At 37.8% G+C, this 72,089-nt stretch overlaps 2 protein-coding genes across 2 annotated transcripts; one reads left to right on the forward strand and one right to left on the reverse strand.

Annotated features, from left to right (window-relative positions):
* Positions 1 to 6,480: 6,480 nt before the first annotated feature.
* On the reverse strand, positions 6,481 to 12,070 carry LOC133819116 (type IV inositol polyphosphate 5-phosphatase 6-like). The gene is made up of 13 exons (XM_062252284.1): positions 11,050 to 12,070; positions 10,846 to 10,930; positions 10,383 to 10,451; positions 10,186 to 10,270; positions 9,951 to 10,055; positions 8,969 to 9,854; positions 8,666 to 8,859; positions 8,366 to 8,474; positions 8,133 to 8,281; positions 7,759 to 8,025; positions 7,303 to 7,383; positions 6,984 to 7,188; positions 6,481 to 6,884 (listed from the first exon to the last, which is right to left on the reverse strand). The coding sequence occupies exons 1-10, from the start codon at positions 11,077 to 11,079 to the stop codon at positions 7,803 to 7,805; spliced, it is 1,935 nt and encodes a 644-aa protein (XP_062108268.1). The 5' UTR covers positions 11,080 to 12,070; the 3' UTR covers positions 6,481 to 6,884; positions 6,984 to 7,188; positions 7,303 to 7,383; positions 7,759 to 7,802.
* Positions 12,071 to 38,759: 26,689 nt separating this feature from the next.
* Positions 38,760 to 39,200, forward strand: LOC133815304 (uncharacterized). The gene has a single exon (XM_062248159.1). It carries the CDS (start codon positions 38,760 to 38,762, stop codon positions 39,198 to 39,200), a length of 441 nt encoding a protein of 146 aa, XP_062104143.1.
* The last annotated feature ends 32,889 nt before the right edge of the window (positions 39,201 to 72,089 follow it).

Here is a 72,089-nt window from a genome sequence, read left to right on the forward strand (position 1 = left end):
ATATCCCATTACTCTTTCATTCCCGGTAATGTACTAAGCATCAAATTACCTCCAGGCTCACCCTGAGCCCGGCAATCAACCCCGTTATGACCGAACCGCTAACTTGCATCCTAGGATCGTCTCTTGCCGAATAGCTCAAAAAAATTCACATAATAATGTGGTCTCACCCATAAATCACAAACATGCACATAAATATACAATTATGCCCTTAACGGGTCAAAATTATGAAAATTCCCTTCTAATAAGAAGTGGGCCCACATGCATGCAATTATCATCATATAATAATATAACTCACATAATCATGCATATAATTACATAATTATATATTAAATCAATTATGGCCCTCCTGGCCCCCTAATTCAGGCATTAAGCCACATTAGGGAATTTGAGACATTACAAATAACTTACCCACACACTGGAATTCCAGCACCAAAGTGGGGTTCTTCTCTAGGAGGAACCCGGATGTCATGAACTAGTAATGCCTGACATCCACGGGGTGCTTCCATGTGGTTAATGGACTCGGACTAACTCCGCGGGCTTTCAGTCTATAAAATTTGTCCCGCGTCTTGTGTTTGGAGTTGAGTTGCAGCTCCAACTTGTAGAAATACACCACTTCTGCGAGAGTGGGCGTCGGGATCTCCTTCAATGCACATAATATTCACCATCCCGTGAACAATTTGTACGCCTAGGGTAGAAGTTGGAAAGGCGTGATCCCCACAAACTTGAGGAACCGCACGAAGTAGTTGTGGAGCGGGAGAGTAGCACCTGCGCTGATATGGCCTATGCTCCAGGCCCCGAACATGCCCACACCAATATGGGCCTTCTCCTTCCGGGCCAGTCGATTGTAGAAAAGTCCCACAGTCGCCTCTACTCCAAGGGTTTTCTCCAGCTCGTGTAACATTCAGTAATTCTGAAACTCATTCTTCTCCTCATCCATTTCCCATGTGTTTCCAGTGGGAAGTTTGGACCCTTCCAAGACTACAGGGCCTGCCTGGACAATGTCTTCTATGTATAAAATCACGCCGCGACTCATGATCAGGGACCTGGAAGCGACAAAGAAAATGAGAACTAAGCAATTAGCACCAAAACCGAAGAAAATTGGTTGAGGTATGGGGGTTCTCCTAAAACTACTTGGAGAGGTCCCCTCCGAACTCAAATCCGGGATCAATAGAGATCCCAAGATCTTTAGTCGGGAACTAAAGGTCAAAGGTTTTTCTAACTCACCCAAAACATTCTTGGAGAGCCCGAATCGATCCAGGACAACCGGAGATAGGAGTTATCACCCAGAAAATCTACGGTTCAAATCTACCACTATCCTACCTAAAACCACCCTACACGGTGGTGACAACCCACCCCAAACAGTTTTATGGTCACAGGAATAGCGCTATAATAAAAATGACTAAAAAAGGAATAAACAGACGAAAAAATGACCAGAAGACTTACTATGAGGTACTGGATTTGAAATTCATAAAGTTTTAGGCGACAAAGTCGGCAGAATCTCAGCCTTAAATCTGAGAAGATGGCGCAACAGTTCATCTGCTGGTTGAATTGGGACAGAGCTATCCGATGGCTGAGTGGGAAGAGGCCTAGTCGAAAACAGATGAACTCGAAGGTGAATTAATCGCCGGAGAATCTCGTCGACAAAATAGGGTATATAAAGCTTTCTTTTCTGCTCTGAGTATATGGAATATGTAAAGTTTTAAAATGATCCCGTCGAGGTATTTATAGGGCAGAAATCCACTATTTGATCCAACGGTCCACAGCGGGGATTCCAAGATTATCCCCATCCGACGGTCCTGAATGATGCAGAGGCTTTAATTGGACTAATCGAACACTAAATCGTGGAATTGTCAATCCATGATCCGCACCTACCTCATCCAACTATCCATGTTGAAAATCTCAAGGATATCCCCATCCAACGGTTCCAGATGGGGCAGAAGCATTAAACAGCCCACTCGAGTACCCTATTAACATTTTTCGTACAGACGGGACGTCTCGAGAATTGCACTGACACCCATCGGTCACTTGGACAATCAAAAGATTATTTCCAGATCTTTAGGGCGCTAGTGGCACAGACGCACCATCAACCTGGAGACACGTGTTTGAGAAATTAAGAATTTGAAAGGATGGGGATTGCCCAAATGTCCCCCAAGTAAATGAACCCGACTTCTGGTAAACAAACCCGAATATTTGAGATTGATCCGGGAGAGTAAGGCAAGTCTCCACCATTCAAACACAGATGAAGACTTAGGGGTATATGTTATCCCTATTTTCCACTCGTAACACGTGGCATGACCCAATGGGTCTGTGGGCCCTCTTAAAGAGGTCTGGGCCCATCCTTAGCCCAATGAACGGGGAAGGAAGAAACCCTGATAGCCCAATTATCATCGAGCCCAACAACGTTCGATGGGCGCGAGCATAACGAAGGAACCGAGACTAAGATGCAAACCCGACTCATCTTCCCGGTCCCAACCTACTTATATCCTCTAGGATGCCAACTGAGGTAGCAGATTAACTAGTCAATGGAGATAAACCTTATCAAGAATCCGGGGGAGATACTCAGTGTCATGATGTCCATCTTGGCAAATGAACCCAAGTCCTGGTAAACGAACTAGGACTCCGATAAGTGAACCGAGACATTAATAAACGAACCCAGACAAGACTTCTAGATAGGGCAAGCCTAGCTAGCCCCAATGTTGGCTTGTCCCCATGAAATTCGACAATTGGTCTCCTCAACTAATCTGTAGAAGAGGGTACGCACGGAATGTACACTATTCCTAGGAGACAGTACTGCCACTACTCTGACAGATCCTTTCCCCAGGATCCCCTTATAAGCCCACGCGGACCAGTCCGAGCTAATGTACAATGGACAGCTGTAAGGCTTGGCCACACCTGAGCCGGCCCAATGGGCCAAGATTAACTACATTTTACTATGTAACATTCTTTGTATTATGATTCCATTAGCGAGCAAACCGTGATTACATCCCTATTGGGCCCAGATTAGTTTGGCCCAAGCCCACTGCGCTTGATTGCCTATAAATAGGGCCAGTTGTGCACTGTAGCAGGGATCCCAGATTTTTTTTTGTAAGCAATTACTCTGCTAAAACTTGTAGAAAACTCCATTGTCAAAAGCTCTCTAAAGCCAAATACAACTGACTCGTGGACTAAGGCTCATTAACGCCCCAACCACGTAAAAACTCTGATTGTTCATCTCTAATTCTTTCTTTCAGCTCTTTCTTCTTAATATATTTTTAGTTTATGAAAAGCTCAGTAAACAATCATATTTTCCTCTACTCTAATTTCTCTTTCTTTTTTCTTTTTTCTCTTCTTCTCTCTCTCTATACTCTTTCAATTTCAATTTTCAATGAATTCCAATTCATATCTCCAAATTTGATTGATTTACGTGTTAATGATAACACAATCATCTCGGGTATTTATTCATTTCATTTCCAGTCGGTTAGGAACGCGACCTTTACTAATTGATTTTTTTTTAATCGATATACATTTTTCCAGGATCCAATGCTTCTAACTCCTACTACTGAAGATGACAACACATGGAATATGTATAATGTTGTGAATAATAAGTTCTTAGAGTCAAAACTTGTATTTATATAAAGTAGATCATCAAGGAGATGGTGTGGCACTCTAAAACCACTCCAAATCACTCTTTCTATTTTCTAATTATTAGTTAATTATTAAAAAAGAAAAAACTATAATATCTAAACTATCTAAATATCTCAAATTAAAAACTCTTCACAAGTTTTTTTTTTACGTAAAGTGAATAAACAATAGGAACTATGGCGCAGATGAATAATACAGTAAAACAACAAGAATTTTGCGTGGTTCAGCAGTTAACTCTGCCTAGTCCACGAGTCAATTTTATTAAGATTTTGGAGATTTCAGGAAATCCTTCAAGGATGAATTCTCCATAAATTCTCTCAAGATATCAAAAATCTGTCCTCTACAAATGTTCATAACCTCCCTATTTATAGAGGATTCTCAGAGTTCATTCCCACATATTTCGAGAGGATACTCTTATTTATTAATGAAAATAATGATATTAAATTTTGTAACTCCTATACACAAGGGAACGTCCCCTAAAGACCAGGGGAATATAACAGACTTGTTCATATCCCTTTAATGTTGGGATGTTACAACAATAAATATCTTTTAAATGCATGGATTGCGTCTCATCAGATGACCCATTAAGTCATTCGAGGTCGGCAATCAGCATCATGCCAGTCCAGGTCTATAGATAAGTTATGAGCTAGGCACCTTTCCCCTAGACCGGCTCGGAGCGGGTAAATACCACCGAGGCTGTCACACTCCGAGCTTATACTCATGCCAAGCTCGGGCTGCTTGATCCGCAGACACCCGACATCAGGTATATCTCGATGCTAAGTTCTTTCGAGGTTAAAAAATGTCTTCAAGGTTGCCATCTTGATTCGAGGGTTCGACACCTGAGTCATGCATATGCGTTTCAGATTTTCGAGCTCACAATTGACGAGTCCAGCTTTCAAGATCACAATCTCGGGGGTCTCGAAATCTGGGTGTAACAAGCTAGATCCACAAAAAACTCAAATATGAAAACAAAATAAAATTGTGACAATAACTAGTCACTTAGGTAGTTTTTTTTAAAGAAAATCAGATCTAAAAAAACAAAATCAGATTTAAAAAAAAAACCATGAAGAAGGAGATTAATTAAGGTAACTAGTTACAGCTAGGTCCACAAAATCTCAGATCTGAAAACAAAACAAAATTGTGGCAGTAACTGGTTCCTTAGACAGATTTGGAAAAAAAATTGATCTGAAAAAGAAATCCAAATATGAAACAACAAAGAAGACGCAAAATAACGTAAAGAAGAAGAAGAAGAAGAAGATGATGATGATGATGATGATGAAGAAAATGAAGAAGAATGCGAAAACGAAGAAGAAAGCGAAGAAGAAGAAGAAGAAGACAAATCAGAGATGGAGTCAGCGATGACAGGAGGTACATCGTCCATTTGCCGGTGTGAGAGAGCTCCCATTGTTGTGAGAGAAAATGGTTGGCTGCCATTGTTGTGAGAGAAAATGAAGACAGCGAGTGAAAGATACGTGAGAGATGGAGAGAAAGAGAAAAGTAAGAGAGAGTGTGTGTGTATTTTTGTTTATGGTAGTTTTGTTCATAGTATTTTGTGGGATTCTCATATTTTAAACTTTTTTTTTTTTTGCTAGAATTACCATATTTTATGGTATAAGTTTTATGCCCATAAATATAGAAAGTAATTTATTTTTTTCCATATTTTTGTAAATTTTTCATAAGAATATTGAGATATTAATAAGAACATGGGTAACTCCACTAATCACCAATTGATTTTTAGATGGAACCCTATGATTCTTGCCATGTATCATGAGTCATGTCTCTAGCAGGCATTCGATCCACACCGATCCAAATAGAGTAGAATTAAAAAAAAAAAGTTGCATGAGATCCGCATGGTGCAACAGGACACTTGAGATCCAAATAACAAGCTAAGCCACACGAGATCCACATAGTGCAATAAAAACACTTGAGATCCAAATAACAAGCTAAGCTACACAATATCCACATAGTGCAAAAAGACACTTGAGATCCAAAAAATAAGTAAGCTGAGAAATGTCACTTGTGATCTAGTAATTCTAGATTGTTGTGCAAAAAATAGACACCATCTTGAGGGGGATATCAGAGTATAGTGTCTCACATGGAACAAGTATAAGAATATTAAGACATTAATAAGAACATATGTAACTTCACTAATTACCAAATTATTTTTAGATGAACCCCGTGATTCTTTTCAGTCGACCCCACTAAACCAAACCACACTACATAAGGACAATTTCTACTAGAAATTGACCATAATAAGCTCTAGTCCGCTGAGGGAAATTTACGCATGGACAAATGAAAAATGCACAATTTTAATCTTATAATCTCTTATTATATGAAGAAAAACAAAACGGCATTGCTATATATTTACCGTCAACCAAGTTATACGTGTATAAGACATTATAACCAAACTATTATTGTTCTTATTATTTATCTTAAACAAAAGAGCAGGGAAGAAGAAACGCATGCATATTAAAGTGATTGAAAGGTACATAAAACCAGTCATAGTTTGGTACATATATTATGAAGAAAATTTGTCTTTTTTGTTGCAGACTGTTCCTTATCCTCCTAGGTGGTCCAAAAAAAGGTCATAACGATATACTAAGCAAACAGCAAAAGACAAATTCAGACATATGCATATGTACACCAGTACACCACACCACACCACCACTCTCCAAAAGACCAGTCTCTCTCAAAATCACGTCTTTTCTTCCATTTTCATTTTCATTTTCATTCTTTTTCTTTTTTATTATTTATTACCTGCCAAAACTGTAAAACTGTCTCATGCTTTTGCTTCTTCTTCTTCTTTATTTTACAGCAACCATAATCAACAACCCAAAAAAAGAAGTGAAAACCAGAAGTGGGGAACAGTTTAAATGAATAATAATAAAGGAAAAAAATACCAACATTTTTCAGTACATTAATCATTTGAAACAACAGGAGAGAGAGTAAGAGGGTGTTCAGATTTTTCTATCATGAACTTCATCTTCTTTGTAAATATATCCTTTTTTTTTTGTCATTACTTTTTGGTATCTGGGTACTCTCTTCAAATATTTCCTTAGCATTTGAAAACAGAAAAAGAACAAGTATACAAATGATTATTTTGACCAAACTTTTCAACTTGGCTTGGTCTCACATAACAGACATATATAGATAGATAGATAGACACATATATATTTCCATGAACAAATAATGAATAGTGAATCAAACAAAATCTTCTTCTTCTCCTCTTGGCATGAAGTGTTCCTGATTGGATTAGTTTCATCCTGCAAAAATAATAAAAAACCTCTTAATCATAAGCACATATTATATGGGCTTTAATCATATATTAGAAGTAAGCCAAAACACTTCAATAAAAAAAGTACCTAATCATTTGAGTAGGACATGAGCAAAAACACTTGTAAGTAACTTTGAGATATGTCAGAAAGGCTGTTCAGAAAGGCTGTGTGTCTGTCAAATGGGTTACCTAATTATTCTCCGTACTGAAATCGGATTTTTTTTTTCTTTTTTTTTTCTGGGATGATTAAATGTACAATATAACATTATAGTTAGAGAAGACCAAATTAACACCTGCCAAAGAAAGAATACGAAAGAGTTAAAACAAAACAAAGAAACAAAGGGCACCAACAGCAGAACCGAGAAAGGTAAAACTAGAAAAAGAGAAAAAGAGAAGAGCTTATATACCTTTTTCGGTTTGTGGGCAACGGAATGTCTCCATCGCCCTTGAGATGAATAATAATATAATTCAACAAAGTGATTCCAAGCCTGCTCATGTGGACCAAAATCAATGGTTAGAAAGGGTAGTGGAACAAGCAAGACATCTTTGTTGCTTGTGGAGTTTTTTTCTTCTTACTCTTCTTTCTTGATTACATAAAGTGAACATACAAGATACTTTTTTTTATACATATAGATTCTGTCTTAGAGGTGGGTTTTTACAGATTCTAGCAATATCCATTTCCTAATTGTATATTGTGAAAGCTATTGCCTAAAATGCTTAAAAAGGTCCTAATTGGCCATATTGATTGAAGATGCATATGGACTTGATTTAGAAAAATGGATTTGAAAGATCACAAACTTGTGCATGTGGGTAGCACTGTGTATACGACCTTTTGTGCAGAGAGAGAGAGAGAGAGAGCATACTTGGATGTATATTCAACGTGGGCCAAAATTCTGGTTGTCATCTTTTAGAAAAAGCTAAGTTCAGTATATCCATGTGAATATGGAAGCAGCTCCTCCACCTCAATCCTGGAACTAGAGCAGCTCATGCTTTTCTTCAATCGGTTATGGCTGGAAACAACCTCAGCCCAAAACATGCCATAAACTGGTCTGTGATCTGAAAACCGAGATTCTCCACGGACATATGATAACTGATGTAGCCCTTCTCCATGCCACAAAATTCGATCACACCTGTCATAAACAAAGAAAAAACGTAATCAGCATTGTGCCTAATGTGTCAAGTCATTCAATACTTCACAATTCCAATCTGAGATATGTGATAAGTGAGAAGATTTTACCAAGCAGGTGTCCGCCGTTTCTCTTTTGGATGCTGATCATCCCCTGCATATCTGTCTGAATTAGTAGAATACTTGTATGTTGGGGGAAAGTAAATCTTCCCTTCACTCCATCCTGCAAAAACACGGCCGCGTCTTTGCTCTATCCTTAACTGCACATGGAAACATTGAGTTAGAAAACAAAAAATAATGATGGGAAGAGCTGGGAAGTATGTTTTGCGGATTTAGAATTATGCCTGGTCTCTCTCTAACAATGCCCTCCAATTCTGCATCTCAACTAAGGCCTTTGCAGAGCGGTAAGAGAGCGCAATTCGATAGTTAAGATCTCCAAGCCAAATGACTCGACTGCATAAGAAAGAAATGGAATATAGAATTAGAAAATGAAGAAAATCTTGAGTGCAAGATGAAATTAACTAAGAAGAATCAAAGTTATTTTACATCCATGCTTAGTCTCCATAATATCTCTCTTACAGTTCTATTTAAATCTGTACTCCATGAGTACTATTTCATTGATAGTTGATGAGGAAGGAACTTACTCATGCTCCAGGATAGTCTCTGGAGACTTCTCATCGCCTGAGCTATGGACCCGAGGAAACCTTGTCTTTCTAAGGATCTCCATGACATCAGAATTTCTTCTTAGTTCATCACCCTCCTTCTCTCCAGAGGTTAAATGACTACAAACAAAGCAAAAGGTTGTCTGGTGCAGTGACATGCTGATTGAAATAGATCCCTGCAAGTTCGAAAAGAAAATCATGACTATTTAATTATCAAAGATTTTCAGGGCCAAAATAAAAATAGTAAAACTTTCAAGAAAAGAGTCATTATTAGTTAATTAATACCTTGTTTCCGAGGTAACCCATTAATCCTCTTCCCACACAAGATACTTTCATGTTTCGAACATGATCCCTTAATTCACTCCTCACCCAAACTGTGAGAAATATTCCAACCATTTGTTTACTTGCAACTAAGCAGTATCTTGAATGCCCTCTTTTTCTATATCCATCATCATTAGATGCAGATCCACCATAGCCATAGGACATTGGGGAATGTAACACAGTACTTGGTGAATCACCAGCTCCATTGTCATCATCAGATGAACCCCATCTGGAGTAGTCACTTGGCCTGGAATAGTCACTTGGCCGATGACCCCATCTGTAACTAGATTCAAAGTCACTTGGCCTATGACTGTAATCACTTGGTCTGTGACTGTAATCACTTGGCCTGTGGCTGAAATCACTTGGCCTGTGGCTGAAATCACTTGGCCTGTGGCTATAATCACTTGGCCTGTGGCTGAAATCACTTGGCCTGTGGCTATAATCGCTCGGCCTGTGGCTGTAATCGCTCGGCCTGTGGCTGTAATCGCTCGGCCTGTGGCTGTAATCGCTCGGCCTGTGGCCAAAGATCACCCTATCACAGACACTGAACCGGCGATCAAGTCGTGGTTGTGGGATTGATGAATCACTTTCCATTCTCCAACTGTTAGTTGTTTGGAATGAACGGCGATGAAAGAAAGATGAGTTTTTCTGCCTTGCTGATCCCTCAAAATCTGCATCTTGCTCTACAACAGGCTGTGGAATTGGAGATGGTGTATAGCAGCCACTCCCCCCACTGGTCCCAGGAAGATTGTTAAGAGTTTTCCGGATAAGAGCAAGCCATTTCTTAGCAGGACCATTGTCTTCCGCACCAAGAACATTACCAGCATTTAGTGGAACTATCTCCTGAAATCTGGAAGAGATAAAAGCAAACATTAAAATCTATAACATGTTTAGAATATTTTCTTAAAATTAAGAGAAAAGATTTATACAGACAGTCTAGTCATACCCAAGAACATAAATGTCAGCAGGAGGTGCAGCATGAAGCCATTCATCTAGATTTAAGTTATTTGGTGGAGATCTTCCAGCCACATTCCAAGTAGCAACAAAAATGCTGCTCCCAAAATTGAAAAGAAGAAGAAAAAAATCAGCTCAAAATGAGTTTTTTTCCAAGGATTCTTCTAAAACAAAACATGATTAAAGGAATGAAAGACATAAACATGAAGAGAAAGCGGATTACACACCTATGGTTTTGCACATCAAAAATTCGAGGATGATCAAGATTCATTCTAGTTCGCCGGACCTGCTCAGTGCTCTTGGTAAATTTCTCTGAGCATTGCAAAAAGAATGAATATGAGCAACCTAAGTTTGAGATGATATATACTTTTTGTGCATCTACATTATCCCATTGTGGTAGTTCTTAAAAAAGGATTAAGCTAACCTGTCTTGCTCTTTTTGATTGTGCGGGGCTCCCTCTCAGAGAAGCTAGTCCTGTATTCAACATCACCTCCTGAAAGAAAAAGAAGAAAAAAAATCATTAGTACACCAATTCTACCTCCGGATAGATGTCAATAAAAATTAAATAGAAAAATAGTCTTGATTTGGTTGATTGGTGAGGAAATTTTCATTACTGTAGAAGAATGTAAAATTAGAGTAAAGGGAAATTTTAAATGCTCAATCTTTGTCAGTAGCTGAGAATTTTGGGATACAAGAACAAGAGAAGAACAGCTAAAGTTCAGAATTTGGCATTTCACATACTTGGAAGTACAGAAGAAAAACAAAAATTGCCATCAAAATAAGCTCCCCCGTTGAAATGGGAAGCTCAGAAAACAAATTTTACTTTCATATTCAATTAATTGATCACAAAGAAGAGGAAATTCAGAGATAAGAGCTAAAAGAACAACCTCCATAAACATCATCAGCCTGAAACTCCTCATTCTTGCTCTTGATGTTGAACCACTTTCTGACCATTTTCTTTGACCATGAGAGCTAAACCAAACAACAAACAAAGAATCAATCAACCATTTCTCAAAATCCAAGGGAACCTACAAAGAAATTGGGAAAGTTTTCATCTGAAAGAATTTAAATCTTAAGAAAAAATAATAAACCTTGCTTTTCTTGGAACTCCCATCTCTCATTGTTTCTCTTTTACCTCATACAGCTCAAGTCCTAGTATTATTTGCAAGATTTGGGAACTTGGGTTTTGCTCAGAATCCTCCAAAAAAAACTTCAGATAATCAAATATTACAGCTTCATATACCAAAGAATTTCAACCCTTCTCCAAATTCTTGGTTCACCTTCACCACTTTGATAGAACTTCTTCAGAATGAGAACAAGTCTCACTTCTCAGCACAACCTTTTTTCTATTTTTAGTTGTTATCAGGACTCAAACACTCAAAAACTTGGCTCCAAAACTCTGAAAGAAGAGCAAATAAGAAATGGGGTTTGCTTGTTCGGGTATTTGGGTTTGGTTTGTGGAGTGTGTCTATAGGTAGCTTAGCTATAGCCTCGGTTAATAATAAACTAAAGTGTTGGCCTAACAGACCCAAAACCGGAAAATATGAAGCCAACGATGACTAGAAAGAAAGAGAAAGAGAGACTATACTTTAATGCGTGGAAGTAAGATTAGATTCTAAATAGAACAAGACAATGCGGCAGACATAGAGAAAGAGAGAAAGAAAGAGAGAGAGAGAGAGAGAGAGATAAAGAGAGTTCCTTTCTTCTCTCTCTTGAAAAAACAAACGGCCTCGTTCTCAGTAAACACAACAGAGCAAAGTATGTTTCAAGTGGCAAGCAAGCAAGCAAACCAGGAAAACAAAATTAAAAAAATATGTAACAAATAATAATAAAGTATTGATTTTGAACAGTGGAAAGCGCGAGAGAGAGAAGATCAAGTCTTGGGTAGTTTTTCTTTTTTTTTTTTTTTTATTAAAAAAGAAATTTTTTACTCAAAGCTCAAGACAGAGCCAGCATGATGGGGCAACGGGCATGTCGTTTAGCTTTAACTGATGAACTCTAAACGACTCAGTCAGCTGAACAAAGCCTGCCCCGGTCAGCAAAGTGAAGAGAAGCTTTGAGATCTAGTATGGTGTCGTTCTCCTCATTTTGGACTACAACAAAGTAAAAAAAAAAAAGCAAAATAAATAAATAAAAATGTAAAAAGATAAAGGGAATGGATGTGTTGTAGTCGTTGGTAGTAGTACTATGTTGAGTTTTTTCTTTTTCTTTTTATATATTTATAAATAATTGTTTATTTGGTTCTTTTGCTGAGGACTGAGCCGCAGGGAAAAGAATGTTTGGAGGAGAAGGCAATAGTATATATGTATAGACAAAAAGAAATATATCATGCTTCTCCTCTTGCATGGACTTTTTGGTTTTTGTGAAATTATTAGATTTTTTTTTTTGGGTTTTGTGAAGAAACAAATCCCCCCCCCAAAAACTTCATTTTTGTCTTTTTAGTCCTTACCCACAATTGATTTTGTGGAGCATTGTGCATGTATATATATAAATATATATTTTGTTCATAAATGAAATGAACACAAATCAAAATAATTTGGAACCAATATAAACGTTCATAAATGAAATGAACACCAATTGTGATAGTTTAGTCTGTGACTGATAATAGTCACTTTTGTCATTGTTTTGGTTCTAATCCTTATTCTTGCATTAAGATGTCTTAAGGTTTTTATTTTTCTTTAGTAAGTTTGTGAATCCATCAATTTGTCTTATGAAAGAAAGACGAACTTAACGAGTTCACCGTTATCATTTATCTATTTGTGGGGCTCGAATTTTATCAATTTAAGTAGTTTTTCATCTTCAATAGTTTGGTTAGCTTGTTTGAGTGATCTTTTACTGAGATCTATAATTACTCTTTCATTTTTTCCAACCAATATTAAACTTGCTTCACCATTAATAGAGCTTCCATTTTCCCTAAAAGATTTGTTGTTGATTACTAAGCAATTGTTTCATAAGATGAGCTTTTCTTTTAGCTCAAACTTTGGTCATGGGTCCTTCAAAACAAGGTCACTTGCCACTTTTGCGTATTGGGGTCCCTCTTCTTTTGACGGCTATAGTTCTTAGAAGCTACCAACTTTAAAGGTGGGGGTGCTCTATACCTCCTCGATCTATTCTCTAGACATTAATATGAATTTTGGACTTGGAAGAGATGAGCTTCTCCCCCTTTAAAGGGTACCTTTAGATTTTTTATGGGTAGGTAAATCTTATTAGGTAACACCCCAAAAGAAAGAAAAAAATGTAGTTCAATTCCCATTCCAAGTTCCTAGTTTGATGTGCCCCGCCGTCCACGCCGGCTCATCTATGCCCATTCTCCTCTAATGTCCAACAAATCCCTACACAAAACCCGCATTTTGGTTTTAATGCTCTCTTAGCTCTCTCTCAAGTCTCAAGCCAAGTGGGAAAGTGTTAAGTTGACTGATCTTGATCTTGAGCGTATTTATAGTCTTATATACCCCATCTAAGGGGCTGGCTTGTTCTATTTTGGACTATTCCTTGTCACACTACTCATCATTAATTATAGGCCTAGCTTTAGAAAGCCAATACTTAGAGCCGAACTTTATATTATTATATATTAATAGAGGTAACGGCGGAAACATTCCTAGTTGGGTTATCATCAAATCTTTTCCACGTTATTCTTAATGGGAATCCTTAACACTTCATTAGCTCCCACTCTCCACTAACCAAACCGAGTGTGGTTTTAACTAGCATCATAACAAATTGGTCCCTACTAGAGATAGTAATGAGGTCTTCTTGTCCCATGTATATAAACATGTCATCAAATCTTATCATCATTTCTTTTCTTTATTATAATATTAATCTCAATCAATAATATATATTCCCTTCACTTTTCTTTTAAATTTCTTCATATTCCAACACTAACCCTATTCTTGTTTTTGGCTTCTTATTATTATGGAAGTAATGGGGATGAAACAAAAAATTTGAATCTTTATTAAAGATATATTTTCTCTTGTTGAGATTTAATGAATGGAGTACAAGTATATTATTAGTACATTATTTAATAGGAAGAGATGTTTGACATATATTGACCTATAATTCTTATATTAACAGTAATAATAAGAATAATTAATAGGAAGAGATGTTTCACATATATTGACCTATAATTTTTATATTACAATAATAAGAATAATTAAAGTGATGGGAAATTATGAGGTATAAAAAGCTCAAAAGATGTTAGACCAATTAGTAGGCCTAGTCTATAAATATGTATATTGAGTGGTCTTCCATTTTATCAAATATTTTCTCATATATTATAGTAAAAATCATGTATTAATGAAATGATGAGGTTGGTTTTTGTATGAATTTTAGAACAACATGGGTTTGTTTTTGCTTCCTCTATGGTTGTGGGTCTTTGGGAATGATTTAAAGCCAAGAGAAGAAAAAGTAGGCATTCAATAATAATCAAAGGAACTTATAAAGTGAAGAATTGTATCAAAGAGAGAGCGATGGACCATATTTGGTAATTAGATATTTAAAGTGCAAAAGAAGAGGCCCCACATTTTCAAATATATTCTTCAACTTGATGAAGCATTTTCAAGTATGGTATCTCATGGCCATTATGGAAAAAGGGTAGTTTGGATGAGTATCAATTAATTGTTTGTGTATATCATGGCCTTATTGTGAGGAAGAGAAAAAGGCATTACTATAGCTAGAGTGTACTCCTTATCCATTAAATTTTTTTAGTTAATAATTGGAGAAACCTTAGCCAAAATAAAACCCCAAAAGTTTGTGCTTTTAATTGAAGATTCATCTATTATTGATGTAAAATTAGAATTTTACCTAAGTGGATTTTGGAAATTATAATGGAAGTAAGTTATTGGCTAAAAAATGGACAACATGTATATGATTTATGACTACTCATCAATATTTAAAAATATAATTTAATTATAAAACATTTGAAATATATAATATAGAGTAAATTGTTATTAAAATACCTAATGTTTTCAAAATGTTGCACTTTTATACTCAATCTTTTTCGGCAATAAATCTTCAAAATATTACACTTTTATACTCAATCTTTTTTCGGCAGTAAATCTTCAAAATGTTTCACTTTTATACTCAAACTTTTTTTGTAGTAAATATACTGAATGTTTTTAAAATATTGCACTTGTATACCTATTTTTTATTATTATTTTGAAAAATAATAAGAAAGTGAAAGAAAAATATAAGATTTTAATTATATTTTAAGTTTTAAATTATTTCCACTTCCTTATTCTTTCTCAAAATAATAAAAAAATTATTTAAGATTTTAAAATTAATCAAAATAATTATAACTTATATTTTTTATTTACTTTTTTAAAAAAACTTATATTTTAAACTGATGGAAAAATATTTTTTATTTATTTCAAATCATTTTTTTTATTCATTTTAATAAAATATTTATTAATTTTTTATTTAAAATAATTATTTTGAGGAATAATAAAAAAGAGAAAATAACTAAAAATTTTAAAAATAATTAAAAAGCCATATTTTTTTCTTAATTTTTTTATTATTTGTCAAAATAGTAAAAAAATATATATAAAAGTACAACATTTTAAAGAAATTAAGTATATTTACCACACACAAAATTGAGTATAAAAATGCAACATTTTACAAATATTAAGTATTTTATCCATAATTTACTCTATAATATATAATTCTTACTATTTTTTGAACCAATTTGTATTGATCATATTTTGTCTTTTTATAATTAAGTAATTATTGTGGCCACTTTATTATTAATATATTTATATAACAAAAATTAAATAATACTAGAGATGTTATGGATCAATATTTACATTCTTTTTTTTTATATCGTAAAAATTATTATACTATAACAAACTTGATGCTATTGTTTTCAAAATATTAATAAATTTATTAATTTGTTCAATTTTTAACCCAAAAAATATATTATATTTAAACATATACAATTATTCATGACAACTATTATCACCTCACTAAATTTGTACAAAACACAACCAAAATAAAGTCAACATTTTTATTGTGGCAAGATCTCAACGATTATTTAATCATAATATATTACAAAGAGATAAATCCCAAAATTAAGTTCATGAGAAAATTTGCATAAAATCATGGCATAAACAACCACAATTAAGTTCATAAGAAACTTTGTACAAATAAACCATGGCACAAACAAATATTTTTCTTTATACTTAAGCTTCATATACACTATTAAATATTAATAATGATAGTAAATTTATTTAATTTATCAGGGTCTCACATATTTTGGTAAAAATTAATATTCCAGTAACAATACTCTTTAGAAGTAGTTTGTAATTAACTGAGAAATAAAGGCAATAAATAATTAAGAGATGAATTAGATGGCCTCTCACCCACATGACATGCACTAATAATTACATCATTAAATACTTGGCCATGGTAATTTTATTTATATAATTTATTAATTATTTTTATTAAATTTGTGTCATTATCGTATAAATTTTAAATAAATAAACAATTTTATATATAAAATAATCTTTGGTAAGAGAAAGTACGTGCTTTGAGATAGCTAATCCCACCATTTTTTTTCTGATTTCTAACTAATCCAGCTCCGGCCATGGCATTTGTTTCTGGATGTGGATTGAGCATTTTGTTGATGACATAAACATATTAAATGAAAAAATAAACCAAAATATTGTTTATGATTTTTTTAAATATACATAATATAATAACTGTTTTAAACATAAATGATCATTTTTTAATAAAAATTAAGATTATGTATTATATATTATTATAATGATATTTTATAATATTTAAATTTATATTGATATAATTATTAAATATCAAATTTTGTATTAAAAATTATAATAATAATAATAATAATAATATGTTATAATATTTAAATTTATATTAATATAATTAGTAAAAAGTTAGAATAATATTTTATCATAATAATATTTTATAACATTTAAATTTATATTAATATAGTTATTAAATATTTAGTGTTGCATTATATATTATTATAACAATAATATTTTATAATATTTGAATTTAAATTTATATTAATATAATTATTATAATAATAATATTTTATAATATTTAAATTTATATTCATATAATTAACAAATAATTATTTTTAAGTTAATTTTAAAATATATTCCGATAAATATTTAGAATATCACGCTTACAAACCGTTAAAAAAAATTGTTATTTATACACATTCTATGAAGAAGAGATATATCCTTTAATTATATCTCCATATATCCCAATAATATTTATAATTATAATCAATAATTATAATATGGCACATCTTGTTGGATTAATTCAATCCACAATCAATTTGGTTTTCATTACAACTAGTGACTTTTCCAGTCATACATCATCATTTTTATGATGACATATAATACAAACTTCTTTAATTAATACATATATATATATTTATATTCAGAATCTGAATATAATAGATTTAGTCCAACTCGTTAGGTGATTCATGAAAACGACACTCAAAATCAAAATTGCCCTTCATAATTTGAGGTCCTACTTCTACCATTGCACCACTAATATATATACACAGATATACATTATACGTATGTATATATATTTATATATATATATATATATATAATCAACACCTGGACTCATCATTTTCCAGTGGAAATAATACTTAGCCTTGAAAAATTTATAAGTTGAAACCTAATTGCCATCAAGTGGTAGGTATCTATGGGTACACCACGTTCTTGGATTCAAATGTTGCATTATGAACAGAATATATATATATATATATGCATATGATTCTGATTTTATATATACTTATATGTTTTCATATGGGTATCTAGCTAACATCTTGGTCTTGAATGGTTGACTTTTGAGACCATATCGAGTGGCCTAAAATCACATCCCAATCGCTTCCAATTTAAAAACAAAATGATTCTTTTGCTTAATAATAATATATGTTAATTCTCTCGGGTCATATTTTGTCCTCTCATATTCCGTCGGTTTATCCTTTGATGATTTTAACTACATATATATATGAAGTTAACTGTAATAACTGATAAATTCTTTGACCATATAATCATTTCTTTATTAACTTCAAGGAAGATCATGACTACTTCGACTCTTAAGAAACAAATTAGCTCAATAATATTACGTACTTTTTTTCACTATTGTGAATAAAATGTTACACTACAATACTAAATTATATTTGGTGCGATCAGAAAGATAAAAACCGAATGCGACACAAGTATATAATATATATATATACTAGGTAGAAGTAATTTGGTTTAATTTTAAAATTATAAATATTGTTTAAAATTTTAATAAAAACTTATTCATATTTTTGTTAAAATATATATATATATATAATAGAATAAATTATAGTTTTATAATATATATAAATATTTATATTAATAATCTCTACATATATAACATCTAAACATAACGTTAATATAAATATATATATATTTACATGGCTACATAATATATATATATATATATAATACAATAATATTTAAAAAGAAATTAATAATAAAATAAAAATAGAAAAAGTCATAGGATAGACACTAATATTCATGCATCAACTATTTTTACTTTATAATGTATTTCGCAGTATCTTTTGGTGAATTTGATGAATAAAAAAAAAGCTCCAGCTACTTGATAAAAAACAAACTATCACACAAATTTATAAGATAAAAAAAATGATATGTATGCATTTATTATTTTTAAATAAATATGATTTAATTATTTAAATTATCATAAAATATCTTTAAAATGCCATATTTTAATTAATTAATTTATTTATTTTTGTTTAAGTTTATGTTTGTTCTAGTTTTTGAATTTGGCATTGACAACAAAAGATTATATGTTATATGTTTAATATATTAATAAGTTTAAGTTTAATTAAATTTTTATTTAAGTTATAAAATGTATGGTTTTATTATTTTAAATAATCATAATTGTAAAATATCTCAAAAATATCATATTTTAATTTGTTTAATTATTTATTTAAATTTAAGTAATGTTTATAATCTATCGTTAAATATAAGAATATTCCATTAAAGTTAACAGAAAAAAATAAAATACCGTTAAAACCAAGAATTTCCATTTTTTACACACTTTTTATACATAATAGATATTTAGTAGTTAATTAAACACATGCATTTATATATATATATATGTTACTATTATATCATATAAATATATATAGAAGATTTTTTAATGGTTACTACCCATATATAAGTACTAATAATTATAATAATGTGGCAATATAGTGACTTGATATAGCAAGTCACCAATAAGTAAAGATTTGTTTTCTATATTAATTTCGAATTTTCATATATAATATTTAAATAATATTTTTTTAATTCTTTAATTTAATAAATATGTCACCGTCATGTAATCAGATAGTCTTTCCAAAAATTTAAAAAAATCAAAATTTATTTTAAAAAATATTAATTAATAACTATAAATATATAGTTAATTGATGTTAATCTAATTAGTAATATTAAAGTAATCATTAATGGGTAGTATCATTTAAAGCGTACCAAATATATATATATATAGGGGAATTCTCCTATAGGGGCTTCACTTTAAGCCCTGCCGGTAGGGCTCTCAGTGTTTACAACCCGTGAACAGTTTTTGGCGCGATTTTTTTTATGACTGTATATATTGTAGCTATTTAGAGCATCCTGCAGATTTTCAGAAAATTCCGAATAGTTTACAGTATCGAAAACTAGGTTCAAACATGTTGTTGCACGCGTGACTAATTTTTTTTATGTGCGTGGAAAACATGTTTGAACCTAGTTTTCGGTACTGTAAACTATATGGAATTTTCTGAAAATTTGCAGGATGCTCTAAATAGCTACAATATACACGATCATAAAAAAAATTGTGCCAAAAATTGTTCACGGATCAAGAAACACTGAGAGCCCTACCGATAAAGCTTAAATAAAGTCCTATAAAAAAAATTGTCTAATATATAAAATGTATTTTGGGAGAATAACGGCGGTTTCATGCATCCAAGTTGTTCCCAATAAAATGATATAATTATTACCAAATTAAATGAGGAGGTAACTTTAGTCAAAAGCAAGCAAAAGTTAAGAAAGAATTATCCTCCTCGTGAATTATTTTTCCACGTAATATAGTACAAAGAGATCTCTTGTCCTCTAAAGATGATGACCGACCATTATTTTAACCCCATTAATTATATTCTATACCATCCCAAACACCCAATTATTAATTGTAATCTAATTAACAAACAGAATATTGCCTTATTATTAAAGTAATTGCATAGTTAATAATCCATATATATCTCTTCTATATAAAAAGGTATATAGATGTCGAAAAAATTTTATTTTAATTTTTTTTAAATTTTAACCGAATTTTTTTATATTTAACGGTAGATTGTAAATATGATTTAAACTTAAATAAAATTAAATAAATAATTAATTAAAATAAGATATTTCTAAGATATTTTACAATAATAATTATTTTAAAATAATAAAATTTAATTAAACTTAAATTTAATATTATATTAAACATATAATATACATAATCTTTTTTTTTACTGCCAAAATAAAAAAGTAGAAGAAACATAAATTTAAACAAAAATAAATTAATTAATTAAAATATGATATTTTAAAGATATTTTATGATAATTTAAATAATTAAATCATATTTATTTAAAAATAATAAAGACATACATATTATTTTTTTATCTTATAAATTTGTGTGATAGTTTATTTTTTATCAAGTGATTGGAGCTTTTTTTCTTCATCAAATTCACTAAAGAACATTGTGAGATACATTACAAACTAAAAATAATTTATGCATGTATACTGATATCTACACTATTACTTTTTCTATTATTATTTTGTTTATATTATTAATTTCTTTTTAAATATTATTGTATTTTATATATATATCTTATAGCGATATAAATATATATTTATATATTGTGTTTAGATGTCATATATCTAAATATTATTTATATAAAATTGTAATTTATTCTACTATATATATATTTTTAAATAATAGTCCACAAGTTTTTATTAAAATTTAAAACTAAACAAATTGACCTAATGTATATATAAATATATATATATATATAGTCAATAAAAATAACAATCATAAAAGAATTCAAAGGAGATTTGGATTTGATGCCCTTTTTCTTTTTGTTTCCCAAAACAACCCATATTCTCTATTGTGAATCTGAGCCCTAATATTAAAAATCTTGATTTACGAGGCAGTCAAAGATACAACCCAATATTTTAATTTTTTTTTTCTTCTTTTATATTCCTTCTTTTGTTCTTTCTTTATTTCTATCTTTGCTTTGCTTTGCTTTATTAGCTTTAAGACCCATCAGCAATTTTATTTATTTATTTTATATTTTTTTTATAAAACTATTTATGAGGTGTACTCATGTAGCCAATCCAAGACAGGGTTTTGGTTCCCCTTTAGATTTTCAAAATGGGACAAAACTTTACTCACATGTCATTATCTTGGGCATCTATACCACAACCAACAAAGCTCATTCTACACTATATTGACAAAATATACCACTGATAAAGACTTATCTTACTCTTAAAACACGCATATATACATATATATATATAACCCTTTTTTTCATTTTATTTTTCTTCCAAAACCAAAGGAACAGAACTTTGTCTTTGTCTTTTTTTGAGCTTAATAGTAATTATACTGAAGTAGTACTAATAATATCATAGGCATGCGTATGTGTTATATATAGTACTATTACTGAACCATAATATTATGCTCTTCTGTTTTTAGCAAAACACACATACATTTATATGTATATATAGTGTACTGTAGTTTTTTTTGGGATAGAGATATCACTTATAACTGTAGATTTACCTGCCTCATGATGATGTTATATTACCGAGCCCACAATATATTCTTATTAATTAATGGAAATTTAAACCATAAAGGCTGTAATTATTAGCAGAGCAATAAATGTTCAGCTTTTTTTTTTATATATATAACAATTTGTAACTTGGGTTCATTTGTGAATAATATAATCAGATGATGCATGTACTATTTCTATCTATCTATCTATCTTGTAATTGTTCCCTTTTTACATTCTTTGTATGAAAAATGTATAAGCATATATGCGAAACTTTTTTGCGGTGTAGTTATTATTATTTTTTTGAAGTGAAATGTTTGGTTAATTTGTTTTTATGTCTGCTAACTGTTAAGCATTCCAGGAGCCACTCCTCTTATGATAAATAAATCCCAAAAATAAAAAATCTAATGGTTATGTTCAGATCTCAAAATTTGTACATATATATAAATAGGACCACTGCTCTAAATCTGATAATCTGAAGTTGCTTTGACCAAAAATACTACCCTCAAAAGAAAGACAAAAAAAATTTACAGGAAAAAAATAAAAACAACCCTGACTCAAAAAAATAAGTACAAGACATTATTCTCTTCTAAATAATTGGCATAAATATTATAAATTATAAACTTGTAAATTCCCACTTCTTATATGTTTGAAGAAAAAATGGATAAAAAAATCCCACTTTCTATATGTAGTATATATAATAAGCCTTGTCACTTTCCACATGAAATAATGCATGGCGCGGAAGCATATTAAGAGAGATGTATCTATATATACATATAAGAATGTTTGATTTTCACTACAATTTATCAAATATATATATCATTAGTCCAACGCCTATGAAGTTTGACTACTAAAATGTCATGTACTCAATATCAAGTTATCAAACTACACTATACTATAGTTCTATCAACAATAATTAATTTCAATTTCCTTTTAGGACTATATATGCATTTAATTAATCCCATCTAGGTCTAAATATTGTATTTTATTTCCTATTAATGAAAAACATGAAAAAAGATAGATAAACACTTTGAAGGGCTAATGATATGCCAGTGTGTCTACCCATGTACAATGTGAGGATCCCTTTATTTAAGTGGGTACTATAAAAAAATTTAGGGTTGGCCTTTGGCCGGGGTCATATATATATATAGTTGAATAATATTATAGATCAATACGTACTACCCTCTATAACTCTAATAAATCTAATAAATGCTTATTATATATATATATATATATCAAATCAAGATCTCGTCAAGTATAAATTTGGACGTGGATGTGAAAACATAATGAGTTCCACAAACGTAATGTTATAAGAGGCAAAATGGGCACAATGAAGGGCCACTTAGCTTTCATTGCATTATTAGACAGTTGTGGTATTCATCCAATTTTGTGTTTTTTTTTTTCTTAAGTTGTTTTTTCAAAGCATTACATATCACTCCCTCCCTGGCCTTATTGTAATGCCAATCAAAATCATGAGGTGCTCACTTATTTTAGTGTCGTTATCCTTTATGTGGGAGCCCTAGCTAGCTAGATAAATAGCTCCTAGGTATATTTGTTATACATTGGAACACTCACTATTATTATTCTTCTTATTATTATTATTATTATTTAATTCATTTTCATTCATACAAGTTCCTAGTACTACACTTTTATTTAATATATATACTTATATAATTGAGACATTAATATATATTAGGACCCAACGTCTAGTTTTTGTTGGTAAGAACTAAAGGATAGAATACTATATGCTATAAATAATAAACACAAGATAATTCTGGTACTACGAATTAATAACTTATGCCTTCCTTTTGCTAAATAGACAAGATAATTATGAGATTACTTTAACTATGGCCACCTTATATATTATACTAAGCGTGTAGGCTTCAATTCTTGTGGCTTGGTTTAAAATGAAATTGTTCCAAGCTCAACTTGTATGTAACACATAATTTAGAACTCTGAGCTTAACATTTTTATGTGAAGAACTATATAACTAGTTTTCAAGATAAGAAATTTTACTTTTAGTATAAATTTATTCTCTCTCTCATTGAGTTTATATTTTATTTTTACTAATATTAAATTATTTAATTTTTTTCATGAATATCAGTCAAACTATTCAAATTTGAGTTGTGTTATTTTGCATCTATTATTGAGTTAGTTTTAATAACATGTGTGGGCTAACAAATTAAGACAATTATATTTGAGATAATATTCTAAGTTGGGCTAACTAAGTGATCTAATTAAAGGAGCCTAATTAAACATCTTATACATACAAGCTTTGTAATATGTAATACCCAATAGTAAACCTAATTAGGGTTAATGGGGTTCTAATTAGATTACTATATAAAGAATGCTACAGGATTTGGTACCCAAGGCTAATCTCTCTTCACCTCTCATCCTCTATTCCCATTAATTGAGTGAGACCCATAGAGAGAGAAGATTAGTCTGTAGAAGACCATAAACTCATAATCCTTCTCATATCCAACATCATGGAATCAGTTATGTCTTGTGAATTGCTATGTAATCTTGATAATCTGACATAAGTTTAGATTTGTGCATATTCAGATTTAGTTCCAACAAGTGGTATCAGAGCCTTGCTTTATGTTAGATTATTAGGATTGATCATATTGGTTGTGATTATTGAATTTGATGTTTATACACATGATTTAAGTTTATTTCATAAATCCATATGGTTTAGGGTTTTGATTCAAAATATGTATATTTTCCTTAATCATGATTATATGATTGTTGTTGGATTAAATAAATATTATGGTATGTATAATATGCTTCAATTTCGTCAATATATGTATGTTGACCCAGATTTTGGCCAACTGACACGGGGTCAGAATATGCTTGATGTGAATGAATGTGTTGACAAGAATCGAATGGAAAAAAGTAAAAAGAACACGATATTTTATAGTGGTTCGGCCCCAGGATCTGGTAATGACCTACGTCCACTTAGATTGTTATTGATATAAGAATCAAAGGAGTGATCAAAGAAAAAGGGTTCAATGAGTTTCACTAACCTCTCAAGAACAATACAATATTCCAAGGAGAATTATTCTAGTCTCAAATAATCCAAAAGCCAAAAGTCCCTCCCTTGAGCTATCTTTTTCTATTTATAGGCTCAAGTAGGATTACACGATTTTGTTGCCAATATTCTCTCCTAAATTATCGGATACTCAGGAGATTGTGTGAGTTAAATTCGGGATTTATAAAGATCTTTATAGTAATATTACATTGTATGCGGAAGCTGCGACCAGACTGGTCGCAGGTAAGACTAGGCTGCTAACTGTTTCTAATACGTCTTCTGGTCAATGTACTAACAGCGCTTTTCCAGGTGTCAGCCACGTGTCCAGGGATCACTTGCCACGTCATCAATGCCAATTTTTTGGATAACATTTCCCCCCCAAGTTTATTTGTTACGAACAATAAATAAACTTTTGAGCGAACGACCCTTCGGTAACCTCACCATGCGTGTCAGAACCCTTCGTGTGTCCTTGAAAAAATCAACCTACTCCTGTCTAATCACGACTTTTTGGTTCCCCAGTAATAATTAGACGGCTATTCTGCTTCCCCATACTTCGAAAAAGGGAAACTGATGATTACACATTTTTAATGCCACAGACAAACTTATATAACATCTCTGAAGCCTTCCTTTTCTTTTTACGCACGCCACTACTCACTCCAGAAACCCTAAAACCAGAGCTCTTGTCTTCTCCCAGAGACCGTTCTTCTGAAATTTCAAGATTCAACCCGAGAGCACTCCGACTTCCGAAGACTCTTTACCATTCTTAACGATCTTCTTTCCAGTAAGTCTTCGGATCTTTATGTTTTGTATTTTCATAATGCATGCTTCTGTATGTTGACTGTTTGAGTTCATCTGCTTCTGGTTTGAGATGCTTGTGAGTAGAATGTCTTGTAGGCAAAAAAGGTTACGAGTTAGTTTAATAGTCGGGATCATGCTTTTAGGACGTAAAATCGAAGTAAAAATTCGATCTTTAGGCTAGTTGCAAAATAGGTTTTTCCCGCCCTAAGGGGAGTTGAAAAAGCTTTTTTGAAAACCTTTTTACTTTCACCCTTTGATCCGTTTCTCAAACTGTTCGTGTGGAAAAATTTAGCTTTTTGTTAGAATGTTGTTGTATAAAAGCTTAACTTTTATACTCGACCAGCGCCATTCTAAAAAGCCTTTAAAAATTCTCTATCCTCACCTCCCCATTCTTCTGTTTGCAGACTTTGATGCTAGATTTTTGGGGAGGTGAACGACCCATCGACAACGACCTTCTCGCCCAGCTGCTCGAAGGCGAAGAACAACCGACTGACCGAATCCACGAGATTCCCTTTTCTCGGTCCTCGTCCAGACCCCGTCCTTCTCCTCCTCAAATGGCTCGTTCCAAATCCGTAGGCAAGAAAAGACCTGAATCCGACGATAGTCCAAACCCTCCTGCCCAGCCTGATTCGCAGGCTAGGGTTCCCTCGACCAGTGGTCGAGACAATCCTGTTCCTGACCCTAACATCCAAATTAGAGCTCGCCCTCACCATCAGAATCTGCCTGATGTCGAGTGGTATATCTCCCCGACCAGCGTAGTGACCCCTCAGATGGCTGCTAACTATTTCAGGAAGTATCCTCTCACTGGGGTTACCATTAGGATTCCTGCCGCAGACCAAAGGGCTAACCTCCCCGGAGGTATATACAGCGCTTGGTCTCGGTATCACATAGAGGCAGGGGCTTTCCTCCCTCTACATCCTTTTTATCAGGGGGTGGCTAATTATTTCGATGTCGCCCCCTTCCAAATTACTCCAAACGGATATAGAATGCTGGCCGCACTCTATATCTTGTACAAACTTAAAAAATGGCCTGAACCTACCCCCCACGAGGTCAATTATCTTTTCGACCTTAAATCCAACCCGCAACAATATGGGACGGGTTTCTTCCATCTTTGTCACCAGGAGACCAACCAGACGTTCCTGAGTGACACTACGCATATATCCAACGTGGGGCAGTACAGTAAGGAGTACTTCCTTACTCCGGACATAACCAGCAACAACCTGGCCTTCGCTCGAGGAGGTAAGTGCTGTCTTTTACTAGTCGATACTTTTCAATCATCGAAATTTCCTTCATCTTTTTTAAAGTATACTTTGTTTTTCAGGCCCATGGTTACGTCCGACCCCAACACCAGGCATGGTGTTGACGTCCAATGCATTGGCCAGGATGACAGACGCAGAAAAAAGCGTCAAGTCCCTGGTTACTGATGAAAACCTGAGGCTGTCTGGCCTCTTGGCTCCTCTCCATGAAACAAGAGGACCCGTGGTAGCCGATGCCACTGCCGAGGGGATTCCCGAGCAGCAACCTCCTGCGTCTCCTCCGCGAAGGAGGCCGACGGGGGTTACAATCAGGGAGCCCACAGGTAATCCTTCCGCAGAAAGGCCTTCTGCTCCCCAAGGCAAGGGGAAACAAAAGGCCAAAGAGCCGGTTGTGGACTTGGGGGAATCCTCTGATGAGAACGGTAAAGTTATTTTGCTTTTAAATAGCTTGCCAATTCCCTGTCACTTGTTTGACGGGGAGGGCAACTTTACATATACTCCAAATCTAGGGCCAGGCTTCTTCATGCCAGATAATGAGTGTATGACTAATAGAGTCAATAGTATAGCGACCAGTAGTTGTAGCTCGGGTATTAACTTTTTGACCTTCTTTTCTGTTTGATAAAGAGTCTTCATTTGCCTTTATCTTTACCCTTTGCATGTGTTTACTTGTATGCAGATATGGCCACTCCCAACGTCTTCGACCTATACCAGGCTGAGGAGGAAGACGAGGTTCCTCAGCTTCGGCGAAAGTCGTCAAGGAGACACAACGGCGAAACAAGCCAGGGCCCTGCCAAAAAGAGTCGAACAGAAGACCCTTCCAAGGACGTCCCAACTGGGCAAACTTCTGCTCATCCTCTAGCTCCTGCTGAGAAGGAGACTCCTCCTGCCCGGACTCCTCCTGCTCCGACAAACCCTCCGGCTGCGCCCAGCAGGGAACAAAACAAGCGGGAAGAAACTCTTGAGGCCAAACTCTCGAGCCGTGCCGTGCGAGCAGCCAAAGACCGCATCGCGCACATCGGGAAGAACGACCGCGTCAAGGATACAATGGTTGAGGCAGAGAGTATGGCGGTCGACCAAATTCTGAACAGGACTCTGAACGAAATAGCCAGCGTAAGTGCTTCTTCATCTTTTTGGCCTTAGTCTTTTATTCTTTGCAACAGGTTCTAACTTTTTCCTTTGTTCACAGGCTTTGCTGTCTGCAACTGCTGCTCGTACCCGTGCCCAAGCCACCATCGAATAGGCTCGAACGAAGGCTATCGAGAGGTACCAGGTGAAAGCAGCCGAAGAACTTTCGGCTGCGGAGGCCAGGCACGCAAAGGAGTTGGAGGCGATGGTTCAGTAGAGGGATGCCGCGGTGACGAAGCTATCGGAGGCTGAAGCTTCGAAGGTTGCTATAATAAAGCAGAGGGAGGAGTATCAGGAGGCCAGCCGAGTCCAGTATCGCAAAGTCAAGAGACTGGGTGAGGAGCTTCAGTCCAAGGACGAGGCCATCGCTACTCTTGAGGGCCAAGTGGAGCAGCTGAAGCTTGACAACTTCAAGAATTTGGAAAGGTATAAGAAGACGACGCTCCGGTGTTTTTACAACTTCTGGAAACACAACCAGGGTGCCGATTTCAGCTATCTTTCGGAAGATGTTAGGACTGCTGAGCTGACTCGCTGCACTGCTCAACTGGCTGAAGAGGAGGCCAGGGTAAGGATCCCTGCCTCCCCAAGCATTGCTGGCGCAGAGGAAGAAGGAGTCGTTGAGGACGCGACCAATCAGAATGCCAATAAAGACCCTCCTGCTCCCAATGCCTCTTGAGCTTTATTATTTTTTCTTTCTTTTGATTACATGACCCACGGGTCGTGATGTAAAGACAATACCCTTTTTTTGAATTTGCTGCATGGGCAGCAAACTTTTCCTTTTATTTGAACAGTTACATCCAAGCAGTGATGCTTGCAGTGTAAAAGATTGTTTCATGATGCTATAACATTTTCATTTATTATAACATTTGTCCGTATGACCGAACTTAGCATAGTACTTTGGCTTGATTTAACAAAATATAAATTTTGAAAATAACTCTAAGTATCTTAGCATGATTTCACTCATTTTGTTCATGTGTTTACATACCTCATGGTACGCTTTGCTATCGATGTGCCTTATATGCCCCCCAAGTGATGGAGGAGCTTTAGGTCCTTGGTTACTTGCCCTGACCATGACCTGTTCGATCATTTCTGCTCGGGTGAAAAAGTAATACTTGTAATACAACAAAACAACACACGTAATGAACAAATACTTGTAAATATAAATTTACAAAGGTTGGCAAGAATGACTGGCTGCGCACAGTCCCTTATAATCTCGTATTAAAAATGGACTAAACATGTCTTTACGAGTGATTCTAAAATAGAATCTTACATATACGAGCGATTAGCCATACAACATGGCTAACCCTCTTTGCAAAACTTGTAAAAAGTAAAATTTAATACAAGCCAGTCCTTTAAAAAGGACTGTTCACTGATAATACTTGCGCAGGTGTTCTCCATTCCAATAACGTGGAACGAGATCTCCGTTTAGGCGTGCAAGTTTGTAGGTACCCGGATGAAGGACTTCTTCGATCTGGTAAGGTCCTTCCCAATTAGGTCCGAGTACTCCAGCAGTGGGGTCGCGGGTATTTAAGAAAACTCGTCGTAGCACCAAGTCACCGACGTTGAATTTTCTTTCTTTCACTTTGGAGTTAAAGTACCGGGCGACTTTTTGCTGGTAAGCAGCAACTCGGAGTTGGGCCTTCTCCCGTATCTCATCAATTGAGTCTAGGGACTCCATCATTAGTTGGCTGTTCTGGTCCTGGTCGTATGTTAAGCGTCGATGTGAGGGGGGATCTAACTCGACTGGCAACATAGCTTCATATCCGTAGGCCAAGGAAAATGGGGTATGACCTGTCGTTGTTCGGTGAGATGTTCTATACGACCAAAGGACTTCAGGCAGCTGCTCTGGCCATGCCCCTTTAACATCTTCAAGCCTCTTTTTCAGGGTATCTTTAAGAGTTTTATTCACGGCTTCAACTTGCCCGTTTCCTTGGGGATGCGCAACTGAAGAAAAGCTTTTAATAATTCCATGCCTTTCGCAGAAGTCGGTGAATAAGTCGCTGTCAAACTGGGTTCCGTTGTCTGAAACTATCTTTCGGGGCAAACCATAGCGGCAAACAATGTTTTTGATGACAAAGTCAAGAACTTTCTTGGTCGTTATGGTAGCGAGTGGTTTAGCTTCAGCCCATTTAGTGAAGTAATCAACTGCCACGACTGCGTACTTTACCCCGCCTTTCCCTGTAGGAAGGGATCCAATCAAATCCATCCCCCATACTACAAAAGGCCACGAGCTTTGCATCTGTTTCAATTTGTTTGGAGCTTCTCGTGGAATCTTGGAAAATATTTGACATTTATCACATCTTCGTACAAACTCCACCGAATCCTCGTTCATGGTTGGCCAAAAATAGCCTTGCCTCAGAATCTTCTTTGCCAAACTCTGCCCCCCAGCGTGATCCCCGTAGAAGCCTTCATGCACCTCTTTCACGAGTTCCTTAGCTTTTTCTGGTGTAACGCATCTGAGTAGTGGCATTGAATATCCTCTTCGGTACATAATACCATCGACTAGTATGTATCTAGCGGCTCGCCTTTGTAGAGTTCTGGCTTTGTTTCTATCTGCTGGTAGCACACCGTTCGTCAGATACTCCAAGTAAGGTGCCATCCATGTATCCTCCATTCTAATCTCCATATTGGTATTGACCGCTTGTATGCTCGGCTCACTCAGCCTTTCTACTGGCACAATGTTCAAAGTGTCAGCATCTTTTGCGCTCGCAAGTTTTGCTAAGGCATCTGCGTTTGAATTCTGATCCTGTGGTATTTGCTGGAGGGTGTACTCTGTGAACTGGGCTAGAAGGTCTTTTGTTTTATTCAAGTAGGCCACCATTTTTAAGCCCCGTGCTTGATATTCTCCTAGAACTTGATTCACCACCAGCTGTGAATCACTGTAAATATCAAGCGTCTTTATGCTCATGTCTTTCGCCATTCTCAATCCAGCGAGGAGTGCTTCATATTCGGCTTCATTATTTGATGCGGTGAAGTCGAACCTAATGGCGCAGTGAAATCGATGCCCTTCCGGCGTTATCAATATCACTCCCGCTCCTGCGTGGGATTCATTGGATGATCCATCCGTGAATAACCTCCACAAAGGAGCTTTCTCTTGAGGCTCAGGCGCACTAGGCTGTTCGCACTGCTCGCTTCCTGGGAGTTCGGTGAACTCTGCAATAAGATCGGCCAAGACTTGTCCCTTGACTGCTGCTTGTGGTGAATAGGTTATATCGAACTGCCCTAGTTCGACTGCCCATTTTAACAATTGTCCAGCCGCTTCTGGTTTTTGGAGGACTTGCCGAAGGGGCTGGTCAGTTAAAACTATGATAGGATGGGCTTGAAAGTAGGGGCATAACTTTCTAGAGGCCAGGATTAAGCAATATGCTAACCTTTCAATTGGCGGATATCTCAACTCTGCCCCGATCAGTCTCTTGCTAACATAGTAGACTGCTTTCTGCACGCCTTCGTCTTTTCGCACCAACACCGCGCTAGCAGCAACTTCAGTAATTGCCAGGTAAATAAACAAAGTTTCTCCTTCGATTGGCTTTGATAAGATGGGAGGCTGTGCCATATGAGTTTTCAAGGCCTGGAATGCCTGTTCGCAGTCTCCCGTCCATTCAAACTTCTTATTTCCCCTAAGTAGATTGAAGAAAGGGACGCACTTGTCTGTTGACTTTGAAATAAATCTACTTAAGGCTGTGATCCTCCCGGTTAAACTTTGTACATCTTTGATCCTTTCTGGCGACTTCATGTCGATCAGGGCTTTTATCTTGTCGGGGTTGGCCTCAATTCCTCTTGAATTTACAATGAACCCCAAGAACTTCCCTGATCCAACTCCGAAGGAACATTTCAGGGGATTTAACTTCATTTGGTATTTGTTCAATACATCAAAGCACTCTTGTAAATCCCTTACATGTCCTTCTGCCTTTTTAGACTTTACCAGCATGTCGTCCACGTACCTCCATGCTTACTCCGATCAGCTCCTTAAACATGTGGTTGACTAGCCGTTGGTAAGTCGCACCTGCGTTTTTCAGTCCAAAGGGCATTACTTTGTAACAGTATAAGCCCATATCGGTCTGAAAGCTGGTGTGATCCTCGTCAGGGGGTGCATGCTAATCTGGTTGTAGCCCAAATATGAATCCATGAACGAGAGGATCTCGTGCCCTGCAGTTGCATCGACCAGTTGGTCGATTCTTGGGAGTGGGAAGCAGTCCTTTGGGTAGGCTTTATTGAGGTCTGTAAAATCCACGCAGGTTCGCCATTTGCCGTTAGGCTTGGGAACCAGCACTGGATTGGAGACCCACGATGGATAAAATGCCACCCTGATGAACCCATTCTCCTTTAGTCTTTCAACTTCTTCTTTTAAGGCTCGCGATCTATCCTTATCGAGCAGCCTTCTCTTTTGTTGCACGGGTGGAAAGGTCTTGTCTATATTCAGAACATGGCTGATAACTGTAGGATCTATCCCAGCCATGTCTTTGTGTGACCAGGCAAAAACCTCCTGGTTCTTCCACAAAAATTCCACCAGTGCGTGCTTCGTGGCGGGCTTTAGGTTCTTCCTGACCTTTACGACTCTGGTCGGGTCTTTTTCATCGAGTTGGACCTCTTCTAGGTCCTCGACGGGTCCAACATTTTCTTCAAAATCCCCAAAGCGAGGATCTAAGTCTCTATCCTCACTTTGGGCAACGCCCTATTTGGTGACTCCATCACCGGATTGGGCTTGTGTATCAACTGCCATCTGCAACCTATCCGAGGTAGTGCTCTTCGGCGTTCCGCTCTTCGCCTTTGTGATTAAGGCGTCGTAGCACTCCCTGGCTTCTCTCTGGTTTCCCAACACGTGTCCTACTCCTGCGTCCGTTGGGAACTTCATGGCTAAGTGCCACATAGAGATGACGGCCCGTAGATCAACTAGTATTGGCCTCCCAATGACGGCATTGTACGCCGAAAGACAATTGACCACTACGAAAGTGGCGAGTAATGTCCTTGTAGCAGGCGCTGTACCTGTCGTCACTGGTAGTCTGATAAATCCGGCAGGGGCGAGTCCTTCTCCAGAGAAGTCGTATATCGTTTGGTTGCAGGGCTCCAGGTCCTTAACGGACAGCTTCATGCGTTCCAGCGAAGACTTATACAGGATATTCACCGAACTTCCTGTATCGACCAGCACCCTTTTCACCATCATGTTGGCCATTTGGATGTCCATGACCAGCGGATCGGAATGTGGGAACCGGACGTGTTGGGCATCGCCATCAGAGAAGGTTATTTTGCCTTCGTCTGACCGAGCCTTTTTTGGTGCACGGTCCTCAACAGTCATTATCTCGATGTCCTGGTTGTGGCGCAAGGTCCAAGCATATCGTTCCCTGGCCTTTCCGCTATTTCCCGCGAGGTGCGGGCCTCCACAGATGGTTAAGAGTGTGCCAGTCACGGGGGCAGGCTGTAAGGGTGGCGAGCGTTGGTGCGTGGGAGCCTGCTCGTTGCTACCCGGAGCTTCTCGTTGGGAATTTCCCGAGGCCCGTACATATCTCCTCAAGTGTCCTTGTCTAATAAGGAACTCGATTTCGTCTTTCAGCTGGTTGCATTCGTTGGTGTCATGTCCGTAGTCGTTATGGTAACGACAGAACTTGGTAGTGTCCCTCTTTGAAATATCCTTTCGAATGGGGCCAGGTTTTTTATAAGGCACACTAGAGCTTGTGGCTTGATAAACCTCTCCCCGAGACTCAACGAGGGCAGTGTAGTTAGTGAACCGAGGCTCATAACGGTTACCCTTTGCTCATTTATTGTCGGAGGTGGAAGGCTCGTTATACGACCGTTTTCCACCATTCTTGCCATTGCCATTGCCATTCCCGTTGCCTTTGTCGTTGCCGTTAGGTTTGGACCCATTGGCGGCTTTGGCGGGCTCGGCTGCTTTCTTATCCTTGCCAGAAGGCTTTCCATCGTCGGCAATGGCATCTTCGAGCTTGATGTAACGATCAGCCCGGTCCAGGAATTCCTGGGTAGTTCTTACTCCTTCCTTTCGAAGGCTTTTCCAGAGAGGGGAGCGACGCCTAACCCCTGCGGTTATGGCCATCATTTTTCCTTCGTCTCCCACCGTGTTTGCCCCAGCTGCTGCTCGCATAAAGCACTGGATGTAGTCCTTCACTGATTCTCCATCCTGCTGGAGAATTTCAACCAGCTGGTTTGCTTCGGTCGGATGCACACGACCTGCATAGAACTGTCCGTAAAACTCCCTTACGAACATTTCTCAGGAAACTATGCTTACGGGCGGGAACTTAAAAAACCATTCTTGCGCGGCTTCAGAAAGTGTTGCAAGGAAGATCTTGCACCGAGCGTCTTCGGACACTTTCTGAATATCCATCTGTATCTCAAATTTATTGACACGAGATACCGGGTTTCCGTACCCGTCAAAGTTTGGAAGCGTTGGCATTTTGAACTTGCTTGGAGTTTCTACATTAGCTATCCTCTGTATGAAAGGAGTGCCTTTCCTCCTATCGTGGTCGATATAAGATGTCCTTCCCCTGACCAGCTGTTGCACTGCCTAGTTGAGGGCATCTATCTAGGCCTGTACAGCGGCAGGAATCCCTGTGGCCTCTGTTGCTGGGGGGACGTTCTCACCACGCCACTCGTGGCCATCGTTGAGTATGTCTCGCAAATCCTCGTCTCTTCTCCGCTGCTCGCTACCCCCGAGCCGGTTGAAGACATTATTTTGCCGGGGCTGCCCCCCAGCATCCCGTCTGTTGGGTTGGTCATCTTGAGGTACCTGGCTCCCGCCTTTACCTCTTTCTTCATTCCTTCGGCTAGCGTTTCCCTTGCCTGAGTCGGCCTCGTTATATCCATGGCCATCTCTGAACCTTGATTGGCTATGGTGGGACTGACTGTTCCCTCGATTTCCATTCCTGGCTGAAACGTCCCGAGCGTTAGAGGGCGGCCTGCGCTGGTCGTTGTGTCCCCGTGCATTATCATGCCGTGGGGGACCACGGACCGCAGAGCCTGACTCTGAGTTCCTCCTGTTTCCAGGAGGATACTGACCCCTGTTCGGTAGGTTTGGCTCATCGCCCCTACGGCGTCTAGGACTACGAGGCTGATGCTCGACCCTATTCTGCCTCTGTTGTGGGGGATTGCCGCGACCAGCCTGGGATGGAGGCTGTGCCTCAGGGTCCATCGGGACATCTTCATGGGGCACCTGAGGCTGCTCGGGCCTTTGTGGACTCGAGGGCTGGATTGGTGGGCTAGGATTTGGACCCCTCTGGGGTGGCCCATCGACAGGTTGGTCAGGCTGCGAAATAGGTGCGGCCTGATTCCTAGCCAGTTGCAAGGCTGCCTCGAGGGCTGCCATGGTTTCACTCTGGCGGCGGTCCATCTCCGCCTGCCTTTCGCTTAACTCCGCACGCTGTCGTTCAATCTCCTGCTGCTGCCGCACCACAACTTCGGCAGCAGTCTCTTGACTGGCTTTCAGATTAGCCAGCTCTTCTTGCAGCGCTCCCAGAGTACTCTTCAGCGTCGCATCATCCATTTCTTCCTCCTCAAAATCTAAATGTTGCTCATCCTCAGCCACGCTTGCAGGAGGAGGAGGAGGTGGCGGGTTTGACGGTGCAGCGGCGGCGGCCTGTCCAGTTTTCCTTGCAGTTTTCGCCATTGATTTTCTCAACAATGATAAATCAAGCTCTCAATGAAAGCATCAGAATGTTGACCCAGATTTTGGCCAACTGACACGGAGTCAGAATATGCTTGATGTGAATGAATGTGTTGACAAGAATCGAATGGCAAAAAGTAAAAAGAACACGATATTTTATAGTGGTTCGGCCCCAGGATATGGTAATGACCTATGTCCACTTAGACTGTTATTGATATAAGAATCAAAGGAGTGATCAAAGAACAAGGGTTCAATGAGTTTCACTAACCTCTCAAGAACAATACAATATTCCAAGGAGAATTATTCTAGTCTCAAATAATCCAAAAGCCAAAAGTCCCTCCCTTGAGCTATCTTTTTCTATTTATAGGCTCAAGGGGGATTACATGATTTTGTTGCCAATATTCTCTCCTAAATTATCGGATACTCAGGAGATTGTGTGAGTTAAATTCGGGATTTATAAAGATCTTTATAGTAATATTACATTGTATGCGGAACCTGCGACCAGACCGGTCGCAGGTAAGACTGGGCTGCTAACTGTTTCTAATACGTCTTCTGGTCGATGTACTAACAGAGCTTTTCTAGGTGTCAGCCACGTGTCCAGGGATCACTTGCCACGTCATCAATGCCAATTTTTTTGGATAACAATGTATATCTTTCAATTTCTATTATTAAGTGAATATATATTTATATTTTTGAATTGGCATATATTTTGTTTGTTTGGGCAATCACATAATTTTTATGTCATTTATTTTTAAATAAATTAATTAAAGCAAAATGTTGCCAAAGTAACTTCTTTTGTGTAGATTTATTTTGAGATAATTGGATGTGTGTGTTTCTTGTTTATTCGATCAATGATTGGCCCAAAGGAAGGTTATTGATTGGCCAAACAACAAATACACATGTGGGAATGAATGTGTAATGACCCGACTAATTTAAAGACTTCAGATCATTAAAAACTACTAAGACATAGCTATTATTTTCAAATACATACATAAAATAATAGAACTTTATTATAAAAATCCAAAATACGGGATCCCATTGTTATTACATAAAATCATAAGGAAAAGAAAACATTTAATTAATTGTTCAAATACTAAATGCAGAAAAACATAAATACATAATTAAAAAGACTTGAAGCAAAATGTCAACCTCGATCTTTCCCATCAGTCCAATCATTCAGTCATCGCCCAATACACATGCCAAAGCTGTCACGAATCCGCCCCGCCTTCCAAGCTCATTTTCCCGCACCATCTAAAATAAAAAAGAATGAGCCTAATGCCCAGTAAGGAAAAACTACTAAAACATATCATAATTCATAAAACGTAAAATATAAATCATAAAACATATGACGTAAAAACGTAAATCATAAAACATAAGACTACAAATTAATGGCTATTAACCCATTACCGTAGTATGTGATAGAAACCATCCAGGTCCTCTTGCTACTAGTTAGAGGTAGGTTTAAACACAGATATAGTATATGATAAATTATCTAGGTCCTCTTGCTACTATTTGAGGTAGGTTTAAGCATAACTATAGTCTACGATAATGATAAAAATCTTGGGATTTGCTTATTTGCTATCTAAGCAACCATATTTCCCAAGCGACTATAACATAAAACATAAACATACATATATACACATAACATATAAACATAATCATAACACATAAAATCTAACCTATTTTCCTTACCAAAAATCGGGATATTGGAGACAAGAACGGGATTGGAAACTCCTAAAACCAAATAGTAAGATCCATAAGTTTCCTAAAGAAAATAAGATGAAGAGAAGATCTAAACCATCAATATAAGAACTTATCGAAAATCTTAAGTTTCAAAAAACTCAAACACCTAACCAAAAGTCATTATAACAAGTTAGGATTTGGAATAAAATGAACTATAATGAGCTAAACCTGAGGATAAAGAATATCTTGGATAGATTAGAACCTCAATCTACACCTCAATACCAAAATATCACTTTATCTTACTTCCCAAGTGTTTATAACAACTTAGATTTGAAAGCTTTTAACCCCAAAACCCTAGTGTTTCTCTCTAGAATGAACTTTGCAACTTGGAGGCTCTGAACAATGCCTGAATGATGAAGCAAATGGTTGAGTGAAAGGTTCTATTTATAGAGTTCAAGGAGTGAAACTAACTCCTTTTAAAATGAATAAATAATTGAATAAAAATTGAATTTTCTGCTCAACAGATGCCCAGAACTCTGTGAAAAATGTTCAAGAGCAAGTCCAAGTTGTTGAGGGCTATTTCTAGCTCGGATTCCACGGACTTTCAAAATATGTATGTGGAGCCGATATATCGCCTCCCCCATATTCCTGAGCCTCTGTGGTTTTGTTCGAGCGAAGTCGACATGTTTTCCATATCAATCATAGGCGATATATCGGTCCCTATAGATGCGATATATCGGCATATGTTGATATATCAAACATGTTTTTGCACACTTTCAACACACCTGAATTTGTTTAAACCACTTTGACTGAGTAAAACGTGATCCTAACAGCTGAGGGAAGGTTCTAGACTTCCTAGGTTTATTATTTATTAATTTATTCATCTAAAATCCTTAAATCCTTAGTAAACATTCATGTGACAAGTGTCATGTTCTTAATTATTCTATCTAAACCTTAGGTTATAATAAATATCATTTCTAGGACCAACTATATTAATCAAACCTTATGTTAAAATTAATATTTCTAAACTATATGCTAAACTTATAAAATCCATAACTATCTCTATGAGTTTCCAACTAAATCACGGCTTGAACCAATAACCACGAAAACTAAAATACTACAGCACATGCTACTACTATCTAGCTAAGTAAAATTACAAGACGCTACAGAATGTGTGATAATTATAAAGTTTCCATGTTAACAACATACCAGCCTAAGCGACCATATTTCCCAATAGAATATAACATAAAACATATACATACATATATACATAATCATAACACATAAAATTGTTGTTTGAGTGAATTTATTATCAGTATTTGATTTATGCATGGAGAGTACCACTAACAAATTGTTGTTTCTGTCCAAAGACTAAACATCAATGTTGTGCTAGGTATCTTGTTTAAATGGGCCCACCACTATAGTTGATTAAAATTTGTGTCTTTTAATATTATACTATTTTATTTTACTATTTTGTATATTATGACATGAATTTATATTATGTGAGCTTATGTTATTTGTTTGTTCTGAATTTGTTAGTTACTGCTTCTGCTGCTAATATTGCTGCCAACATGAACTCAATTCCTGTGCTCAACGATGCAAACTTTAAGAGCTGTAAAGAGAATAGTCTATTGGTTCTTAGCTGCATGGATTTAGGCTATGCATTAAGGAAAGAACAACCTGCTTCTCCTACGGAGAAAATTTCTGTTGATGAAAAGGAAAACTTTGAGAAGTGGGGACATTCTAATTGCTTAAGTCTAATGATGCTAAAGCGCAGCGTTCTAGAAGCATTCAAGGGCAGTATGTCCGATGAGGTATTTGTAAATGATTTCCTTAAAGAAATTGAAAAACATTTTGCAAAGAACGAAAATGTTGAGACACGCAAGCTTTTAGCTGACCTTGTCCAGATGAGGTATAAAGGAAAATGAAATATTAGGGAAGACATTATGGAGATGTCTAACATCGCTTCCAAACTTAAGGCACTAAAGCTTGACTTGTCTGATGACTTGCTTGTGCATTTGGTACTCATATCCCTTCTTGCACACTATGGTCAGTTTATAATGAGCTATAACACTCAAAAAGACAAATGGACTTTTAATGAGCTCATTTCACACTGTGTGTAAGAAGAGGATAGACTGAAGCGTGAAAAGATTGAAAGTGCTGATGTTGCAACTACCTCAAAGAGCAACAACCGAAAGAGGACTCAGGATAAGGAAACTGTAGTAAGAACTTCACAACCTAAGAAACAAAAGACTTAGGATGAGGGACTTGCCTGATTCTTTTGCAAGAAACCTGGGCATGTGAAGAAGGAGTGTTCCAAATACGTCACATGGCGTATAAAAAAGGCAGACTTTTCACCTTTGTTTGTTCCGAAGTTAATTTGACTTCTGTACCTAGCAATACTTGGTGGGTATATTTTGGTGCTACTTCTCACACAAATGTTTCTATGCAGGGTTGCATTTGGAGCCGGCCGCCAAGTGATGCTGAAAGGTTCATTTATGTGGGCGACGACAAAGCAGTTCCAGTTGAAGCCATTGACACTTTTAGATTATCTTTTGAGACTGGTCATTTTATTGAATTAAGAGAGACTTGTGTAGTACCGTCATTTAGATGAAATTTGGTTTCTATTTCTGTTTTGGACAACTTTGGTTATTCTTGTTCATTTGGGAATAATAAATTTAGTCTTTTTCTTAATTCTACTCATGTTGCGACTGGTTCTTTAATTGATAAACTATATATGCTAAATACAAATGCTTCATCTAATGAAACCTTGCAAACAACATCAAGAGGTACAAAACGCAAATTATCAAATGAGAATTCTGACACCTTATGGCACAAGCGCTTAGGACACATCTCCAAAAGGAGAATAGAGAGACTTGTGTCAGACGGATTACTTGAACCCCTTGATTACACGCACCTTGATGTATGTGTTGAATGTATCAAAGGGAAGCAGACAAACATTAGGAAGTTAAGTGCCAAAAGGAGTTCTGACGTCTTACAATTGATACATATTGATAAATGTGGTCCATTCCCATAGCATCTTGGAATGGCCAATAGTATTTTATCACTTTTATAGACGACTATTCTTGTTATGGGTACTTATACTTAATCCATGAAAAGTCATAATCCTTTGATGTTTTTAAGGCCTTCAAAGCTAAAGTTGAAAATCAACTAGGTGAGAAGATTAAAGCTGTCAAATCTGACTGTGGTGGTGAATACTATGGTAGATATGACGAATCAGGTGAACAACGTCCAAGACCTTTTGCCAAATTCTTGGAGGAATGCGGAATTATCCTGCAATACATAATGCCAGGGCAACCTCACATGAATGGTGTTGCTGAGAGACGAAACATAATGCTTAAGGACATGGTAAGAAGTATGATTAGTCATTCTTCTTTACCAGAATCACTCTGGGGAGAGGCAATTAAGACTGCAGCCTTCATACTGAACAGAGTACCTAAGAAAGTGGTGGCTAAAACCCTTTTATGAAATATGGATAGACAAAAGGCCTAGCATTAAACACTTACATATTTGGGGTTGACCAGCTGAGGCAAGGCCTTATAGGCCTCATGAAAACAAACTGGAATCAAGAACAGTTAGTTGCTATTTTGTTGGGTATCTTGAGCGGTCGAGGGGTTTTAAGTTTTATGATCCCTCAATTAAGTCCTTTTTTCGAGACGGCTAATGCGAGATTTCTTGAGGATGTTGTGTTTGAGGGGGGGATAAAGTTAGGAATGTTGTCATTGAAGATGAATCTATTCCTTTACCGAATATTTTTATTGACAATGATCAACCTGTTGACATTGTTCATGACACAATTCAAGACAACAATGACGAATTACCTATGGAACTCCCTACTCAAAATCAAGAGGTTACCTCAAGTGGAAGTGCCACTTAGGCGATCCACTAGAGAGAAAAGAAGTGCAATTTTCAAGTGATTACATTGTATTTCTTCAAGAGCATGAGTTCGACATAGGGATAATGGAAGATGATCCAATCAACTTCCAACAAGTCAAACAAAGTTCTAATTGTTAAGAGTGGATTAATGCCATAAACGATGAGATGAAATCCATGAAAGACAATGACGTTTGGGATCTTGTTAAGTTGCCTGAAGGTGCGAAGTCCATTGGTTGCAAATGGATATTTAAAACCAAAAGGGATTCTAAAGGCAACATTGAGAGGTATAAAGCGTGTCTAGTTGCCAAGGGTTTTACTTAGAAGGAAGGTATTGACTACAAAGAAGCTTTTTCTCTAGTATCATCGAAAATTATTTCAGGACAATAATGGCACTTGTAGCTCATTTTGACTTAGAGTTGCATCAGATGGATGTTAAGACAACTTTTCTCAATGGTGACATTGAGGAAACCATATATATGTCGCAGCTAGAAAACTTTGTATTAGGCGATCCAAAGTCTATGGTTTTCAAACTCAAAAGATTCATCTACGGTCTCAAGCAAGCTTCCCGTCAATGGTATCACAAGTTTCATCAAATCATTGTCTCATCGGTTTTGAGGTCAATGCAGTTGATGATTGTGTATATCACAAGTTTAGTGAGAGTAAATTTATCTTCCTAGTGTTTTATGTTGATGACATACTTTTGGCTAGTAGCGATATAGGCCTAGTGCAAGAAACCAAGAGATTTCTAACAAAGAATTTTGAAATGAAAGATCTTGGTGACACCTCTTTTGTATTAGGAATTAAGATACACCGAGATTGCTCTCGAGGTGTCATTGGGATATCACAAAAGAGCTATATCGAGAAGGTACTTGCTAGATTTGGCATGAAATATTGTGCACAGGGAGATACTCTTGTTGCCAAAGGAGACAAGTTTAGTCTCAACTAATGCCCCAGGAATGAAATTGAAAGAAAAGAAATGTAAAAGATTCCTTATTCTTTGGTTGTTGGGAGTCTTATGTATGCTCAAGTATGTACGCGTCCAAATTTGGCATGCATAGTGGGTATGTTGGGCAGATACTTAAGTGACCCCAACATGGATCATTGGAAAGCAGCCAAACAGGTTATGAGGTACTTACAAAGAACAAAGGATCATATGCTCACCTATCGTAAGTCAGAAAATTTGGAGATCATTGGGTATTCTGACTTCGATCTTGCGGGTTGCCAAGATACTAAAAGATCCACTCCTGGCTATGTATACATGTTGTCAAGAGGAGCTATATCCCAGAGAAGTGCTAAGTAGTCATTCATAGCTCCTTCCACCATGGCAGCAGAGTTCATAGCTTGTTATGAGGCAACAAATCATGCGATATGACTGTGAAATTTTTTCGCTGGGCTGCGAGTTGTGGATGGAATTGAAAGACCACTAAAGATTTATTGTGACAATCTATCAGCGGTTCTATATTCGAATAACAATAAAAGCTCTTCAAAGTCTAAGCACATAGACATCAAGTTTCTAGTTGTTAAAGAGAGAGTTCAGAGTAAGATAGTGTCTATTGAACATATAGGAACAAACTTAATGCTAGCAGATCCACTAACCAAATGTGACCCCCAAGGTCTTTCATGGGCATACTGCTTACATGGGTGTTGTCTTATTTGATGATATGAAGTTTTAGTGGGAGTTTGTGTTTTGTATTTATTTATTATTTATTGACACTATTATACTACTTTATGTATGTTCAATTTTCTGCAGAATAAAGTTGATGGTTTTATTATCTTTATTGCTCTAAATGTGTTATCTTTCAATTGTGGTTTGACATATAGTTTGAAAGACTTGGGATTGATATCACTAAAGAATAAAGGGCCAATTGAATAGGCATGACTAAGATCACATTGCATGTAATTTCCAGTTACACATCCATACTTGATCTATGTTGTTGAATATATTTGATATGGTGATCATTGATGGATCGAGTTGCGAATAATGTAACAAAAGTCGCTTTGGTCTCATATTGGCATAGGAGATGGACCAGATTGATTAAAGATTATGTTTTTAAGAATAATTAGCAAGTTTGTGTGCACCTAAGGTTATCAGATGTAATTGTCATTGGAATTCATTTGTAGCCCAAGTGGGAGATTGTTGGGTTATTTTTAATAATTTAATGTGTGGGCTAACAAATTAAGACAATTATATTTGAAATAATATTCTAAGCTGGGCTAACTAAGTGGTCTAATTAAAGGATCCCAATTAAACATCTTATACGGTATAGGCTTTGTAATATGTAATACCCAATAGTAAACCTAATTAGGGTTAATGGGGTTCTAATTAGATTACTATATAAAGAATGCTACAGGGTTTGGTCCCCAAGGCTAATCTCTCATCACCTCTCCTCCTCTATTCCCATCAATTGAGTGAGACCCATAGAGAGAAAAGATTAGTCTGTGGAAGACCATAAACTCATAATCCTTCTCATATCCAACATCATGGAATCAGGTATGTCTTGTGAATTCGCTATGTAATCTTGATAATCTGACATAAGTTTAGATCTGTGTATATTTAGATTTAGTTCCAACATATATTTCTTCTATATAAAAAGTGTGTAGATAACGAAAATTCTTTGTTTTAACGATTTGTTTGATTAACTTTAACAAAATGTTCTAAATATTTAACGGAATATATTTTTAAAACTAACTAAAAATAGATATTTATTAATTATATTAATATAAATTAAAATATTATTATTATAATAATATTTAATATAAGACTACATATATAATAATTATATTAATATAAATTTTCAAATTCCAATGTTATTAAATATCATTATTATAATAATGTATAATACAAGACTAAATATTTAATAATTTAATAGAAATTTAAATGTTATAAAATATTATTATGATAATAATATATAATCTTAATTTTTTACTAATTATATTAATATGAATTCAAATATTATAAAATATTATTATAATAATATATAATACAAGACTATATATTTAATACTTGTATCAATATAAATTTAAATATTATAAAATATCATTATAATAATAATATATAATATATAATCTTAATTTTTATTAAAAAAATTATCATTTATGTTTGAAAAGGATATCATATTATATATATATAAAATTGTACGCCCTAAATATCCGCGCACTATTGGCGAGCTGGAAAATGGCCTAATTCGATCTGCCACGTGTAAATCGTCCACTCGGAGCTGTTGTTACGGGCTTCCGTCTGTCCAGCCCAAGCTGTTTAGAGAGTTAGCAGTTAACTCAAAGGCAGCGGGTCAGCAATATGGATATCACGAGTTGGTGCTACATCAAGCTCGTGATGCGACAGAGCTCTGACACCCGAATCCTTGTAAAGACAACCACGCAATATAAACGTGCATGTATCAGACATCACGTGTCTATTCCATTCCTGAATTCTTGGACACACAGTATAAACGTTCGTATTCAGACATCCCACGCCTGGTATGGGCCGCGCGCCCCATAGCCCCTCCTTACCTATTGATTAGACCACACTCCACTGTAAGGTTTTAGGAGTTAATCATCATTGTCACAGAGATGACGTGAAGGGTAAAGAGATCACGGGATGACCCCATTTCCAACCCAGGTATCCTCTTCCTATAAATACCAAGACCCTGGGCATTGCAAGGGGTTGGCAGATTCTTGTAAACAAGTACTTTGTAAGATATAATCAAGAGATATCAATAATATCGACTGGTGGACTAGAGGGATTTTAACCTTCGAACCACCTAAAAAGAAAGGAGTGATCACCTTCCATGAGATTAATTTCTCAAGTCTAGAATTTAGCTATTTTCATATTACGGTTCACCAATTAGCACTAATGCATCCTATTTATTCGTATAATTACCTGTTGGTGAAGAACCGCGTCAACAGTTTAGTGCTTTCATTGGGAGGAAATAGATTGGTGCTATCGCAAACACCAGATCATGGTGGTTACTCGTTCGATACATGGTATCGAGGCGAATCAACATGATGGGCAGGAGGCCCACCATGCTGCCATATCCGATGAGAAAAACCCTGAGATCCAGCAGCGATCGGGAAAGCTGCTGATGGGTCAGGACGACACCGGGAGTTCGGTGCCCCGACCGCCAAATTCGAACTCAGGTTTCCTAACGGCGATAGAGATGGAGAACATACAGTTGAGGAGTTAGCTATCCAGAGCAAGCACGCAAATCGAAGAAGTCTTGGCCCGACTACCCCCTTTTACAACTGACGTTAACGTCGGAAAGAGGCAAAGTGGGACTCACAAGTCCCGCCGGGATAATCAGCCCAGACCAAGTCGATCAGTTAGGACCTCAACCCCGAGTTCTGCTCCCACGTCACACCATCACCAGGAAACTGTGTTTAAGGAGTTTCCCAGGGCTAATCAGCAATTCAACCGATCGGTCCAAACCTCGAATCCTAGCTCGATCGCACCATCGAACACGTCCAGAAGGGCTCGTAGCAGCTCGCGGAGGAGATCTGGTGAAGGCTTGTGAAGACAACCTACTCCAGCCAGCCCTCCCGCACCACAGTCAGACCGCCGAGCACAGGATGCTGGAGATGGCAGGGTAGAACGGCCGCGAGCTAACTTGATCCACCCAGACGGGACTAGGATCGCGTCACCAATTAGGCATCCCCTGTTGCCGATAAGATACCCATCTCCTCCCCGTCCAGTTCGAGACATTCCGGCACACGGGAGCAACAGAAGAAATCCTCCTCCCGCCGGTCCTTCCCATCGCAACCGAGCGTGCTGGGAGGTCCCGGATCCTCACCCCCAGCAGCGGGCTCCAAGATTTTCCAACGGGAGTTATTGGACCGGGAGCCACCGAAGTGGCAGATCCGGTGGAGACCTGCATAATCACTTGAGTTCAGCACAAAGCCCTCGGGCCACCTCGAGGGTTGACCTTCGAGATTGCCTTAACTCGCAGAGGGGGGATCCGGCTAGAAATGGAAGTCATGCTCACCAAGGGGATGGTCTTTCTAAAGTACGTGATAGTGGGAATGTCCCACCTAAACAAGCTCAAGCTTGGAGGGACAATAACCCGCCTAACGCGTACAATGAAACTGGAGCTGTTGAACAGCCCCAGAACAACCAAGGGATTAAGGACCAAACCCTAGAGCGTTTAGCTTAGATGGAGGAGCTGATGAAGAAGCTCTTATCAGAAAAGGAGAAAGACGAGTATGACTCGAGGGACGAACTCGAGCTTTTCTCCCCTAGCATAGCAGCCACAACATACCCATCGGGTTTCCAGATGCCCCACCTGTCTAAGTTCGATGGAGACGGAGACCCGTCAGATCATTTGGGTATGTTCAACACCCTGATGATGGCCCATAACATCGACCCCGAGCTAAGGTGTTTGATATTCCCTTCCACCTTGACTGGGCCAGCTAGGCAATGGTTCAAGCAGTGTAAAAAGCAGTCCATCAGCTTGTGGAATAATTTTTTTGCTGACTTCAAGAGGGCGTTCCGAGCTTCTCAAGCTGCCCGCGTCAAAGCTGATACCCTGGCGAACATGAAGCAACAGCCCGGGGAACCTTTGAAAGCTTACCTGAGCAGGTTCACAAACGTCGCGGCTCGAGCCAGGGACGCAGACGATAGTTCCAAGCTTATGGCCTTGAGGACTAGAATCCTCGTTGGAGGCGGGCTATGGAAAGAGATACAGAGAAAAGGTGTCGGAATCGTGGATGAATTCTTGAACAAGGCCGAGGGATGGATAAACTTGGAAGAGGCACGAGTGTCAGTCACGGGAACCAGGCAAACCCCTGATTAGCCTGTTGGAGTGGAAACGAATGTCGTAAAAATGACTCAAACCGTTACACCGAATAACTAAGGGGGTGGAGGTAAGAGAAAAGGGAGCAGCGAGGGCGGCCAGCATGGTCCAAAGAAGAACAAGCTCGTGGAAAAATTTAAGCCAATCTATGCGGCTTATACCGAGCTCACAAACACTAGGGAACACATTTTCCTAGCGAACTTTGCCCACCTCCCCTGGAAAAAGCCGGAGCCTTTGAAACACCAGAAGGCCAAGAGGGACCGTTCCAAGTTCTGTCGATTCCACAACGACATTGGCCACAACACTGACGATTGTAGGCATTTGAAGGATGAGATCGAGACACTCATCCGAGCCGGACCCTTGGCTTAGTATGCGCGGAACAGAGTTCCTACTAGTCAACCAGCCCCGGAAGCTCCGGTAAATCAGCCCGGGCCCCGGATAAGTCAGGATACCCCTCCTCCTGTGATAGGGGAGAGATATCCACAATCTCTGGAGGCCCCCACTTGGTCGGCACGAGCAGAGGTGCCCAGAAGAGGTATGCCAATGAGTTAAAGGATCATAACGGAGTGGAGTTCGTTCTGTAGCAGCATCTACCCAAATAGCAATGATTGGAGAGGAAACCAATCATTTTTATCAAGGAGGACTCTAGTCATGTCCAGTTCCCCCATAACGATCCTCTAGTCATAACCTCCTAACTCGCCAATCGAAGAGTTAGGAGGATACTAGTTGATAATGGGAGCTCGGTGAACCTGCTGTTCCGGTCCACGCTGGAGAAAATGGGACTGTCCGTCACCACGCTGAAGGCCACCTCCATGATGCTGTATGGATTTTCCGGAGAAGGTTTGGCAGTGATAGGAACAATCGAGCTAGTAATAACCTTGGGAGAGGGGCCCCGAACTATCTCTAAGCTCCTCGAATTCATGGTTATCAATTGTCCCACCGCCTACAACACTATTCTGGGCCGACCTACGTTGGTGGCATTTGAGGCCATAACCTCTATCCGCCATCTCACAGTCAAATTCCCCTCCTCTACGGGGATATGTACGGTCCGGGGTGATCAGCTTGCTACCAGGGAATGCTATAGCATTTCCATGAAGGGAAAATCACGACCCGGGCAGCAGACGATGACCATTCAAAGTGGGGATGAGGAACCTCAGGAGGGAGGACCTACTCCTAAGATAGAAAAACCTCAAGAAGCCAATGGAGAGGGGATCACCCTGAATGATGATATCGACCCCAGGATAGGCGAAGATAGATCCAAGCTCCAGGCCATCGAAGAGCTTGAGGAGGTGATCATCGATCCGAGAGACCCCGCTAAAGTGGTGAAACTCGGGAAAAACTTGTGTAATAAGAGGAAAGCGGAGCTGCTGAAATTTCTACAGGAGAATCTAGATGTGTTCGACTGATCTCACGAAGACATGATAGGAATTAGCCCAAGAGTCGTCATGCACACCCTCAACTTGGACAAGAACGTGCCTGCAAAGTCCCATAAACAAAGGTGCTTGGGCACGATCCAAGCTGAGGCCTTAGATGAGGAAGTAGCTTGACTTTTAAAATGCAGCTTTATTCACGTGGAAAAGTACCCGATCTGGGTCGCCAATCCTGTTTTGGTCCTGAAGCCCAACGAGAAGTGGCGGACCTGCATCGACTTTTCCGATCTGAATAAAGCCTGCCCCAAAGACTGCTTCCCCTTGCCAAGAATAGATCAATTGGTAGACGCCACGGCAGGGCACGAGCTCATATCCTTTATGGATGCATACTCGGGCTATAACCAGATCGCCATGAACCCGGCGGACCAGGAACACACTAGCTTCATGACCCCAACAAACGTTTATTGTTACAAGGTCATGCCCTTTGGGCTAAAAAATGCAGGAGCTACATACTAGAGGTTGGTCAACAGGATGTTTGCTAATCAGATCGGGAAAGACATGGAAGTGTATGTTGACGACATATTGGTCAAGTCGAAAACTGTCGATAACCATGTCCCCGATCTGAAAGAATGTTTTAAGATTTTAAGGCAGTGGCATGAGGCTGAATCCTCAAAAGTGTACCTTCGGGGTTGCGTCAGGAAAATTCCTCGGTTTCATAGTCAACACCAGAGGAATAGAGGCGAACCCCGATAAAATCAGGTCACTACTCGAGATGCCATCACCCCGGTCGCAAAAAGACGTCCAAAGTCTAACAGGAAGGGTGGCAGCCCTTAATCGGTTAATTTCCAAATCAACCGATAAGTATTTGCCATTCTATAACCTGCTCCGGGGAAATAAAGAATTTGAGTGGACCGAAGAATGCGAGCGTGCCTTCCTCGACCTGAAAGCACATTTAGCCGAGCCGCCCGTGTTGTCTAAGCCAACAGCGAGAGAGCCTATTTTTCTTTACCTGGCTGTCACAAAAGATGCGGCTAGCACTGTACTGGTCCGGGAAGAAGACCGATCTTAGAAGCCAGTCTATTACATTAGCAAGAGGCTTCTTGGAGCTGAATCTCGATACCCGTTGATGGGAAAATGACTTTCTGTCTTATCACAGCCTCCAGAAAGCTCAGGCCGTATTTCTAGTCTCATTCAATCCACGTCATAACCGAACAACCTTTAAGGCAGGTTTTGCAGAAACCTGAGGCATCGGGGTGTCTTTTGAAGTGGGCTATCGAGCTCAGCCAGTTCGAGATATTGTATGTACCACAAACTGCAATCAAAAGCCAAGCTCTGGCTGATTTTGTGGCAGAGTGCATGGGATTCCGAGAAGAGCCAGTGGAAGAACCGATACGAGCCTCGTGGAAAGTCTTTGTGGACGGCTCATCTAGCGAGAATGGATCCGGAGCTGGAGTCATTTTGATATCCCCGGAGGGACATCGTTTCCACTCCGCATTGCGATTCAGATTCGAAGCATCCAACAACGAAGCCAAATATGAAGCTTTATTGGCTGGGCTAAGGGTGGCTCAGGAGTTGAAGGCCAACTCCATCCAGTGTTATAGCGATTCCCAGCTCGTGGTAAACCAGGTATCAGGAGAATACCAAGCGCGGGGAACCAAGATGGCGCCTTACCTGGCCAAGGTAAAGAAGGAGCCGTCCGCATTTGAGCACAACCTAGTTGAACAGATACCTCAGGAGCAGAATGCCAATGCTTACGCCTTAGCAAAGCTTGCCACCTCCGGGGAGGCCGAAACTTTGGGCCTGGTACCGGTGGAATTCCTGGAAAAGTCGGGAAGGAGGTCGAAATGATCGACACCAGGGCGACCTGGATGACTCCCCTAGTCGAGTACCTCACAACAGGAAAGTTACCTGAAGAGCAAAACGACATGAGAAGGGTACTTTACCAGGCTCCGAGGTATACAATGGTAGACAGGACGCTGTACCGACATGGTTTTTCTTTACCTCTTCTTCGGTGCGTTCTGCTAGGCGACGCGAAAATTATTCTTCGGGTGATCCATGAGGGGTTTTGTTGGGATCACGCTGGGGGGCAAAACCTGGCCTTGAAGATATTAAGGCAAGGATATTATTGGCCCACTCTGTCGAAGTATTCGATTTCCTATGTCCAAAAGTGCGACAAGTGCCAGCGGTTCGCCACGGTCGCCCAGGCCCCTTCGGTCGAGATGTAGATGGTCTCGTCCCTGTGGCCGTTCGCGGTCTAGGGAATTGATTTAGTTGGTGCCCTGCCCACGGGAAAAGGAGGAGTTCGCTATGCGGTGATGGCTATTGACTACTTCACAAAATGGGTAGAAGTAGAGCCTCTGGCTACGATTACATCAAAGAGGGTCCTCGACTTTGTGGTTAAGAATATAGTCTGCCGATTCGGGCTGCCAAAGAAGATCGTGTCAGATAACGGAACCCAGTTCAATAGCGACCTCTTCACCGAATTCTGCGAAAGGCACGACATAATTAAAAGCTTTTCCTTCGTGGCCTACCCCCAGGCTAATGGACAGGTCGAGGCTGTGAACAAGACACTAAAAGCGAGCCTTAAGAAGAGGTTGGATGAAGCCAAGGGAGTTTGGCCTGAACAGCTCCCCCAGGTGCTGTGGGCGTACTGGACCTCGCACCGAACTTCGACGAGTCACACTCCTTTCTCCCTGACTTTCGGGAGTGAGGCCGTCCTTCCCGTCGAAACAAAGATAGCCTCACATAGAGTCTGGGCATTTGACCAGGACCAGAACGACAAATTGCTCAGCGCGTCCTTCGACCTACTTGATGAAAAACGTGAAGCTTCGCAATTGCAGCTCACGCATTATCAACAAAAGATCACTCGTTATTTCAACTCAAAGGTAAAGAGACGCATCTTTAACTTAGGTGACCTAGTGCTCCAAAGAGTCTTCTTAGCCAGTAACGATCCCAAGGATGGAGTTTTGGGGCCGAACTGGGAAGGACCCTATCAGATAATAGAGGTTGTGAAGGAAGGGACCTTTAAATTAGCTCGGCCTAATGGAGAAGCAGTCCCGCAGACATGGAATGCTATATACCTAAATAAATATTATCAATAGTCATACTTTTGTAAGGCTTAATTATGAAAGCCGCCTTGTTTTATTAAAAAATGAGAAGTACTTTTGTATATCGTTGTATGTGTCTGTGTGCGGATGGTGTTAGAAGAGCGTTTTCCAAGTAACCAAGAAAGACCTCTTTCTGTTTACTTGGGGGCCATATGCCTTGGATACCAACCAGGACGTCCTGGATACCAGCCAGGTCCTAAAAACTTAGAAGTTAGTTAAATTGACTAACCCGTGTTTTTCCTAAAGAGCACGAGGTATCGATAAAATTAACGCGAACTAAGTTTTTAAAATCAAATATGTTCTGGATACAACCAGGTCCTAAAAACTTGGAAGTTAGTTAAATTGACTAACCCGTGTTTTTCCTAAAGAGTACGAGGTGTCGATAAAATTAACACGAACTAAGTTTTTAAAATCAAATATGTCCTGGATATAACCAGGTCCTAAAAACTTGGAAGTTAGTTAAATTGACTAACCAGTGTTTTTCCTAAAGAGCATGAGGTGTCGATAAAATTAAGGCGAACTAAGTTTTTAAAATCAAATATGTCCTGGATTCAACCAGGTCCTAAAATTTAGAAGTTGATTCAAATTGGTTAATCAATGTTTTTCTTAAAAAGCACAAGGTATCAATAACAATTAACGCAGACTAAGTATTTAAAGTTAACCATCATGGATGTAACTAGGTCCTAAAAACTTAGAAGTTTGTTAAAATTGACTGGCAGTGCTTTGTAGTTTCGAAGAAAAAGTCAATAGACTGACACAAACTAAGTTTTTACCAAACACAAAAAAAAATAAAAAAAAATAACAACTATTAAAAATAAATTGAAATGAAAGTCAGGGAAACCAATTGTCTCGAGGAGGAAAAACCTCATGGTAAAAGACTACAAATAAGTAAAGAATACAAAAGTCCTAGGCCCCCCCAGGCCGCTCCGATGAAGTCACCCCTTCGGTCTCCTGCTCGCCAGCAGTGGAAGTCTCCCCAGTCTCAGAAGGCGGCTCCTGTTGAAGGCGGGCCTTGAACTTCTCGAGAAATGGCTCCCACACCTCAGGTGCCAGGAAGGAGAAGTCGCCATCCTGGTTGAAGGCCCAGTAGTGGTAGAGCATGGCCTCCATGAAGGAGCTAGAAGACGCCCTTTCTACCACGGTGGCAGCCTCGGCCTCCAACTGCTTAGCCTTGGCCTCCTCGAGCTCGGCCTTCGCAGCAGCCAAGGCGACCTGTGCAGCCTCGGCCTCCAATTGCTTAGCTCTGGCCACCTCAAGTTCGGCCTTCGCAGCGGCCAAGGTGACCTGTGCAGCCTTTTCGTTTTCTTTGGCGGCTGTCAGGGCAGCCTTGGCATTTTTCTCTTGCTGTTGTGCAGACACGAGAGCGGCCTGAGCAGTTTGGAACTCTCCCCTGATCTCGTCAAACCTAGCCCTGGACCGAGCTATGTTGCGGTGTAGAGCCAAAGCCACCTGCAAAGACATAGAAAGTAAGGCATGTGCTAGAAAGAAGGAAAAGAAGCAGATGCTGGGAAGAAAACAAAGAAAGTTAGCTAAATAAACTTACCGTGAGGGTCATCCCCAGCGAAGACTCCATAACATTCTCGGGGCTCCTTGTCTCGATCTCCCGCAAGTCCCTCGGGGTGGCATTGTAGTAATGGTCCACCGTATAGCTTGCGGTCTCGTAGACCGTCCCTCGGAAGGCCTCAGGGATTTTCTCCAGGGCCTGAGTATTCACCGGGATGCGCACAGTGGGAGTGGGAGCTGACGGGTTTCCAGCTAGTACCTCCTGTTCCCGAGTAGGGACTGTAGGCCGCGGGGGAGGTGAGAGCATGTTCTCTGCGGCAATAGGAGCCTGGCCCCTCCCCTTAGCGAGAGACTTGAAGATGGTCCCGGGAGGAGTCTTCTTGGTCAGCCGGGGTTTCTTGACCAGTGGCCCGGACGATCCGGAGGGAGGATTCCCCCCTGGAAGATGGACCGCAGGACATTGTCTCCGGGCTGGGCCATCTCTTCGCCTGAAACAAAAAAGAAGGGAGCATTAGTATACATGTAAGGTTAATTCATTATAAGAAAGGTCTAAAAGATGCATTACAAAGGTCCTACCCTTCGAGCTAGAGGAGGAATCTAGTGCCAAGACCTCTGGCCTCGGAGCCTTTATGGGGGAATCTAAGTTTATGACTTCGCGAATGAGAGGGGGCTCTGAGTCCCGATCCGCCTCAGGACTGGACTCCTCTACATACTGCCTAAGCCCTGGAGCGACTACACCCTTCAGAAGGGAGGGCCACGACCTAAGGTTGGTCCCGTACTCCTCAAAAAAGGCCGACCTAAAATCCATGGTGTTGTCTACTACTCCAGTTCCCCTAGGGCGGCCCATGTCATGGCGCAACACTAGTTGATCTACACATTGGAGTAAGGTTATGTTAAGGTCTGGGTCATCTCGGTGACGATGTACGAGCTGGCTTAGGTTAAACCTAGCAAGCCTTAGGTCTGCGGTGGCCCTGTCTAAGTCCCTAAACAGGTATGGGTTACCTTCGCCGGAGGGGCCGGCTGCTGCCCCAGACTGAATCCGATCTGTGTCGAGGCCCTGGGCAACCTTGAGAGCCCGCTTTCGTCACACGAGCGGTATCTCGTCTTCCTCATCCTGCTCATCACTGTCTGCAGCATCCCCCTCGGGGACAGGCACCAGTTCGCGAGCTACTGGGATAGCCCGCGACCTCCTCAAGGCCAAAGTCTGGCCCGGAGAAATCAACTTACATGTCAGCATCGTCTCATCCGATACGAGCTGGCGGTAGTCTTTTTCACTTGATGGGAGCCCTGCCAAGGTTTCGTATTGACCCCCAAGGGTCACCGATTTGGCCGTCCTCACAAAGATGGCTACGTGATGATGTTCAAGTCAGCACGTGTGAAAAGAAATAAAGCAATGTGCTAATTTTGCGAGCTGAGAATAGAGAGAATTTACGAGGATGGTTGAAGTAGTGGTATTCGCAGTTGCGAAACCCCATTGACATGAAGAACTGGTCCTTGAAGTCGTTGGGGTGGATGGCCAGCTCGATGACTGCAGGAGAGTTGGGAAAACGGGTCAAGTAGTAGAACCCGTCGCCTCGCCTTCATTGATCTGGGCTGGCTTTGAGGCAGAAGAAGAAAAGGATGTCCGCTGGGGTCGGGACCTCCCACTCGTGCCTCAAGAAGAGGTACCTCAGCCTCGCTAGCAGGCGGTAAGAGTTAGAGGGCAGTTGGAAGGGAGTCAACTTCACGTAATTCAGAAAATTCGCGAAGTAATGGTCCAGAGGTAGGAAGGCCCCGACCTTGAGATGTTCGTCGCTCCAAGCCACGAACTCCTCGTCGAGGGGCGTGCAACTCCTCTCGCCCTCGAGGGGAGGTCAGGCAACAAGAGCGCCTGTCCCGATTTCGATGTTATGGGACAGTAGGATCTTGTTGACCCTCCCTTGGGTTGTAATCTTCGAGACTATCCTCTCTACCTCGAAGAAAGCATCAGGTCTCACCTCGACCTCTTTCTCCACTATGGGATCGAAGTGGGGGATAGGAGAATAAAAAACAATCCCTTTCCCCTTGCTGGCCTGCTGGGATGACGAGCCAGCTGTGCTCTTCTTGGGTACGTTCTTCCTGGGTCCCATCTGGTCGCCTAACGAACAAGAATGAAGAAAATTTTAAATAGGTGACCTAAAAATAGAAAAGGGAATATAGCACGAGAAGTGATTTTCGTACACGGGCTGAGGTAATCTCAGCCCGCGGTGTGTGAAGCCATGCGTTGCCATGGTCACGCGCCCACGTTTCCAACGGATTCTCGATTGCTCGGGATCTGTGTGTCAGGAGGGCCAGGATAATGCTTGCCTTGGAGGGAAAGTTTTAAAAAGCAAAACCGCCTAGGAGGCGTGACCTCTAAGCTACCCGGTTTTGCACCCTAGAAACCTCTCACCTTCCCCTTTCCAAACAGGCATTTCCTAAAGGCTACCCCGAAAAGCTACCCAGAAAAATTACCCAGAATTTATCTTGTCCTAAACATCACGTTCCTAGACATGTTCTCATGTAGTCAATATACCTAGGATCAAAACCTATGCACCAAAAGCCAGCCAAAAACAACCTACAGTGTGCGACTAAGAAGGAGGTTTACCTAAACAGAAAAATGGAAAGATCAAAACATGCAATAGGCAGAGGACTTACAGTGTATTTTTCGTGTGGAAGTCGCAAAGAGCGTAGGAATCGGAGTCCTGGTGGAGTCTTTAAAGCTGGACTGGTGCAGAAACTCTTGTAGCAAGAGCGTAGGGATCTCTGGGATGATAACTGGAAGAAGAAAAACTTCTGAGACTAAAGAGGAGAGAAAATGAGGAAATTTTTTCAAATAAAGGGTGGCTAATGTGGAAGATGGCCAACATTATATATACGTAAGAGATAAAGGAACGAGGACTGTTTGATCAAATTAATGCGAGATACGAGGGTTATAACTCGAGAGGTGAAACGACGACCGAAGGCAGGCTAGGCCATTTAATGCAATTCTCGGAAGTCGAACAGTCGCCAACCATGGCACTCCACGTGTCCGATACCCACGTAGTGGGCGGGACATGAAGAGTCAAAGGGGAACCTTAAAGCCCCCGATGTGAAGGTCACAGGTGATGTCATGGGTCACGAGCAGGGGCTTGGGGGGAAAATGTACACCCTAAATATATGCGCACTATTGGCGAGTTGGAAAATGGCCTAATTCAATCTGCCACGTGTAAATCATCCACCCGGAGCTATTGTTACGAGCTTCCGTCTGTCCAGCCCGAGCTGTTTAGAGAATTAGCAGTTTACTCGAAGGCAGCGGGTCAAAAATATGGATATCACGAGCTGGCGCTACATCAACCTCGTGATGCGGCAGAGATCTGACACCCGAATCCTTGTAAAGACAACCACGCAATATAAACGTGCATGTATCAGACATCTCGTGTCTATTCCATTCTTGAATTCTCGGACACGCAGTATAAATGTTCGTATTCAGACATCCCACGCCTGGTATGGGCCGTGCGGCCCATAGCCCCTCATTACCTATTGATTAGACCACACTCCACTGTAAGGTTTTAGGAGTTAATCATCAGTGTCACAGAGATGACGTGAAGGGTAAAGAGATCACGGGATGACCCCATTGCCAACCCAGATATTCTCTTCCTATAAATACCAAGATCCTGGGCATTGCAAGGGGTTGGCAGATTCTTGTAAAGAAGTACTCTGTAAGATATAATCAAGAGATATCAATAATATCGACTGGTGGACTAGAGGGATTTTAACCTTCGAACCATCTAAAAAGAAAGGAGTGATTGCCTTCCATGAGATTAATTTTGCAAGTCTAGAATTTAGCTATTTTCATATTACGTTTCACCAATTAGTACTAATCTATCCTATTTATTCGTATAATTACCTGTTAGTGAAGAACCGCGTCAACAAAAATCATAAACAATATTTTGGTTTAATTTTTCTTTTAATATGTTTATGTCTTTTTTATATATATAATATTGTTTATTTATTTGAAATCTATGTGACAATGATACAAATTAATTTAATAAATGTAATTAATAAATTCTATAAATAAAACTAAGCAAACGTGCATTGCACGTAGCTTGTATCTAGTCACGTTTACTTAATTTTCTTTAAAAAATATATTAATTTATTTTATTATATTTTTTAATTGTCATATAAATTTTAAATAAATAAATGATGTCATATATTATACAAGAATGACATACACATATTTTTTTTAAAATTAAACCAAAACATTGTTTATTGTTTAAAAAAATAAAAAGATGTAATTTTTAAAAAATATAAAACTGTTAAACCAACAATCCATTACATACACATTTTTTATATATCCAGTTATGGTGCATTATAGCTTTTAAATTAAATACTTTTTTTTTTTCTAATTTTCTTTTAGAAAAAATATCTATGAATTCCAATATAATAAAATATTAAAAATTATAAATTAAAACTTTGAATTTAAAAAGTTTATTGGATCAAATTTTAATTATTTAATTTAAAAAATTTAAAGCCAACAAAAATCTATATATAAATATGTAATATTTAATTAATGGCTAGAGGAACTAAAATAAGTAATTTCTAATTAAAAAAACTAAAGAGAAAAATAAGAAAATATGTATATTCATGTCTTATTATACCATCACATATATGTTTGGATAAACAAAATAAGTTAAATGACAAAATAAATAATTAATAAAAGAATAAATATATAATTTAAGCACATAAATATTTTTTTATTATAGTTTTGAAAATATAATTGATAAAGTAATTTAAATATGTGATGAGAAATTATTATTCATTTATTACTTTTTTTTTAATTTATTAACCTTATTTAGATGATTTTTTTTTCAATTTATTTATCTTATTTAGATGAATTTATTAATTTTTATTTTTTAAAATTATTTATCTTATTTAGCTGACTTTAAAACTAACGGTGTTAGAAAACAATAAAAAAATATTAAATCTAATGGAGAAAAACAATTTCCGTTAAACTTACATTTATAATATATAAAAATAAAGATTAATATATATAACCAAATTACCTCAACCTATAGTTATAATTGTATAATTATTAATTGTGTAAAATACAAATATAAAAAGTTTGAGTTAGTGTATTTTTCTAACTAGGTTTGAAATGATAAAAAAAAACTATTGAGTACGGTTCATATAAATATATAGAGTAATGATTTGTGCATCCAAAATATGCACATAAATATTACACATAGTGACATAGGAATTTAGTCTAACCAATCACATTTATTAAAACTAAGATTCATTGTTTTAAGAAGCAGTACCACGTCATTACTGTGTATAATATTTGTATGAGTACATATTTTAGGTGCACATATCGTTAGATATATATATTTACAATTTTAACCATTCAAATTTAAATTATCCGTATTTAAAAACTTCATTCCATCAAAATTTTCATCAAAAAGTCTTACTTTTTTTTATTTATTTATTATTATAGCACACTTGGTGCTAATTAAAGATATAAGACCCTCAATATTTAGAAAACCAAGTTCGAACTTGGGTCTAGCCCCAATTCCCAACCCCCTTCACCACTAAACCAACCTAGTGGCTCCATCAAATGTCTTACTTGTTGTTTGCACATGGTCATGACCCCGTTTTTAGAAAATATGCATCCACATAGTAATAATTGACTTAATATTAAATAATATGTATATTGTACACCCTGGTTTTCCCACAGGCTGTTAGCAAGCTGAGATACGGCCTAATCATATCTACCACGTGGACATCCCCAAGACCGGAGCTGCCGTAGAAGGTTCCTACCTCCTCAGCTCGAGGTAGCCTAAGGGTTTGCCAAGATTAGACTGAGTTTGGACTCTGAAGGCCACAGGTCGAGGGAAGCATCCAGCTCGTGGTATGAGCTAGAGTTGGAGGCTGTGACCCTTTATAAAGTCAACCACGCAAGGTAAACGTGCATATATCAGATATCACGTGTCTGATATATCCCTGACTTCTCGGACACGCAACATGAACGTGCGCATTCAGACACCCACGACTGGGTTGGGCCGTGCGGCCCATTATCCCCCTTACCTATTGATTAGACCACACTTCATGTGTCAGGTTTTAGGAATTAATCATGAATGTCACAGAGTTGACATGATAGGTAAGAAGGTCACGGGATGACCTTCTTACCAACTCCCAGGTGCCCTCTCCTATAAATATGGAGACCCTGGGAGTTGCAAAGGGTTGGATTCTATTGTGTAAGAAATACCCTGTAAAAGAATACAAAGCATATAGCAATAATATTGTTTGGTGGAGTAGAAAGATTTTAACTTTTGAACCACCTAAAAACATAATTGTGTCACCAGCCCATTCCTAGAAAGATCATTCATCTATTTCGGTTCAACATAAGCACTAATCCCTTCCTCTTATTTTCTTAATTACCTGTTGACGAAGAACCGCGTTAACATATATATATGCTATTTTTTACATACTAAAAATTCATGATAAAATTAATTATCAATTTAGACTTGCAAAATAACTTTATATATTTTCAACATTATATAAATATGTACATTGTAGTCATATCTTTAAGTCATTTTTTGTTTATCAATGTTTTACATTGAATTTAACATGTTTTATCAATTATTATTTAATTTAGATTTAAATATGTATATTTTCAATATTTTATAGATATAATTCTATTAAGTTATAATCTTCTCATAGTAATAAAATATGTTAGTCTCAACATTATTACTATAAAGATATTTTACTCATTTGTTGACTCTTTGATTCAAATAATATATGCTTTTTTTTCCAAATAAATTTATGTATAAAGTATTAATGTTTAGTTACTTATGACAAATGAGTGACTTTAGGTGTTTTGTGTCGAAAAACATTCTTATCATTTGTACTTTTCTATGAACCGCAGTCTTAAATTTCTTATGAGAAGTTGGCATGTGTATACCTAAATCATTAAAATAAATAAATTTATAGCTTAATAATATAAAGGTACAATAAAACCGATTAATCGTCCACACTAAACTATACATAGTGACCACTCTATATATATTTAGGAGAATTTTCTTATAGGGGCTTCACTTGAAGTCCTACTGGTGGAGCTCTCAGTGTTCTCGACCCGTGAACAGTTTTTAGCGCAATTTTTCTATGACCGTATATATTGTAGCTATTTAGAGCATCATGCAAATTTTCAGAAAATTTCGAATAGTTTACAGTACCGAAAACTAAGTTCAAACATATTGTTGCACTCGTGACTAATTTTTTTTATGCGCGTGGAAAGCAACATGTTTGAACCTAGTTTTCGGTACTGTAAGCTATTCGAAATTTTCTGAAACTTTGCAGGATGCTCTAAATAGCTACAATATACACGGTCATAAAAAAAATCGCGTCGAAATCTGTCTATGGGTCGAAAAACACTGAGAGCCCCACCGGTAGGGCTTAAAGTGAAGCCCCTATAAGAGAATTGTCCTATATATTTATACCTAGGCTTCCCTTCCTATATTCTTAAGAATTCCTTTATTTTTGGCTTATTATTAATTTTTTTTATTTTAAAGATATTTTTCATATATACCAACATTTAATAATTTTCTCATTTTTGTCCCAAAAAAAAACATCATTTTATCATGGGATAACCACATCAATGCCTTTTTTTGATACTTAATGTTAGAATATTTATTTATATGGTATATAAAATCATTTTTTTACAACTAATTGATTTAATATATCAAAGTCAATATTTTATTTATTGACAAATATTCTAATTAATGGTCAACATTATTATTACCCAATTTTGTTTGTTACCCGATTTTGCATATCCCAACTGATTGAGAGAATATCTCAATCTGTGGCAGAGACTCTGATGGAATGTCTCACTCTACAAATATAGAATACTGGTCCCCAAGCTCACAACTTATTATTCTATCTTTCAGTAACTCCATCTAAAAAAGTTAGTGAGAGCTTGGAAGCCCGTGTACTCATTCTAATTTCTCTTCTTTTCTTTTGTAGATCTAGAGTTGTAGATCGAGATTATCAATAGCAATGGCTGGAGGTACATATTCAATCCTCTAAATTTTATAACAATTTTTTTATTTTGCATTAGGATTGTTATGCATCTAGATTAATATTTAATCTAACAGTTGGTGTCAGACACCATACTTATCTCTACCTTGGTATTTTTATCTGCATATATATATATATTTATTTGTTTTATATATACCTTTATATTCATATTCATATATACACACATATGTATATATATTCGACTTGTGTATGTTTAATATTTTCCAATGGTAATTCCAATTTATTTCTTAACTCAGTTACATTAGAAATATTTGGCACCTTTTTCCAATGATTTGTTGCTTCATGAACCTAGTTTGCATATAATGGAAACAAATTTATTTTTTTGAATTCCCACACGTAAGAACCCGAAAGTCTATACGTTTTTGGTTTTTTCATTAAAAACTATTTATTTTTAATCTCAATAACATTAGAAACTCTTAAGCTTATATTTTTCTAATGATTTTGTCTAAATCAAAATTGAGTTTTGAGAAACCCAAAACAGTTTTGAAACCTTCATGAACCCGATAATGGCAAAAATTTATTTTTGATATTGATGATCGATTTTTAGTTGTTTTTTTATGCATAATAATCCCATGAATCACTTCATAGAAGGTTTTATAATTGATCTGGGCTGGAAAATCATTAAAATTGACGTCAGAATCAATTTTTCTAAACGGTTTTCGAAACTGGGTCGCATGACCCACTTGTAGAAAAATGAGGCAAAACGACCCCGTTCAATGGAGAAGACAACGCAAACGACATGTCGTTTGCTACCCTTCAGCACAGAAAACGACTTGTCGTTTTGACAACTCCTATGACACAGTGAGGGGGAAACCAGGACAGTTTTAATTTATTTTTTTTTAATTTAAGAAAAATTCATACAAAAATTTGAAAATTACATTTTTAATTTATTTTTGGAATTTTATTATTTTCTTGATTTTAATATTATTTAGACAATAAATTTCATTTTTTAATTTTTTGCCAATTTAATTAAAACATATAGTTTTGGTATATTACATAGTTGGAAATTAATTAAAATATGCAAATACTTGATTTTGGTGTATTTATTGTATGGTAAATTTATTTTATTCATGAAATATTAAATTATTGTGGTATTTTAAGAATGTAATTACTTTTTGTTTTACAATTTTGTGCAATTATTTTATAAATTCACCAAATCCTTAAATAATTGTATTGTCTTATTTAGCATAGATGTTTCTGCCATTAAGTATATATATGGAATTATTGTATTTATTTTCGTACATATAATTAATTATGCTAATTTGTATGATTATTTTTTTATTATTCATGCAAATTTATTCTTAGTATAATTATATTTAATTTTATATGTATGACTTTATAATTTTAAATATGTTATATATTCCATTATTGTGCTAGATATATTTAGATAATATTTAAATATTAAGATAGGTTGAATAATATTTAGCACATTAATAGTCATAAAATATTCACATTAATATTCATAAATTATTCATAAAATATTTAGGGTGAATAAAATTATGAATAATGCATAAACAATTTTGTGGTTGACATAAGAACGCATGAAACTGAGACAAATGCTCAATCTAGAACATTTTTTAATGATCTTCGGACAACCACACTAGGAGCACTACTTTCTGTGATTGCCTATTATGTTATAACGAAATTGTTCTTAGGTCTTCATAGAACCTAAAACATAATCTCTAGTGAACCATATAATTTTAAATAATTAGGGAGTAGCCACATCATCTTTAATTATATAAAATTATATATTAATCTGAAATGATCACATTATGGACATAAATTGTGATTGATTATATAGATATAATCATTTTATCTCACAGGAATTTTATTATATTTATATAATTAATTAGGATAATATATTAAATTAATTTTCTTAATTTACCCACAAGAGTTATGATAATTAATTTAATAATTTTATTATAAAGTTTAATTTAGATAGAAGTGCCAACCTTAATTTATCCTAGATAATTCGTTTGAATAATCTATCATCATGTACATCCAATTTTATTAAATTAAAAATTTAGCCCACAGGCAATTTTTGTTTAATAAAATTTCATCATTCAACATGTTATACATTAGTAAAATATGACTTCATTAAGTCTCAATCTTGAAAAATCTAAGTTTGTAATCCTATTCATGCAGCTTCTTCATCCTCCTCTAGTTTCGCTGAAATCCTTATCGAAATTCTTGAGCTTAGGGGTGATAATTTTAAATCTGGAAGGAACGAGTTCTTCTTTATTTAGGCTGCGTCAACATGGACTACGCAATAAGGAAGGACGAACCTGCTGCAATCACTGCGATTAGCACTGCTGCTGAGATCGCACTATATGAAAAATGGGAGCGATCCAATCGCCTCAGCATCATGTTCATTTTGTCCAAGATCCCTATGGGAATGCGTAGATCAGTGGAGCAACCTGAGAAAGTCAAAGTCTTGATCAAACTGATCGATGAGCAATTCGACACTTCAGACTAACCACTTTACAACAACCTCATCCACAAAGCTCACTGGTGTCAAAGGAGTTAAAGAACATATCTAAAAGATGAGGGACATTTCTACTCAACTGAAGAAGCTCGATGTAGTTATTCCTGAAACATTCCTAGTTCACTACATCCTTAACAATCTTTCACCTCAATACGGGCCTTTCAAAATTTCATACAGCACACATAAGGACAAATGGAGTATCAATGAATTGATAACCATGTGTGATCAAGAAGAAGCAAGGCTCCTACATGAACAAGGTGAAAGTGGTCACATGGCCACCCAAGGAAAGAAACGCAAACCATCCAAAAAGGACAAGGGGAAAAATAAAGTGCCTCCCCAAGGCGAAATAAAGAAGGATTCCATCAAATGTTTTTTCTGCAAAAAGAAGGGACATGCGAAAAAGGAATGCGCCGAGTTCAAGAAATGGATGGACGACAAAGGTAATATAATTTCATTCGTATGTTATGAATCTAATATGGCTAATGTTAATATCAACACATGGTGGATTGATTATGGATCAACAATTCACATTTCAAATTCCTTGTAGGGTTTACAAAACCTAAGGAAGCCAGTGGGATGTGAGTAAAGCATCTTATCCAGAAACAGGTTGGGCTCACATGTGGAGGCTATTGGAACGTGCCATTTAGTTTTAAGTAGCAGTTTTATTTTAAAATTAGACAAGACCTTTTATGTACCATGTTTCTTTAGAAACTTGATTTTAGTTTCAAGACTTGTACCTTTTTTATTTTCCTTTACATTTTCAGACAAATCTTTTCATTTATATAATAAATTTGAATGTGTTGGAAATGATATTTTTTCTGATGGTCTTTACTGCCTTAATTTGCAAAACAATATTGCTTATAATTCTGTGCATGTTCACGCTGGCAATAAAAGATGTGTTATGAATGAGAATTCCTCTACATTATGGCAACGGAGATTGGGACATATCTCCATTGATAGAATTAAAAGATTAGTGAAAGACGGGGTACTCAATACCTTAGATTTTACTGATTTTGATACTTGTGTGGATTGCATTAAGGGAAAGCATACCTCCAAGTCTAAGAAAAGTGGTGTCCATAGGAGTTCTGACCTATTAGAAATCATACATACTGATATATGTAGTCTAGATATGAACTCATATGGTAAAAAAATACTTCATCTCTTTCATAGATGATTACTCACGCTACATGTATATCTACTTACTTCATAACAAAAGCGAAGCGCTAAATATCTTTAAGATATTTAAAGCTGAAGTAGAGAAACAATGCAACAAGCAAATTAAGATAGTGAGATCAGATAGAGGTGGATAATATTATGGTAGATACACTGAAGATGGACAAGTACCTGGCCCTTTTGCAAAGTTTCTTCAAGAAAATGGGATTGTTGCCCAATATACCATGCCCGGTACACCCAAGCAAAATGGTGTTGCAGAAAGGAGAAACTGAACATTGATGGACATGGTGCGCAGTATGCTTAGCAGCAACCCTAATTTTCCTAAATCCTTGTGGACTGAAGCTCTGAAGACATCCGTGTACATATTAAACCCAGTTCCCACCAAGGCAGTCTCAAAAAATCCCTTTGAATTATGGAAAGGTTAGAAACCGAGTTTGCAACATGTACGTGTTGGGGTTTTATGCCCTAATTAAAACCCAATTTCTTTGCAATCTCATTTATTATCAATAAAAGAATAGAAATAATTTTTTTGACTTGGTCAATCACTTTGCTCACATGTTTTATTTTCATGATTATTTGGTTAATATAAACTTCTATTAAATCCCGAGCATATAGCTAATTGTATTTATAGTGATGTAATCAAAGTGGAATATAAATATGATTATATGTTAAAAAATAAGTTAGTCCTAAGATTAGTCAGTGCACAAGATTTACACTTTACTTGCCAATCTACGATATGTTCTACTTACACATCACAGTGTTATGTTATTTCCAGAACATTAGTAAAGTAGATAAGATCAGATATATTTGTTACATCGGACTGGACCGATATTGACAGTTGATAGGATAAGTAAACATACCATTAATATCTATTCTAGTCATATCATATAGTTGACCATGGGTCAATTCAATCTCAATTCTGAGTGGTTAGTATTCTAACTGATTGTATTATTTGAGTTCTTTGACTTGTTCATTACCAGCTTACCCTACGGACTAGCCCATACTTACATCTTGGGAACTCAGTAGTATAATTGAGTGGGAGTGTTAATCATAGATATGAACATCTATAACTTCTGATGAAGAAGTGAAACGATGGTTTCCTTTTAGTCTGGTTCAAGGTGTTAAATGATAGAGATCTCATTTCAGTAATTAATATTAGTTTACTGAAATATCATTTACAAGGAACTAGGTGTTTTAAGGATAAAATACAATGAGGAGTAAAACAGTATTTTAGTCCCATCTCATTGTACACCATCTATAGAGGATTGAGTGACAATTATGGTTGTAACAATAGATAATTAATAGCGTATCTATATTTTTTATAGAGCGATCTATGAATTCAAGAGTGCAATTCTGAGTCTTTAGTGGAGTCACGAGGAATTAAGAAGTTAGTAAATTTATTTGTTAGATTTGTGATAACTTATTGGAGCTTGATTTCATAGGCCAATGGCCCCACTTTACCTTGGATAAAATCATCTAGATAGTCTCAATTAATTAATTTAATTATCAAAGTTGACCAGGTCAATTTTGGATAGTTTCACAGAGTTATGTAATTTTGAGAAGAAAAGAGAAATTATGGTAGATTTATTAATTAAGATAAATTGGTATCTAAATTAATAAATAAGGTTAAATCAAGGTTCAAATTATAAATAATTAATTTGATAAATGATTTAAATAATTAAATCAATAGAAAATAATACATGCCTTGATTTTAAGTCCAATGGGCTTATAATCAAATGAGAAATTTCACGGGCCTAAAGCCTATGATAATTTTGACCTAGGACTGATTATTGGCTATTATTTTATTGATTTTTTAATTAAATAAATGACCTAATTGTGTCTATAAAAGGAATGTTAAGAGAGAGTTGAAAACACAAGTCAAGTCAGACAGATGACAAACACAAGTTTCTAATAGGTTTTAGATTCTCTCTAAACATAAGTCCTTTTCTAAGTCTTATTGTTCTTCTCTCTGTATCTATCTCATGTGTTGAGAATTTCCCACCCTATTCTAGGTGATTCTAAGGATACTTTGGAAGACTGTGAAGAAAATTGAAGATCGGTTCAGTTTCTTGGTAATACTCTGTGACAGAAAGGATACAAGGGTTAGAGAAACTGAAGGAATGGCGCATTCATTCCGCTGCGTATAATGTAAGTATTCTTATCATTATTTCTCTTTGAATTCAATTTTAGAAACATGTTCTAGGTTGTCTCATACTAACTTGTTTAATATTAGATTTACATGAAAATAAATAAAGATCCTGTATAAGTTTCCCAACTGTACACATTTGGGGATGCTCATCTGAAGTGAGATTATACAATCCAAAAGAGAAGAAACTGGACCCAAGGACCATAAGTGGATACTTTATTGGATACTCTGAAAGGTCTAAAGATTACAGGTTTTATTGTCCATCTCATAGCACTAGGATTGTGGAATCAAGGAATGCAAAATTTCTTGAAAATGCCTTGATTAGTGGGAGTGATCAATCCAAGGACTTAGTTCTGAGAAAGATCCTTTAGAACCCTTCACCTCAAGAGCAAGATTGATTGTGGTTGATAACACCCCTGAAGTCCAAATGGATGTTGAACCACCACAATCAATTGTTGAAGATCCACAAGTCAATAATGAAGTTCAAATGGATCAAGTTGTTCAGGAGTTGCCTATAATTGTTGAACAACAAGCTGAACCACCCGCTCCCCAAGAGCCTACTGTTGTAGCCTTAAGAAGATCCACTAGGACAACAAAATCGACGATACCTAGTGACTACATTGTGTATTTGCAAGAATCTGACTACAATATTGGAGCCGAAAATGATCCAGAAACGTTTTCACAAGCTATGAATAACAAAGAATCAGAACTGTGGTACAATGCAATGAATGAAGAAATTAATTGTATGAAGAGCAACAGAGTCTGGGATCTTGTTGAGTTGCCTAATGGGGCGAGGGCTATTGGGTGTAAATGGGTCTTCAGAACAAAGAAAGACTCATTAGGCAACATTGAGAGACACAAAGCGAGACTCGTTGTTAAGGGATTCACTCAATAAGAAGGAATTGACTACATAGAGACTTTTTATCCAGTATCTAAGAAAGATTTCCCTAAGAGTTATCTTGGCATTAGTTGCTCATTTCGATTTAGAACTGTAGCAAATTGATGTGAAATCTCCTTTCCTAAATGGTGACCTAGAGGAGGAGGTATACATGAAACAACCAGAAGGATTCTCCTTTAGTAATGGTGAGCATTTTGTGTGCAAGCTTAAGAAGTCCATCTATGGTTTAAAACAAGCGTCCCGCCAATGGTATTTAAAATTCCATGATGTCATCTCTTCTTTTGGATTTGAAATAATGTCATGGATCAATGTATATACCAAAAGATTAGTGGGAGTAAGATTTGTTTTCTTGTTTTATATGTGGATGATATTCTTCTTGCAACCAAAGATAAGGGCATGCTACATGAGGTGAAGCAATTTCTCTCAAAGAACTTTGAGATGAAGGGTATGGGTGATGCGTCTTATGTCATTGGCATTAAGATCCATTGATATAGATTCAAAGGTATCTTGGGTCTATCTCAATAAACCCACATCAACAAAGTTTTAGAGAGATTTTGGATGAAAGATTGTTCACCAAGTGTTGCTCCTATTGTTAAGGGTGATAAATTAAATTTGAGCCAGTGTTCAAAGAATGATTTTGAAAAGGAAGAAATGAAGAATATCTCATATGCTTTTGTTGTTGGAAGCTTAATGTATGCTCAGGTGTGCACAAGACCCGACATTGCCTTTGCTGTTGGAATGCTAGGAAGATTTCAGAGTACCCCGGGGTTAGACCACTGGAAAGCTGCAAAGAAAGTTATAAGGTATCTTCAGGGTACTAGGGATTACAAATGCATGTTCAGACGGACCGACAACCTGGAAGTAGTTGGCTACTCAGATTCAGACTTTGCTGGTTGTACTGACTCACGTAAATCAACCTCTGGTTATATGTTTATGTTTCCTGGTGGAGCTATATCATGGAGGAGTAACAAACAGACCTTGACTTCTACTTCTACTATGGAAGCCGAGTTCGTTTCGTGTTTTGAGGCTACATCGCATGGTGTATGGCTAAAGAGTTTCATTTCAGGCCTTAGAGTTGTAGACTTCATATCTAGGCCATTGAGAATGTTCTGTGACAATTCAGCTGCTGTATTCATGGCTATGAACAACAAAAGTGGTAGTCGAAGCAAGCACATCGACATAAAGTACTTAGCCATGAGAGAACGTGTTAAAGAAAATAAAGTGGTCATTCGACACATTAGCACTGAATTAATGATTGCTGATCCTATGACGAAAGACTTGCCACCTCATAAATTCAAGGATCATGTAGTGAACATGGGACTTGGTTCCCTTATGTAAATTTATTGTACAAAATGAAGTTATTATCAATGAAACTCTTACTGTGATGTTTTCTCATATTTATGCGCATTTTAATTTTATTTGAGAAACTTTTATCTTCATAGGACCTGAATAAACATAGGGTTTATTCGTTTAAGTACATAGCTACATGAAGTACATTGTTATGTAATAAATATATTGTAATACATGGAAGATAATACTCACCAAAAAAAGAGGACATATCGCCACGATCCGTTGAAGAATGGAAGGCCACGATCCGTTGACTTCGAGATGAATCTGCTCAGGGCGGCCATCCTGCCAGTCAAGCTTTGGACATCTTTATGCTTCCGAGGTGAAGGCATATCAATCAGGGCCTTTATTTTTTCGGGATTAGCCTCGATTCCACGAGAGTTGACAATGAAACCCAGAAATTTTCCCGAAGATACCCCAAAAGTGCACTTCTGAGGATTTAGCTTCATGTTGTATTTTCTGAGCACGCCAAAGCACTCTTCGAGGTCATCAACATGGTTCTTGTTAAGTTGAGACTTTACAAGCATGTCATCAACATAAACTTCCATGTTGTTCCCTATTTGCTCTGAAAACATCATGTTTACGAGCCGCTGATATGTAGCTCCAGCGTTCTTGAGCCCAAACGGCATAACATTATAACAGTATAGCCCTTTATCTGTGATGAAGCTCGTATGTTCTTGGTCGGGGGCATGCATGGGAATCTGGTTATATCCAGAATATGCATCCATGAATGACATCATGCCATGCCCCGCCGTGGCATCCTCGAGCTGATCAATTCTTGGCAGCGGAAAACAGTCTTTTGGGCAAGCTTTGTTGAGATCCGAGTAGTCAATACAGGTTCTTCACGTCCCATTGGGCTTTGGGACCAACACTGGATTGGCTACCCAGTCAGGGTAAAAGGCATCCCTGATGAAATGGTTTGCTTTTAACCTGTCAACTTCCTCCTTTAATGCTTCCTTTCTGTCCTCGTCCAGCTGTCTTCGCTTTTGTTGCTTCGGGGGAAAGCTTTTGTCTATGTTTAATGCGTGGCTCGCAACATTCGGGCTTATCCCTACCATGTCTGAGTGTGACCATGCAAAGACATCCTGGTTTTTCTTCAGAAAGCAAATTAATTGCTATTTTGCTTCGTCTTGGAGGTGTTTTCCGACCTTCACCTTCTTCGAGGGATCAGCTTCGTCGAGCTGAACTTCTTCGAGCTCTTCCAATGGTTCGAGGTCAACTTTCTCCTCAATCCTTGGATCGATTTCCTCGTCAATTTCTAAAACCATTCCATCTTTATTTTGTATGATAACGAGTGCTTGAGCGCTCGTTTGTTTCTTTCCCCTCAAAGAAATGCTATAGCACTCCCTTCCTGCCAATTGATCTCCTTTTAATGTCCCGACCCCGCTTGGGGTTGGGAACTAAAGGGCCAGGTGCCTCATAGATGACACTGCCCCCAGCCCGACCAGGGCGGGTCTCCCGAGCAGTACATTATAGGCAGATGGTAAATCTACCACCACGAACTCCATTATCTTGGTCACCGAGACTGGATAGTCTCCCAAGGTCACAGGGAGTTCAATGGATCCCATACAGGCAGTCCCTTCTCCTGAAAAGCCGTACAAAGTAGTTGCACATGCCTTCAGGTCGCGAAGGGAGAGTCCCATTTTCTCGAGGGTCGCTTTATAAAGAATGTTGACTGAGCTCCCATTGTCTATGAGAACTCGACGGACTCTCTTGTTGGCAAGCTGAAGAGTAATAACCAATGGATCATGATGAGGGAACTGAACATGGGAAGCGTCCTCCTCAGTGAAGGTTATCAGTTTTGTTTCAACCCTTTGGCTTTTTGGTGCCCTAGGTTCGGTTTCATAAGGAGACCCGTCCCCTGTCTTCAGCTCGTTAACGTATCTCTTTTGAGAATTTCTGCCCCCTCCTGCGAGATGAGGCCCGCCCGAGATGGTTATTACGTCCTCGACATCTATCGGCGGAGGCCTGTCTTCTTCCCGAGATCGGGAGTTATTATTTTGTGCCGTCGAAGGCGCGGCTACTCTCTGGCTCGCAGTAGTCTGTCCAGTACTCTGGTTTTTGACATGCTGCCGGATATAACCTCTCGAGATCAACCCTTCGATCTCGTCCTTCATCTGTCGACATTCATCAGTTGTATGTCTGGTGTCTTTGTGGAATCGGCAATACTTACTGAAATCCCTCTTGGATTTTTGATTTTTCATTGGGTCCGGACGCCTGAAGGGGACCTGGTTTTCATTAGCCAGGTATATGTTTTCCCGAGACTCGTTGAGCTCGGTGTGCACTTTATATACGGAGAAATACCTTTCTCCTTTCTTTTTCTTTCCTCCTTTAGCCTCGGGGTTATTTCCCTCGCTCTTTTTCCTCTTGAAGGGATTCTCCGAGGTAGGCTATGGAGCTGCTGGGTCAGCCGAGGTTGAGGCGGAGTTGACGTTTATCGTTGTAGTTTTGGTCTGCGAGGTCGCCTTGAGCGTTGACCTCGCCTCCTCTACATTGACAAATCTCTGCGCCCATCTTTTAAACTCAGTTATTGACCTCACCGGTTTCCCTTGCATGTCATCCCACAGGGCACTTCCGGGTAAAACACCAGCTCGGATAGCCATCAGGTGCCCACTGTCATCCACATCTCGAGCTCGGGCGACCTCCAGATTAAATCTTGTCAGATAGCTTTTCAGTGTTTCGCCTGGCTGTTGCCGGACGTTGGTCAAAGTGGATGCCTCTGATCTGACTCCCATCATAGCTCGGAACTGCTTCTTGAAGTCTCTAGCCAACTGATCCCATGAAGTTATCGAGTGTCTCTTGTACTTTTCGAACCAACTCTTGGCAGGTCCGGCCAATGATGTTGGAAACAACATGCACCTGAGCTCGTAACCCACGTTACTAGCTCTCATAATAGTGTTGAATGTACTCAGGTGACTGCATGGGTCGGTTTTTCCTTCAAACGCTGGGACGTGAGGAATCCGGAACCCTTGAGGAAATTGAGTGTTAGAAATATGCGGAGCAAACGGCTCGAGCTCCTCGTCAGAGTCCTCATA

Source organism: Humulus lupulus, chromosome 2, assembly GCF_963169125.1.
Source record: "Humulus lupulus chromosome 2, drHumLupu1.1, whole genome shotgun sequence".
Taxonomy (NCBI): Eukaryota; Viridiplantae; Streptophyta; class Magnoliopsida; order Rosales; family Cannabaceae; genus Humulus; species Humulus lupulus.

Coding starts and splice junctions, on each gene's coding strand:
- LOC133815304 (XM_062248159.1), top strand. CDS start 38,760: ATGAATTTATATTATGTGAGCTTATGTTATTTGTTTGTTCTGAATTTG.
- LOC133819116 (XM_062252284.1), bottom strand. CDS start 11,079: ATGAGAGATGGGAGTTCCAAGAAAAGCAAG. Junction 10,452..10,845: donor GGCTGATGATGTTTATGGAG/GTTGTTCTTTTA, acceptor TTTTTCTTTCAG/GAGGTGATGTTGAATACAGG. Junction 8,282..8,365: donor CATTGTTAGAGAGAGACCAG/GCATAATTCTAA, acceptor TTCCATGTGCAG/TTAAGGATAGAGCAAAGACG.